The 72,089-nt window shown below is 40.8% G+C and overlaps 6 protein-coding genes across 6 annotated transcripts in view; 3 read left to right on the forward strand and 3 right to left on the reverse strand.

Moving 5' to 3' along the window:
* Nucleotides 1-4,105, reverse strand: part of LOC120903384 (sodium-dependent serotonin transporter) — an 18,224-nt gene extending 14,119 nt beyond the window's left edge. Inside the window, exon 1 of the mRNA XM_040312795.1 lies at nucleotides 3,245-4,105. Within this exon, the coding sequence (XP_040168729.1) occupies nucleotides 3,245-3,794 (550 nt within the window). The 5' untranslated portion in view covers nucleotides 3,795-4,105. The remainder of the gene's footprint in view (nucleotides 1-3,244) is intronic.
* Nucleotides 4,106-28,822: 24,717 nt separating this feature from the next.
* Nucleotides 28,823-30,517, reverse strand: LOC120903642 (GTPase Era, mitochondrial). Its single transcript, XM_040313186.1, has 2 exons — nucleotides 30,168-30,517; nucleotides 28,823-30,092 (listed from the first exon to the last, which is right to left on the reverse strand). Exons 1-2 carry the CDS (start codon nucleotides 30,417-30,419, stop codon nucleotides 29,169-29,171), a joined length of 1,176 nt encoding a protein of 391 aa, XP_040169120.1. The 5' UTR covers nucleotides 30,420-30,517; the 3' UTR covers nucleotides 28,823-29,168.
* Nucleotides 30,518-30,858: 341 nt separating this feature from the next.
* Nucleotides 30,859-33,535, forward strand: LOC120901217. The gene is given in 3 exon segments (XM_040308922.1): nucleotides 30,859-31,592; nucleotides 31,698-32,079; nucleotides 32,082-33,535. Coding segments are annotated over 3 exon segments (1,617 nt in total). The 5' UTR covers nucleotides 30,859-31,350; the 3' UTR covers nucleotides 33,075-33,535.
* A 2,061-nt stretch (nucleotides 33,536-35,596) lies between these two features.
* Nucleotides 35,597-37,290, reverse strand: LOC120901216 (GTP-binding protein 128up). Its single transcript, XM_040308921.1, has 4 exons — nucleotides 37,095-37,290; nucleotides 36,118-36,953; nucleotides 35,920-36,042; nucleotides 35,597-35,827 (listed from the first exon to the last, which is right to left on the reverse strand). Exons 1-4 carry the CDS (start codon nucleotides 37,134-37,136, stop codon nucleotides 35,725-35,727), a joined length of 1,104 nt encoding a protein of 367 aa, XP_040164855.1. The 5' UTR covers nucleotides 37,137-37,290; the 3' UTR covers nucleotides 35,597-35,724.
* Nucleotides 37,291-50,016: 12,726 nt separating this feature from the next.
* On the forward strand, nucleotides 50,017-50,690 carry LOC120903297 (myrosinase-binding protein 2-like). The gene is made up of 2 exons (XM_040312625.1): nucleotides 50,017-50,439; nucleotides 50,515-50,690. The coding sequence occupies exons 1-2, from the start codon at nucleotides 50,360-50,362 to the stop codon at nucleotides 50,651-50,653; spliced, it is 219 nt and encodes a 72-aa protein (XP_040168559.1). The 5' UTR covers nucleotides 50,017-50,359; the 3' UTR covers nucleotides 50,654-50,690.
* Nucleotides 50,691-70,812: 20,122 nt separating this feature from the next.
* Nucleotides 70,813-72,089, forward strand: part of LOC120903064 — a 1,416-nt gene continuing 139 nt past the window's right edge. Inside the window, exons 1-2 of the mRNA XM_040312274.1 lie at nucleotides 70,813-71,111; nucleotides 71,173-72,089. The exon at nucleotides 71,173-72,089 is cut by the window's right edge and continues 139 nt beyond it. Coding sequence (XP_040168208.1) covers nucleotides 71,178-72,089 — 912 coding nt within the window. The 5' untranslated portion in view covers nucleotides 70,813-71,111; nucleotides 71,173-71,177. The remainder of the gene's footprint in view (nucleotides 71,112-71,172) is intronic.

A 72,089-nucleotide genomic window follows, 5' to 3' on the forward strand; every position in this document is an offset into this window, starting at 1 on the left:
GAATCCATTTCAGTAATACACATTTTATTGAAAATCGGTAAAATCGGTGTCAAATAGGTCGTTTCACTGAAGATCAGTAAAACAAATTACTGAAAATGCAGCAATTAATTCTGTCAAATCGACCTGTCAGTCAGAACATCAAAACAAAACAACGCGATGTCCTCTTGCTCATGATGTGATTTGGTAGGCGCTTACAGACACCCCGGTAAAATTTCAGGTGAGATTGCAGCTTGCGGGATTAATTTGAAACAATTGCCAGCCGTGTTAGTATGTACAATCGTAACTACAATTCACTGTGCTTACGGCAATTTCGTGGTGTCTGTGAGCGCTTACTGAACCATTAACACTTGTTGCGACAAAATACAGTATAAAAACTGTATCAAACAACATAAAATATGGATGAATATGAACTAAGGGACTGGCAATCTCTGCGCATTAATACAACACTCAATTTAAAAGGAAAATTTCGTCACTTTTTAATCGCTACCAACTACTGAAAAATCGGTAATATGAAAAAAGGCTTTACTGTGATTTCAGTAAACAGGCTGTCATTTTGGCGAGCCCCGAACATTACTGAATGATTCAGTAAACATTCTTTTTACTGAAAGGATTACTGAATCTTCACCTAAAAAAACATCAATAAAAAAATTCTGTGTGGGCCCGGTCCATTCAGGGTTTAAACTCATGACGAGCATTTTGTTAAGTCGTGCTAGTTGACGACTATACCGGAAACCCCATTTTGAATATGAACGCAGGAATATCTAGCGCTAGGAACTACCGTTTGTGATAAAAAAAATTGCCTATGAGCAATCCTGGTATGGATCAGATGCATACCATAAAATGATGCTTTTTAGGAGGCGAAAGCTAAACTCTCCTTTAGAAATGACGTTTTGCTTACCCATACAGCTTTTTCCAACTCATATGCTTTCCTTTAAATCAGAGATGATCCGCCATCACCATCATTGCGCCCTTTTTGCTCTCGCAGGGATCATCCCTCCGAATCAGCATACTTGTCCCGCGTGAAACTGATATCCAACGCGAGCTACGCTAAGCACCGTTTCAAAGCTATAAAGTGAAATCCGTCCGCATGCCCAAGGAGAAGCGAACAAGACAGAGCCATGTAAATAGAGCCCTCGAGTTGATGAGAGAGGTGCAATTGATTTGTTGATTTATTACAATATGAACGCTGGATGAAGTAAAGAGGGAAACAAGCACGAACAGGTGCAACCATTCCGAGCACACACACACAAAAAGTCTAAACGTCTTTCAAAGTGTAAAAAATGGCAGCGTTTTGGTATTTCCGAGTGGCGAAGGGGTAGGTACAAAAAAAAACCCGCTCCCCGAAGGAAACATCAAATCGAAGCGCCAAGCGATTCCCTAGACGCGCACGCGAATGTGAACAAAGCGGGGGAAATCATCTAAATGATGAGTGATTCTCATCCTCGCACGATTTCGCCCTTTTCCTCCCCGTATGGAGGATGGATTTTTTCTTGATTTTACCCTTATTTCTCGTATCCGCTTAGAGTCGCACTTCGATCGTGAATTGACGCGAAGGAGCAATTGTTACCATTACGCCGCAGGCACGTCTGTGTCTGTGCGTGCTACGAATGGTATTGAGTGTGTAAATGTTCGCCCATTTCCACTTCCTACAACAAATCAACCCAACCTGCCTGATTTGTCTACGGTGCTTGATTGCTCGCATCATATCCGATAGATACCGATCTTCTTTCGTCGCCCTCCTGTTCATGTTGGCCAGTGGGGAAAAAAGTTGCTCCCTCAAACTCTGGCCCAGCACCGTTCTGGGCAGGTCGACCGAACGATCGATCCCGTGGAACGTTGAAATGTCACGTACGGATTTTCACGAAGCAATTGTACGCTCGCTCGCTCGCTCGTTTGCCTTCCCGTTGACTGTAGCCGCGAACAGTCAAATAATTCGCATACAATTAAGAAACATATTCTAGACCACAAAAAGTGACCTCAAGTCAAGATATTTTTTGTTCCTTTTTGTTCTGCATGAAATCTTTTCGTTCTCAATCGTTTGACGGCTTTAACGAATTTCTCAGAAGGACCGTAAAAAGACGCAATGGTAAAACGGTAAAATTCAGTGTAAAACAACACCGGATACCTTTGTAAAACTTTTTTTCATTACTACCACTTCTAGCCCTACGTTTTCTGCTTTCCCAATCCGATTGGGTTAATTAGTGAAATGGCAAACTCTCGATTTTATGCCTTTATGACAAACCTTTAGGTTTTAATTGGGTTTGCCTTTTAGAGTCTTCTTCCACCCGTAAAATCGGGCCCCGTCTTTTATAATTGATTTAAACAATTTTGAATATATATTTTAATGCTTTTTTAACACTTCATCTGACGTAAAGAAGGGGTAATTGGTCATTCCTTTATAAACACGCCGAGGAAGTGCCAAAATTGTGGTTCGTTTGCTTATTGTGTACATTATTTTGTATTGAATCTATTACTATTACTATTGTTCTGATACGGTCGCATTCATTCTTTAACCCTTTGACAGTCCCTGTGTTAAGCGTAATCTTGCTGTGTCGGGTTGGGAATTTATTGAATGTTTGACGGGAATTAGAAGAGTTTAATACTAATATAGAAAATCGGGCATGAACTATAAATTGTGTAAAAGTGAACTCCGGCAAGAATTGATAATTGTAAAAGAACTTAAAAGCATTAAAGACATCATTGAAATAAGAGCTATCAAAACATTGGTCCTTGGAGCTGGTTTTGAACCATGTACTTATAGATAAACAGTCACAATGTCACGCGACGATTGCATCGAAACGGAGAACAAATCAAATTCTCAAGTCCTTAGGAACCTTAAAACTTCGGTTTTTCTAGATTGCGATTATTTTTTTTCAGTAGGAACGGTCCTGAAAGGCCGTATTGCTGCGTTTCAAATTATTGCTTTAGAAAAGTTCATACCACATAAGTTAATTATAACAAGCGTACGACTCTATGCATCAAAAGCAAACGATTTTTGATGATAGATTTGCTATTCCCAATTCATGAATTTAGCTCACAACCTTATTACTTGAACATGCATGAAAAGACATTTGATGATTTTACGGAAAAAAAGTTTTATAATAATTGCTTGTTATACATTGTAAATAATTTAAATTGCAATTACCATCAACATTAATATTGATACACTTTGAAAATGGTAATTCTAACCAATATTGTTGGATTTACATTACGTTAAGCTTAATTTACATTTTCCTCCACTTACCTTTTAAAGCCGGACAGATGCGCTTCCAGATGGACAGACAGCCGCACCGATGAAACTGACCCAGGGCAAGCTCCATGTAGAACAAGGGCAACCCGCCAAACAGCAGCATAATGCAGTACGGGATGAGAAACGCACCACCGCCATTCTGATAGCAGATGTACGGAAATCGCCAAACATTGCCCAAATCCACCGCAAACCCAATCACCGCCAGCAGAAACTCCGCCTTCTGGCTCCAGGTCTCCCGCCGTCGTTCACCCGTCAGGGCCACCACAAGGCTACGCTCCTTGCCACTCTGCAGAACCTGTGCCGTCTCGGTGGTGGCCGGGTGCGTTGGTTTGCTCGTGGCCGAACTTCCATTAGAGGCCGCTTCTTTCACGGCGAGGGCTGCCGTATCGGACACGGTATCGGGTGGCTCGCCGTGCCCTCCATCGGTCGACGTTCCGTTAGTGCCGGGTGCCGCCGCGGTATGCCAAGAGTCACGCTTTTTAGCTCCCCGCGAACCGGAACCACCCGAACCGGAGGAATTGGTCGTCCCCGGCTCGGTACCCATCGTTGGCGCGTTGGTCCTTTCGTGAGACTTATCTTCTCCCTTTGTACGATGTTTGATCTGTCTACCGCCCGTCTTCGGTCGCAACGATTTCCAACGAAACCTATTATTTCCCTGCAGCCGCTTCTCAAGTCTTTTCCGTTGTACTTTGAGACAAAATCAATTTGTAGGACTTCTTCAGCAAACCAAAAAAAACCCGCTAGAACGCGCTCCTAAACGGGCCCGTAACCGTTTCCGTCTCCGATCGATTAAACCGCCGACTTATCATCTTCGCTTCCGAGAAGGAACAGGGTTGTGGTCGAGCGGTTTTTGATAGAATCGCTGTGATCATATTCATATGAATAAATCAAGGTTGGTAGTTAAATAAATAGAATTTTCATCTAATGGGTCTGCTGAACGCAAACGGAAACATTTCCGGTAACGATAAGCTGCTGCTCGCTATCGTAAGAAAAGGTGAACGCCAATTGGTTGTGAGAGCAATAAAGGCAAGTGCAATACATTTTTTTTAACCTTAAATGACTTAAAATTACATTCGACCTGCAAATAGCTTTATGGCATCATCTTAAGACCACTTTAAGTATCCTTAAATGCAATATGATATTATAAATCAGCGCTGTCAAACTCATTTGACCACGTGGGCCAGAATGCATACTTAAAGTAATAGCGCGTGCAACAACCTAGTGGTTATAGTATTTGCTAACCTTTGACCCTAAGCAGTTGTTTTAATACTAGTATGCATACATTTTTAACTATAGTTCAGAAATTCATTACTATAGGAGATTTGTATAGTTTTGTGTCAACTAATGAGATATAGTTGGTTCGCAAAAAAATGTTGCAGCTACGAGGTAGATTACAATCTCGTTCTGATTTAGTACTGTGCTTGGTAATGGCTATAATGGTTGCTTTACCGGTTGCAGAATAGTACATTTCATTGTGTCATTTGTAGAATAAATATTTTTGAGCTTGTATCGATGATAAACAGCAAGATTTGAAACAATCAATGTTGATCTTAGGTAATACTTTACGCTCCTGAACGACCTCTTAGGATACGTGAGCTGTTAAGACCTACGTTCTCAAGATCTGCACATTCCTACAATGCGCCTATTAACCAAATGATACATAGCTTCAACAAATACCAAAGATTCTTCGACTTCAATATTAGTATAGCTCAGTTTAAAACCAATTGTCTCTCGTTTCCTTATTGATAGCGCTGTAGCTAAGTTTGTAGATGAATTAAGGATTTATTATATAAGTACGTGTCCCAGCAAATCTATGCAAGATACTAAATGAGAAATAAATAAATAAATAAATACCATATCAAAAACATAAAAATGTTTGTAAAGTCTAAACTGAGTAAAGTAAATTACTCTTTTTCGTTCACTATTTCAGCTGACTTCGTTTCGTTTCGTTGAAGTAAAATGTTCTAAGCTGCATCAAACCAAACGAACCTTGCATAAAGAATGTGATACTTCCACGAAAAAACATGCTAAAAAAGTGGAAAACCTTACATACAGCGCCTACCATAACTATATGGACAGTCGTTTTTCGCGATTTGATCGTGTAATCGCAAGGTAGTTTATAGTAGGTAGTTTCATAAGGGCTGGCTGGGTTAGTAATGTAGAATTTTCATGTATTAATAATTTATTTGAAATATTGGTAAGAGTATGTGAAAAGGGTATTGTGGTAGGCCCATTGCAATTGAATATGGTATTCTTCTATATTTCTTGAAGCGATTTTTATTTTGTAGCGATCTAAGAGAACATCGATGGTGAAGTAAGTAGTGAGAGGCAAAAAACAGGTTATAATTACATTCCTTAACTATGTTTATAAGAACAGCAAACATTTGAATTTGCTAAAAAATCGTTATTGAGGTTTTTTGTCGATCAGATCAGATCATTTTTGAACCGTTAGTCACTAAATTGATAAGGCTCTCATGGAAAATAAAATTAATTTTTGAGATCTTTTTACATACTATGTAAACGCATAATTATTTACGACTTTAATTTTTTTTCTCTCGGAAATTGATCGGAACCACAAACACGCAGAAGTTCAAAGTATGTATTTGACTTAAGATGTCGCAGACTACACCAAACTTTCATGATTTTAAGAGCTTTATTTAAGTAACTTCAATTTTTACTAACAATTATTTATAAACAGTTTGAAATTATAATTAAACTAGCTGGCCCGACAAAGTGAGTTATTGAAAAAAAAACTAAAATATTCCCTTATTGCTTTGTTACTTGGGATAGTTGTATTGTGCCCGCATCCCCTCAGGATCCTATCATCGAGTGTAAACCGCCAGGCTCCTCACACCAAGTGTCAAAGTGCCGTATACAACACAACAACAATCCTGCTCTTTGTATGGGAGTTAGAAAATCATTTTTAAATTAAATTTAGTGTAACATCTGAACGATTTTTAAGTCTTAAAACCTATTCTCATACCACCATAAGGTGTGTGCAAAGTTTCGTTGAAAATGATCCAGCCGTTTCGGAGGTTGCTCGCAACAAACACCGTGACACGAGATTTATATATATATAGATTATGTCAAGCCGGTCTCGTAGTACATGTTAGCCTCGTTATGTTTGCCGGTCTCGTAGTACAGTCGTCAACTCGTACGACTTAACAACATGCCCGTCATGGGTTCAATCCCCAAATAGACCGCGCCGCCATACGTAGGACTGACTATCCTGCTATGGGGGGAAATCAATTAGTCACTGAAAGCCAAGCCCACAAGTGGGTACAGGCAGGCCTTGACCGACATCGGTTGTTGAGCCAAAGAAGAAGAAGATTATGTCAAACCCATGCCATTAAGCGATGAGAAAATTGGAAAATGTTAAGCAAACTTTCATTTAAATTGATCTAAATTTAGTGGACCAGTTTGACACCCCACCATGAGGCTATGTAGTGATGAACAAACTTTTCGGCCAACAGATCGAAGTTCTGTGAAAATACTCCTTGATCAATAGAGTTCTTCATAAAGTACCACATGTAAAAAACCAAACATCATATGTTTAAAAGCTTGAAAGGAAATATAATAATATGACGGGAAAAAGACTACCATCTAGGGAGCAAAGAAGCATGTGGCTCGCAAACCGTAATTGGCCGATTTCTTGACTAGAGGACCCGTACCAAGTAATTCGTCAATTAAAAATTGTGTGTATTATATCTTTAATATATTTATCACAATGTTTGGATATCTGACCGGTCTCATGGTACAGTCGTCAACTCGTACGGCTTAACACTTTGACCGCCGGCCTGACGTCACAGTTTGCGAGTGAGCACGTAGCGCATGACAAGAGAGCGATGAGAGCGATAATTGTTCGTGCGACTATTATCACTCTTTTGTTTCATTTCGATAAGCGGCGTAGCACATGTCGTTCTCGTTCTCTCTTTCCTACCTCATTCGTTATCAAGAGAATTGGTGAGCGTCAGATACAGAGCTGAGCGGTGAACAAAGCCGTCATGCGATTTCATATGACGCGGCGCTTAAAGTGTTAAGATCTAAAAACTGAAACAAACATGAACCATTTTTTCCGATGTGCTCGATTCAATATTTTCAAAAGTATTTAAAAATTGATATAAGCAAGTTGAGAACTCACACACTGAATGCTACATAAGTTCATCTATCAAATAATTTCACAATCTGCGCCCTGCAGCGATCGATTTCGATCGCTGGCTTTTTTCACCCTCTTTCTCTATGAATAGTCTCTCATCAACTTTCAACAGAACTTATGGCAACGGGAAGCATATAGCAAAAGCTGCATCGTCTCTAAGGATCAGAAGAGAATAACTGATAGAAAGCCACCTAGCGCTCGTACCGCTCTTTTATTTTGTACTGAGTTCTCCGCAGTAAGCCAGCGAGGAATGCCAGCGCTGAAAGTGTTAAACACGAAACTTGTAAGTTTTGAATGTTTTTGCTCGTCTAATTTAAGTTTCTTTTGAAGTAATAGAGTAAGAACCCACGAAGAATCCAGTTCAGACTGATACCTCATTGAAATATATCTAGCACTATGTTTTTTTGTTCTTTTTTGTTGTATAGAATAATTATGCTATCCGTGAAGTACCAGGCGTCTCCATGGAAATGCTAAGACATTTGCATGTACCAAAGAAAAAATAAAAAAAACTGTTAGAATTCTCGTGTGACGTATACATTTAAGTATTGAAAATCTGCCCTCGGTTCTTCAGACAACAGTTATTCCGCTTGTAAAAAATGTAATACACGGGAGTTGTCAAACTCTTATAGTAAGTTCTTGTAGTACATTGTTTTGAGTTCTATTTTAACGCAGTCGTGAATCACAAAATCTGTTTAATCATAAAAACCGACCTTTCTATTCTATTATATTCTATTGTTGAATTATTTGCTAGGATCATGAATTTCATTCAAAGCTTCGCATTATTTTGATGCTGCACTAATGCTTTCGAAACACAGTATCTTTCCAATGCAGTACAAATTATTTAGTGATTTTGATATTGCGATGCCATTACAAATATAAATTCAATCAACCAAAGCGAACTCCTATTGTATTTTTACGCTCATGCTGATTAGCTATCGCTCGATTGAAACACAAATGTCGAGCAAAAAACTTGGCACAAAACTTGTATTTTCTTCTTTCATGGAGACGCCTGGCCCTTTACAGATAAGCATTATTTTTGCTGCGCCAAAAACAAGAGCAACACAAAAAAGAAATCATACCACAAACAACCGTACCGCTACCGCGATGAAAACCGAAAGTCAATAGCAATTTAACCTTTACCTGCGCCAAAGTTTCTTGAAAAGTGATAAGAATCGTTCTGCGTAATGGAAACATTTAGTGATTCGTCGTAATAACTTCATCCCGACAACCGCAGCCAAAGTCAAACAAACTCGACCCATTACAGACCATTCCAGAGAGGGGCAATCGCGTACCAAATGCGTATCGGTTTGGCAGAGATCATTATCGCGTAACCCGGAGTTGGGAGGCTAGTCAGTGCTGCGTCCCTACCCAGCGCCAAATCAACTCACAGTAAACGAAGTCTGTTTGGGTAAAGCATCTCTTTGCCCATGGATTTTTTTTTTTTTCTCACAGGTGAAAAATCACGGACCAAAATACGGCAACAGACCATGACAAACATGACGAGCATCAGTTCGAATACACAAACACACAAACATAACGCAAACAGCTTCAAAGCGAAACTTTTGCCAAACGAAAACACGCACAGTGGTCTGGTTTTAACGAAAAAGGTGCAAAATGAATATGAAAGTGGTGGAAACCAGCGGCACTGGATGGTAGCTTATGTGCGAATGAAAGTCAAACAGTTATACAAGAGCAGATGAAGCAACCCAAAATACAACAAACAGTTTAACAGAATCGTAGGGCGTAGATTAAAATGAAACCGAATCGGAAACCCGTTCGTTGGATTGAAAATGTGAATGCTGAAAAAATAAATGAGACAAAAACAAAATTTTCTTTCCATTTAAAGCCTGTATGTATTTTTTACGTGATTACCTTATCTGTAAACAAAATTAGCAAGCTTTTTTCACTCTCGCGTACAATCAAAAATACACTCGTCTTGTAAAAAGATCTTATCATTCCTAATGAAAGTTATAGGCGTTTTTTGTTTGTTAACGAATACCTTTGCAATAGAGAGAGAGAGACATAGCGAGAGAGAAAAAAAGAGACGGAGATTGGGGGTGGGAGTAAAGGCTTTTTCTTTCTACCACAAACAATCCACAGCGAAAAGGTTGCCTAGTAAACCGTGGGAAAGTAAAGGATTTTAAAGGGCTTCAAAGATCGAGATTATTACCGGGGACATGTTTTCTTGGGATTTTTTTAGAGCACTTAAAGAAACTCAAAGAAGACAGAATTTTGTGTTGTATTCTTACTGATGTCAAATATGCAGCTTTCCGGTATCTGGGTACATTTTAATATGAAGGCAGATTTCCGTTTTATATAGCCAAACAAGTCAAGCAATCTGAACTAAGCGACCATTTAACGGAAACCATACCGAGAGCAGCAATATTCCATAAGGGTTATTTATTACCACTAAATAATTTCCCAATTGACCACGGTTAAATTAACAAAGCTGCAAAGCTTCCCGTTAGAAATTAATCATAAATGTATAAAGAAGCGTACCAGCTGCATTACCTTCGAGCCATGCATGACCTATGCTTAGAAGAAGCTACGCTACCATTGCTTTTATGCGCTTTCGCCCACATCTTTCAATCATTGGGAAGTTTTACGTTTCTAGACAGCTTTTTAATATGGAGATTGACACTTGGTGGCTGAAATTATGCCAACACTCTATACGAAACCACACGCTACATTATCCACAGATTTTCAGTCTAGATTATTTCAGCCTGAAAATATGATGCATTGCTAGCTCGAATAGATTGGTCAAGAATGATTGAAACATATTTGATCAAGAAATGTTAAAAACTGTTTCATTCGATATTTTAAAATGTATTTAAAGAACTGTTACCCAATTAAAATAGAATAGAAAAAAATGTGTTTAAAATGCAGCTTTATTTGTACACAAATAGTAAAATCCAATATGGCGGAACGTAACATTCAAATGAGTGCTCCTAGTAAGATGAATGTTATTCCATTGACAGGCTGAAATTTCTGCTTTCTGGCTTAAATTATAAAAGGAGCCATTACTATGGTCTTTTATCTTTCTTTCTTTTTTTGTTCAGTCACGTTCCTCCTGAACAAACAAAAACGCGTTAAGTTGAATATCTTTGCAGCCTGCAGTTTTTGCCTCGATCAGAGTTGCTTCTTGGGCAGTTTCACTCAATGGAGAGTGTGCATGTAAGGATGGCTGGAAAGGAAGAAACAATGAAGCTAGCTGTTTGATGCCGTTTCAACTCCATCTCCAGATGTGGTACACGTCACAGGTTGTTTTTTTCTGGCCCGATTAAGTTTACAGTATTACGGCTGTATGTGCTGCCTCGGCTTGTGTTGCAGGTAAATAAGGCATTGTGCTGGGGTACTGGCGCTGTAAGTGAGCGCGCCAGAGGTTTAATGTTATCGAATGGTGATGATACTCGGTGATACTGGTCGCACGTACCTCCAGATTTCATTAGGGCTTCCTGGAAAGAAGACCATTGCTGCTGCATTGCTGCAAGAGACTCCATGAAGCTCTTAAGCAACTTACACATCATATATATCGACAATATGACGATCTGAATATGAGGTCTGTAATACAAAAAAAGTCGGCTCCCGTCTACAAATTGACAGCACACGCCCTGAGTGTGGGCCATTGACTTCACCGATACTTGGCACGTGATACAATCTGAGGACATAATTAAGTCTTAGACATGGAAGTACTCATAGAAAAACACATGCTTCCGTCCTGTCCTCTCCAGCACATTGGGAATCATCCTATATGCCCACTTCGCGTACCGACTAGCTCCTGAATGATTTGCGGCTCGGTCACATCCCAGAAGGTGGAAGGACACCATTTTGATAACAATCTCCACCATATTAAAGAAACAAAAACTATGGACGTTGGACCAGATGCCACTGTACATTAGCCAGCATTCGTCTGCAAAATTGCATACCCCAGGCATTCGCCCAATTCACTTCCTCAACAATGAAGTGTAAGTACTGCAAGGTCGTTCACAAAACCCGCTACATTTGCACTTTCAGAGAGGAGGGATTTATTTGCACCTTTCATTTGCACCTTTGGGTTTATCTCGACTATACAAAAACCAGGCAACATTTTCTTGCTATACTCGGTGCTGAATATTACCCTTACGTAGGCGAATGCCATCAAATGATGACATTTAACTCAATTTATCACTGCTTCCTCAAGCCTTTGATAGGCTTCGGCCATTTAGAGACCCGCAAACCAAGGGTGCCTGTATTTTCTCGAATTCTTCGCCCCGAATCACATGTGACCCTCTAACGCCAAGTTGAATAAAGACTGCTACGCCCATCCATCTGCTATAGATCTGCTACATTATGTATTACCCAAGTTATGTTATCAAACTATTTCATTATCACATCAAACAAATAATTTTCTTTTACATATAAGTTCTATTCTATACAACCCTAACAAGTTTATGCATAGTTTCCCATTTCAAAATTAATATACTAAAGTGCTTGGCCACAACGGCGACAATATACGGACAAATTCGTAAACTTAGGCAAAATAGCTGAACAACTACAAACAAGAGCTTTTCTAGTAATACCATAAAACATATATACATTTATGAAAAAAGGCTATGCTACTTCCCTTCAGTAGTCAAAGCCTCTTCGGCCTTTTCTTTCTCTCTGTCTAGGACATCGATAGAGACATTCTGAACATAAATTTGTAGCAATCATAGATCAAAAAAGCAATAAATGTAATCTGATATGAATTATAAACACAAGTGTTATCAATATTCTAGAAATGTATTACAACCTTTTTTATAATTTTTAAGCACACGATAAAACTTTTTTGTCCACATTTTGTTAACGTTATTTTGTTGCTGTTATTGGTTAGAAAATAGTGATTTTTTAGTAATATCACGTTTTTATTAATATGTCAGTTTTTTTCGCTACCGTGTTCCCGTAACGTGTTATTTTCAATATGAAGGACTTACTGGGGTCAAAACTCATACGAATCGAATTCCTTTAAACGTAGGATTGACTATCTTATAGGATTGACTAGACTATTCAGTCACTGGTATTAAAGTTCAGATGACAAAACTAGACCCATGGCGGTTATTGGGTGAAATAAATGAAAATCTTAATTATAAAATGAACAACAAAGTTAACATCTTTGAGAAAGACATCGAATAGTGGAATTTGGGACAAGTGTGTCATCTTAAGCATTGTATGTTATAAATCACTAACACTTTTTTATTAAAAGCCGTTTTAAATCTCATATCCAGTTCACATCTGTGGTGTTGTCGGCTGGTGGAAAATAAAATATAATAAACCACTTCCCCAGAGCATTACCCATCACTACCGTTCTGCGACATCAAGGGTTAATTAAATTAGATTAAAATATGAATTATAATAGATTAAACCGATAAAAGATAACGGGAGAGTCGTTCAGGAGACGAAGATAGGAGTGGCAGGACAATGCGTTAGAGCGCCACGCTTACAGATAGGGATACGCATGTATGACAATGCGTGAGAGCGCCACGCATATTATGAGGTGAATCGAGCGATCGTCCTCTTCTCATCGGTAACAATCTACCTGTGTGCACGACGTGCGAAAATAAATAGAAATAAAGTTTATATTGTACAACCCCAACGTACACATATATTTCCTCACTTATAAATGAGTTTCACTTGAAAAAAGCGCAAACAAAACTAAGTGTTTTAAAAAGGGTCTTAAAAGACGTTACTTTTTGGATTGTGGGGCATGAGTGCCACCCGTACGAGGCAAGACGTCCACCCGGATAAAATAAGCAAATTTCTTAGATAATTTGAGTTTTTACGTGCGTGACTAATGTATGTATTCTTACATGTCTTGAGCCACCAAAGAACGCTTTTGTACAACCAACTATACCGCAATATGTAAGTTACTGGTCTAATCTTCTTAGGCGTAATCCGTGCATGATAGTGCACCATATCGCTGCACTCCAAAACAATGTTTATATTTAGATAGCTCCGAGCCCATGAAATATGGTGGCATAGATGCCCCAAATGGAGGTGGCTCTTTCGACCCAAAAGAAGTTTTATGTATTGAATTTTTCATATTAAAAAAAAGATTAATTCAATTAACCCCACAGAAATTTTTTTTTTCTCAGCTTAACAGGTTGGCTGATAAGTCCCCGGTCTAACAAAAAAAACACATTTTTTTGTCAAAATTTGTTTTTATTATTCAACATAGTTCCCTTCAAGAGCGATACAACGATTATAACGACCTTCCAATTTTTTGATACCATTTTGGTAGTACTCCTTCGGTTTTGCCTCAAAATAGGCCTCAGTTTCGGCGACCATCTCTTCATTGCAGCCAATTTTTTTTCCCTGCGAGCATCCTTTTGTGGTCTGAGAACAAGAAAAAGTCGCTGGGGGCCAGATCTGGAGAATACGGTGGGTGGGGAAGCAATTCGAAGCCCAATTCATGAATTTTTGCCATCGTTCTCAATGACTTGTGGTACGGTGCGTTGTCTTGGTGGAACAACAAAATAACAAAAGTTGCTTGACAAAAGACGCTCTGTTTCACAAACTAATTGACGTACAGACGTCAAATTTTGACACGAATCAATTGAAGGTTGGTAATATATAAAAATAATATGCATATAATACTAGCTTCGCCATCTATGTGTCAGACCGGGGACTTATCAGCCAACCTGTTAAAGTGATATAAGTATTTTCTCGTTTCTTTGTTCTTATGTGTTTTGGTAGCTTATTTGGTATGGTAGAACATTGTTAATTTTCTGCTCAATTTTGAAACTCAACATAAAACAGAGAACATGAAAAAGAGAACTACAGTTATTAAGGGGAAGAGTGTTAAAAGAACTAAAGCACTACTATATTAAAAGTAATGTTTATATTTTCTTTTATGTATATATTTTGTATGCATATCTTATAAAAAAACAATTCATCTCTTTGTGGTACTTCTTTGGATAAAGCTTCATCTGCGAAAGATCTAGGGGTATGGTTGGACGTTGAGCTTTCGTTCAAGCTCTTAGTCTTTAGCAGAGCAAACAAATCACATATGTCTCAAAGCTCTTTATTGATGTTGGGTCCGTCCTGTTCCAGAACATTAATATCTACTCTGGACAGCATCAACTAGCACAGCCATGCAAATACTTAGAATCGTTAACATCCGAGAAATTTATTCGGAATGCGATCCGCCGATTTCTTCACTGGTACAATATCGCTATGTTCTTTTACATATTCCATTGCCGACTATCAGGTATTGTTAACAGTAGGACTTGCTACCATCATGTATAGGCTTTATTCATAGTATTTATTAATAGCAGAGCAAAAAATAAACAATATCACCGTCAAAATTTTGATCATTCAAATATTATCGTGCGAAAGAACCAGTCACCATTGACTTACAATGACTCAACTACTTGCTACCGTTTGAACATAAAACAAAGGAAATAAATAAATCAAACAATAACTGACCCGAAGGTCTGCGTGCGAAATAATTTGGCAGCAAAAAATATTCAAATAGGGAACCATGATTCCTCGTAATAACAGTCAACAGTAAAAACAAAAAAAAAATCCACACCATTATATAATAGGTGCAACATTGCTCGGTCGCAACGCTGTGGTGACTAATGCCCGCACGCAATTGAATGATTACTTTTATTTTGAATAATCAATAATGATAAACACTTATCAAACGAGCTAGCGGTGCGACAATATACACACAGTGTGTGTTTCACACCTAAACCTTGCCCATGCATTGGTAGACTTTGACCGGTAATGATACACCGGTTTGTCTGTACGCAAAAGATGCTTCATCACTCAGGTGAATGTGCGTGACTCATTGAGCGCGTGGTATCTTTTGCTAGTCCGTACTGAGATCGGGTCAATTCTTTGCTTAACACTTTTGGAGCGTATGATGGTAGAAGGGCGTACTTTTGATCGCAAATTCATTATCCACGCGACCTGTTTGGGAGGTATGTGCTGTAATTCTATGATTGTATTACCAGGAGAAATGGGGACTTTGACTTCTGCTTCACCTTGATCCAGACAGCATGGCACCAAACCAAACATCGTCTCAAAATTCGATGATATCAACACCATGTACGCTGTCAATCATACCTCAAACAAGCTTATCTGTACTTCAGGAAGAGCCGGTGTTGTTATGATTATCACACCGCATATCAAAGCTGCGGGGAACGGTCATAAACAAACAAACGTTTGTGATGACTACACTCTACATGCTTCAGAACGAACAACCTTTGTTTTTCGCACGGCAATCCATGAATGATTGATTTTGAGCAATCAGAAGCAATGTTTATCAAACAGCTTGTAAGGTAATGAATCAATATAAACATTGTACCGCCAATTCATTATAATGCATAATGTCATAGTATGAGAATTAAAAAAAAAAATGTCTGAATCCAATAGACGCAACATGGGCAACAATCGGTTCTGATGCTTTTGATACAACTTCTGAAATCTGTGGTGTGTTGTGAATTCTTTCACAAGTTATTAAAAAAGGAGATCTAAGAAATCTACATTTTTTTTAAATTATTATCTGCTCTGATTTTACTCTATTAATTGACTTGTATTTTTTCAAAAAAAGTTCTCACAGTATTATCCCTTTTTATTGGTAACATACAATTACGTTGTAATTGCTTATTTTAATTGAACTTAAGATTCACTTAGTCCAAAAGGGCATGCATATAGTGTTACCCACGATTTATTGGTTGGTTTCCGTATTTTTTGGGCCCGTGTAACGATTTATTAATCGTTTCGCATAGATTTGTGGTTCATTTCTACAATTTATTAGTATCGTAGGATTGGGCATCAATACAATTTAATCACAAAAATTCTGGTAAACGTCTAATAAATCCGTAGAAAACACCGAAAAAATATTAGGAAGCAACAACAATGTTTTAGAAAACAACGAAATAAATCCTTGGAAAACCCTTTAAAACCAATATAATGAAGAATAAAATGCCTCATTTGTTAAATAACAATAACATTTGGAAAGATTAAATTGTTTCCAAATCTTGACCACAAATGTCCAACTTGCTCGACCATCAAAATGTGTCGCAAAAATATCATCATTGATTTCTTTTCAATTTATTGCAAATAGTTTGACTAAAATTATTGTGGTGCTTTTTACATTTTGTGTATAATATTGTCTCATGAATAAAAAAACAAATACAGGCAATGAAATATAATATTTCGTTTTAAAACTTCATCGAAGATCAAATGCATTTAGAATGTTTTAAAACAGCAGTGAAAAACTTATTTCATACATTTTTTTAGAAAATATAACAAAGAGTTTTACATTTAGTGTCTAAAATAAAACTAAAACAACTGTTAAATCCCTATATGCAAGCACATGAATGACCACTTAGGTCATTATTCAAATATTAACATCTGCACCATATTAACAGCCAGTCTCGTGGTACAGTCGTCAACTCGTAAGACTAAAATACATGCCGATCATGTGTTCAAGTTTCAAATAGATCGTGCTGCCATACGTAGGACTGATTATGGTAATCAATAAGTCCACGAAAGCTAAGCCCATCATTGGTACAGGCAGGCCTTGACCGACATCAATTGTTATGCCAAAGAATGATGTAGATCTCTTTCAAATTGTATTCCAGTTGAGATCTTTGTTATATGATTTTTATAACCGGTTTTCTAAGACAGCAAAAAACAAAGTTGATAACGTATCGTTGGACTTCTAGTCTTAGAGCACTTGAAATACTTGGCCACTGGAGTACTCCTAGCTGAACGGTATAGATTATTTAGGGGTATCATTGGAATCCGTTGGCGAGACTTGATAACGCTTTGGAGATATTTATGTTATTTGTCTGGTTGAAACGATTGCAACAAATGACGACAATGGTTACACATTTTATGTCACAGTTCGTATTATGGAACCATCCCATCGGTGACATTCATTCATAATCCAAAGATCATAAGGCATCAGTAATCTAAATTACCCCTATTGCAGTGAATAGGTGCGGGAAACAATCGAGTGTAAACCTCAAAACGACTAATTAACTTCGATTCACACCCTCGGCCCCATCATCACACCAGCCGACAGCCGATTAAACCCCATTTTACCCATTTTTCACCCGTTCTTTGGAGTGGTCTTGAATATTCGCTTTTCTGTTTACCAAACATTGAGTGCTGTGTGCCTTCCCTCCTCCCGATAAATCACACAGTGATGATGGTCGGATGTCCGAATTGAATTCTCGCACGCACCCCAGTCGTTTCGAAACGCTAGAACGATATCCATTACCAAGCGGGAGAAGTTAATTAAATTCGTACCAAGCGCTGGCGAATGCTTGCGTTGGCTTTTTCGCCCCAAAAATATCCGTACCGAAGCGCATCTATCAATGTATTTGCAAAAAAAAAAATCTGCTAACCGATTGCTGGACACTGCAGTAGCTCAGGGTCAAATAGTCACATTGCTTTTTGCAGAGAACAACGAGAAAAAAAATATGAAATTTTGTTTTAAAATCGATTGCCTGTCCATAAGATTATTTATTGGAGTATTTCAATGTTTTCAGACATTTCTTTTAATTTTCAGTTTTTAAAATGTTAACCCCCATCATCAAGATCATAAATCGTTCTACAAGTTCATTTAATTTAATTTACCAAAAAAATATTTAAAACTCCTCATCCCAATTCAACAGACGTAAAATCCTTGCTTGAGCTTCGTTTAATAGTGTCTTCACTGCGCCCGCACCACGGCACAGACAAACACGCGACAATTGTTTGTGGTTTTATTTTTTGAGTAAGTCCATAGAGAATTAAAATAATTCACTTTTGGATAGCTAAACAAGGCAACGGTTCCGTTCTGTTCTGTTCTATTTGTACGAATGTAAGGTAAAGCATCCCAGTAGCATTTTATTTGCTAATCTCATTCGCGAGTGCGCTGAAGTGATCCGTTGATAATGTATTAGTAGCCGCCATAGTGCTGAGCATTCGTTCGTACGTCTGCACTTGGGACGCTGAATTAGAATTAATTAAATCGTTCATATTTTATAAACCTCATATATCTCCAAACAATCATTTTTACTTATATTTTTGTTTTCCCTGAAATCCCAAACAGCGCAAACACGAACACTGCTCGGTCCATGCTTCAATCGTTCAGTCTTTAAAACCAAATTTTGCTGATTTAGTACATCCAACCCTTTTTTAATGTTCCACTTTTTGCCTCGTTTGTGTGTTTGCTTTTCCGGTTTTGTTTCCCATAATAATGTACAACACGGCCCGACTTTGTTCCTAAAAGGAGGCTTTTTCGGTTTCCGTAATCCGATTTTCTGCTCCATCTACAAATGATGATTTTGCTTCGCCATAACGTCTCCAAAGATGCTCAACGGCTTGTAGCAGAACGATGGCAGCGCATTGTTTTTTTTAAGGCGTTATTAGTTTGTATTAATACCTTGTGCATGTTTTGTCCGTTTGAAAGTTCTATCTCATTTTTCGCAAGCCTTTTTTAAGTTATTTTAGTAGATTTGTTTGCCTCACGTTTCCTCCAGAGAAACGTTACTGTGCGTTACTGGTATTTTGTTTACAAGCGCGTAAAAACTCACAAGACATTTTAATTCCAACCGCACTTGAACTTAGCCATGTGTCGCTTACTTAAAACGAAACCCGTGCATTGAAACCATTTCGGCGGCATCTTTCTTCTTTTCCCGCCGTCTGTCATGATAAGAAAGCTGTCCAAACACGTCAGATGAGTTGGTGAGCTGCGGTATCGATTACACGCGTGTGAGGTTTTGCCCGCTGTTGCTCTACCATATTGTACCAAATAAACGAAACTAACGAACTCCAAGTGTGAAAATGGTAAGAACACAAAACAACTGCACAAACAGTGTCGCTGATCGACTTCGAATTCGGGTTTGAATCGGTTCCGGCCGCTTTGCGAGAAACTCCACTTGCTTAACGCGATTATCAACGGCCGCGGGCGGCCTAAACGGTATGATTTAAAATGCAAATGAAATAATAACAATTTCCATCTGTATCTCTGGTGGTGTTGTTTGCGGGGGTCGTGTGAATGGTTTGGTGAGTTTTTTTTACGTTTATTTTTTTATTTATTTTGTCTGGATGATATTTTCGGTAAGGTAAAGGGCAATTGAATCTGGTAAATGCTAAATTTGACCAGATTTGGGTCTTGTTACTGATTGCAGGCGGTCGGTAACTAGGACGCGGCTATTTTATGTTTGTAACTGGGACGCGAGTATCAATTATTGCTCGAACAAAGTGCTTATCAAGTGTATAATGGTAAAGAGCGTTAACACAAATAGCAAGCGTGTTTCGTTTAGAACATCGTTGAATAAGATACAGTGGCGGTCATCTAAAATCGAACACCTCATAATTTCACCTACTATCTGACTTTGCGGCACCCTGGACAGTTCTTTATCGGAAGACTTTTTTCACGGAAAACCACTTATTTTTTTCCTTATCGGAAAACATGTTTCACAAATCGTTGAGGATATTCTTTAGTTATGTTCCTATATTATATTCACGTAGGTTTAAGCTCGATATCACAAGTATGATTTTTGTTGTTGTATTAACCACCCACAAAAACGGATGTTTTGAAGGCTGCTCCACATCCAAATATTTCTTTATCATTCAATTGTTTTCTCATCTTTTATTTGTATTAATTAAGGAATTATGCAGAAAAACTGACCAAATTTTCAGACCGCTGATTTATTTGACTTCGATATACCTCAGACCACCATTCAGGGAACGTCTACGTCTAGCTCGGTTAAGAAATTAGTAAACGTGTAGATTGTTATTTATTATGAAAAAGCTGTCTATGTATATGTATATTTAACCGATTAAACCAAATGAATTCGTTGGGTTTACTTTGTCATATAAACAAATAAACAAATAGGAGGTGTCCGACTTTAGGTGGCCGTCACTGTACATTTTGGATATGGGTGAAATAATTTTAATGTTATTTTTAAGTTACGTTTAAGATTGCAGCTGGAGCACAGGCTAACAGTTTGAAAAAATACACGTTTTCTTTCGATTACTGCAAGGATTAGCGCGCTTAGATAATCAAAATTCAATGATGAACAGCAAATAGGAGTTGGTCAATATCATCCTAAAATGAGTGATTTTATCTGAGTGTTTTCATGAAATTTGATAAATCTAACCGACATATAATATTGAAAGCAAAGCATTCCTGCCTACTCGTCCCGGAAGCAATAAAAAAGGTTTAAAAGCACTCCTTTAAACATAACACAATTGGAAAATATTTAACGATGATCTTTAGAAGGTTAAATATTTAGCCAATAATTTAAAAATAATTTGTAGCTATTTCGCTTTTAAAACGAATCTTCAAAAAAAAGTGGATAAATCAATACCTAATTGAAAGTGCAAACTATTTGAATTTTGAGAAGGATCATTAGATTTCGATGGTTGCTGTTAATAATTTTTGAAACATGTAATGTTAATAATTTTTGAAACATGTAATGAAACAGTCTAAGGAGCAACAATAAAAATAATTTGGTATAAACATAATTTCTTAATACCGTTATAATGCATAACGTTTAAACCAAACTTAATATTTTGGTTTCGTTCCAAAACATTCAAGCTGTTTCGCTATAAGTCTGTGCCTGAGAAGATACGTTTTAAACTAATGCAATGCAAATAAAAGGATGCTCCAACACATTTGCTCCCAATTCAAACGTTCTTTACATAATTTCACCTTTTTTATACTCGTGATACTATCATTCGTTCCAGGGATAACTCGTTTCTTTAAGATTTGCGTAGAACGAAGAAAAGTGAGATTTCAAATTAAACCCGGATCGTAATTTAAGGCTCACGCTTATTGTCCATCGTCGCATTGCATTGCTAGGAAGTGGAATGAAGTTCCGCGGGATACGAAGACAGACCGAAGGAGCGATAGAGACAAACACACAGAGAGGATAATAAAGGAGTAGATTAATGTAATCTAAACCTTGCCAGCAAGAATAAGCATGAGTATAGCAATGTACAGAGCGATGAGTAGCGAAGAACATTAGTGCTGGTTTTGAGATCAAAGTTTAGAACAAATGTGAAGCGTTGTAAATCAATCCCGGTATCATTAATGGACGCTGGCGAAGGTTTGTCCATTTTCAGCATAACAACAGCCATTTTAAAGACACCCATCCAACACCTTAACCGATGATAAAAAAAGCGTATAAATTACATCCAATAGCATCGCCGCCATTAGGCGTACCTCCCTTGAGGTATTCTAACATCCGTTAAACGGGCCATAGAAATTCACCGCAGTGTTGCACATACACACATTATAATAAAAGTCATTTGCGTTCGGAGCCGGAACCGGAACCAGCAATGGTTTATTGCCGTCTGCCCAACCAAGCTCCCTTACCGAGCAGGGAACGGTGGGGAAGAAAACCCCCGGATTGTGTTCACGGCTGCTGTTGTTGCCCTTTATTGCCGTCCCAGTACAAACACTGTGCCGGGTAATTGCAGGCTGCGACAAAACCCGCCCGGCACACGGTACGAACACACTGTAACGAAGATGGCCTACCATAATTGGGTTACGGCAATGGCAATGGGACTGGAAAATGAATTACATGAAATCGATAAACTATACTATTGAGAGAAAATCGACTCCTGAAACATCCGGCCACACGGAGGTACGGTCAGACGCTTAGCCTAGGTCCTGGTTCTGCAGGTGGCCACGTTGGCAACAATTGTTGCAGTCGATGATTGGTGGAAGATTCTCGCACACGTTATGCTCGATCGTCGGGTTCGAGGCAAGATAAGACAAAACCTTCCACACCGTGCTGCTCCGTTCGGTGGAATAACTTCCGTCGCCACAGTCTCTAGTTCTCAGCACGCCGGAACAAGCTAGTTGTCTAACGAATCGGGGCGGGAACGAAAGTTTTGAAGGTGATTAACTATCGAATGCAATTTTGCAACCCGGCGGTTCGAAGGTGCGATACGATCGAAATGGCGTGCAGGAAGTATACAGGAAGTGTGTCCTTGGCATTGGAAGTGGTAGCTTTCGTACGGAACTGGTTAGCGGGGAAATTGAACCGATAGACACGCATGTTCCGGTAGTGTATTACCATGAAAAGCAGGGATTTTTTGGAATTAAACTGCCGATATGCCCAATGAAAGTGATCATACTAATGTTTTCTTTTTATTCCTATTACACCAACCATATCATGGCCAATCATTTATTGGCGTCAAATATATCAAAATAAATCAATTAGTGTCGAGTTGTTGCCCTGAGCTCCATCCAGCAGCTATTGTCCTCTTCCGCAGCACAGGAATTTGAATACCCATTCTAACTAGCAACAACAACCACCCGAAACCGATTAATGAATCTGCGATGCTTAAAGTATTTCACGAGTCTTCATTCACATCACTCAGTCAGTCAGTCACTCAGTCAGTCAGTCCAGTGACGAACGAAAGGTCAAATCTTGTCCAATTGTTTTTTGGTGACAGCTTTTGATTAGGTTAGCACGGATCGGCCATGACTGAACTGTGGTGAATGCAAAGTAATTTGATGGTGAATCAGTTTCGTCACGTCGGCGCCTAGGAATGATTGATGTCCGCTGAAATATGCACTTAAGACACGTTGCTTTTGTTCTACACAGACATGGACATTAAAGAATAAAATAGCACAATGGGAAGACTAGTAAGAGCTCCCTGTTAATTCTTGCAACAGTTAAAAGGCTTAAACGTTGAAATGTTCAGACTGTATATTAAACGAAACGAGAGCAGATGAGTTGTGATCGAAACAAATTTATATGGCTATGGTTTTCCTATGGTTTTTAGCTTGAACATTTTTCAGCTACTTTCTGATGCATGTGGCTGATTTTTTCATGTAATACTGCCGTGTCGTACTTTGCGAATAAAAAATAGTGGAAAATTAGAAGCGGTTTTGCATTTCTTCAGTGTTATAATAACCTCCTTCATGTTTCTTCTTAGATTCAGATGATTCTATTTTCTGAAGACTAATTATTTAATTAAATTATTATCTTCATTCTAAATTGTGCATTAGTTGCTTGTTACTGCTTACAACACAGTAGATAATTATTTATCATTCAATAATTAACAATTACCAAATCCAACTAACAGATACATCTTACTGATTGCGTTTACTAGAAACTCGATACAGAGTAACTGTATAGTAAGGTTTCCATCTTTTCCAGTTTTTCATGCATTGTAATTATTGAATGTGTGCTCAAAGAGTTTCAATCAAAAACATTCAAAAATTTAGTTAGTCTTTCCTATCGAACGTATGAAGTTTGAAGGATTGAATTCGTTTTGATTTGCCTACGTTACACACCATGCTGTATGGTACACACAATTTTCGACCACCACAAGTAGTACAAAAAATACATATTAATTATTGCAAAATGTTATGATGTTCAACAACAAATCTCTATAGTTTTATGTAATGCATTTTTCATAAATATATGGTAAGATAATTGACTATGATAATACTTTTGAACTAAATTTTAACGTTATTTGAATTATGCCAAACCCTTAGGCAAAGGCAAAGGAAATAGACGTATATTTTTTAAATATTTCGTATACATCCAATTGAATTTTTTACTGATTTATTAGACACTGAAATATGAACCGTTTCAAGAAAATTATCACTATTTATGTATTACCCAAACATTACTTAAAAAGAAACATACATTCCTTAGCATTAGTAAACCCAACTCGATCTCAAACTAGAATTCTGTATAACAGAACATGGAATTCTGTATGGAACACAGAAAGAACTAAGAGAAAATATTCATTAACCAAATAATTAAATCTGATTTGTCTTTGGATAATGGTCGATAAATGTTTGATGGTTATGTCTATTGTTTATCTAATTTGCTAACCATAACTGCGTGAGTAATCTACATACAACAAGCCTACTAATAAAATGTGTCTTTTATTGTTACGCTTATGTTAACTTAGGTTATTTTATGCTGCTTTCAATGCTCTTTTTTGATGTTTCAAGTTTTGTTTGCATTTTATCGTGTTTTTCATATATTTTTTTATTTAAAACCAATTATTACATATCACTGGACAGATCGTTGATGATCATTCGTTGATCAATAAAATATTACATTACATAAATTGATATGCGTCAGCATTATTGTCTTTATTAGTTTTTTCCCCGTTATCTACAAAAAATTAATGTAATGTACTGATATATTTGCAATTAAAAAACATTCAACTGGGACTTTTTTTTAATCGATGTTATAAATTATTTGTTTATGAATGTAAAGCTTAGCTTTCGGGGACAAAACATTTCCATTATAAAATTTTATGATAAGCGTTCTAGACATCTTTACATTTCACCCTTTAGAATTGATATTATCCATTTACCCCAAAATTCCATCGTTCCGAAATGATTCACATTCAATGAACTGTTGATAGAAAATAAAACAATTTAAAGATAGTCTAAAAGACCGAATCTCACATTCCAAAGCACCGCAGCCACTATCAGCAGCATAAATTCACATTTATCTCAACATTCAAACTGGTTCACAGTGCAATTAACAGAAACGTTTAATAAAGTTGCAATTAAAAACGATTTGATCAGTCCAAATTTCTTCAACGGTCGTAATGATCGTGCCAAATCGTAGCATTTCTTCTTTTTTTGTGTATGTTTCCATTTCTCACCAAACCAATTTATCCAATTTAGCAAACGATCCGAACGCGCACAGTACAATCTGCACAACAACAAAAAAAAACATGTCGATATTTACATGCCATGTGTGTGTTAATTAGAAAAATGCGAAATCTTCAACACCCTGAGCAACTGGCCACCGCCAACCGACGGCAAACTAATTTTGTCAAGTGACAATTAACGCTCGCACGCGCGTGTGAGTATAATGTAAATGTTTTAAAATGTTTTATCAGTTTCAGTTCATTTGCTACGGAACCGAAAAGGTTTGCGATATGTTTGCAATGCAATTAGAGCTGTTTGCAAAAGTAATTCACTTCAAACTGGCTTCTTCGGTTCTTGCACCGTGCAGAGAAGCGAATGGCTATGTTTTAATTAGTGCAAATAAAACAATGTGTCGCTAAAACAACCGTTTCTAAAATACATGAACAGTGAAGGAGCGTTTGAATTCTAATTATCAAAAAACAAACATACCATTAATTGAAAGTTGCTAAGAGCCACGACACATTCGTCTCCAGCCGAAGTCTTCCGATGCTCCAGGTCCGATGGGTTTGTCCCCGCTACCGCACCAACAGAGCCACACAACCTCAAAGACAACACACCCCTAATATGTCTGGGGCCGTTTGTTGATCGGGCGACCAACAAGTGTCCCTCCTCCTACCGCCGTCTGCGCGTTCGGAAGGATTCCTTTGCTGTTGTACTCTTCTGGCCAGTCCGGCGTGGAACCAAAATGGTTATTTTTGCACACTTGCGTCAACAAATTAATCACCACTTAATCACCACACTCGCACTATTTGCACCAATTTTTACGCCCCGATCCAACACCGAAACCGACGACAGGCCGAAAAAAAGGCCAAACCCATTTTCAGTTCCACACGCTAAACTGCTGTCCTTCCAGGTCTATCTTCGATCCACCGTGGCTGGGGCTACCAATCCACATACTCTCTTCCGGCGAAACGATCCCTACCACATTACCAGGCTCATAGGTGCACTAACATTGTTCATACTGAGATACACGGAATGAAAAGAAAAGAAACACATCTACACGTTAGCACCGGCGGAACGCGTTGAACACATTGGAACAGAAGAAAAAATAGTGTTGCCTCGGCACGCACGCCGTTTTGTCACAACGAACCACGCATTAGGAGAGTAAGTTTCAAGTTCGCTACTGTTTGCCAATCGTTTGCGTGGACACTTTAAGTACCGCGAAACTCAACTGGTAAACCTATCTATATCCCCTGTCGACCCCTATCAGCCACTATCAGGACGCGATTATGAAAGCACGCGTTAGAAGTGTTAACACACAGAAAAAGAAAGTATGTATGACTAATTGGTTTAAAATTTAAAGAAAGCTAAACAAATAATAAATATGACAAGAAGATAAAACAAAACAGCAAAAAAGGTCTTCGGAATAGCAATTTGTTTAAACCAATGCTTAAAAACGTGTAAACTAGCATGAAAGTGCCGTCGGCAGATCAAATAGTCAAATAAAACAACATATAATTTATAAATGATGAATTATAATCACGTTTGTATAAAAACGGATAAATAATGAAAAGAAATTAAGTAAAAATATAATAAAATAGCTTGAAAACAAGCACAACCGAGCAAAAGTACAATTAATAGAATTTGAAGAGAAGAATCTGATATTCTCACTAGGTAATTTGATCAATTAAAAAAATTAAAGAATTTTAAAGCCTCAAATTTTACAATTGAACTTAAAAAGCTTCCAAATACTATATTATTATTAAATTTGTTTATTTTAAATATTTTATATAATTATAAGATAAGAGATGGCGAGACTTAGCGCCATCGCTTTTCATCGCCAAGTTCAAATTTGTCAAGAGATAGTTTAGCTTTTTCTTTTAGGTTTAAACAATGTAAGGCTTTTGCCTTTTGTTAATTTAATCTAGCTTAACCTAACGGAAAAATAAATTATGAGCTATTATATACATCAAAAAGAGCCCTTAGAAGAAGGAACTAAGAATGTTGTGTTCCAAATTCTAAAATCTAACGATTTCTCAATGTATAAAACATTCACTATCTTTCTCTCGGCTTGTATCACTATTCTACAGTATGAGCTTCACAAAAATTGTATAAAGTCACTTGAAATTCTGTTTTATCTCTGTATCAAACCACAAACTAAACAATTCAACTAATAAAATCACACACAAAATCACACAATTCCATCCAAAGTCCGCTGCTTCTGTCACTGGCAACCTGTTCGGTTGCGTCCCGAAACAGCACTGAGCACAAGAATGTTCCTTCCGGCAGCTGCTAACCATGCCGGATCCGGAAGCAGCACTAAAAGGACACTCGGGTTGTGGGGTACCTGTTCGTGCGTAACAGTTGCTGATGCGTTTGCGACCTGCTGCTCGAACCGTTGCGAACAGACTGAAGCACCACCGGCACCGAACGGCACTCTTAAAAGGCAGCGCCAGCCATCCTATCGGGTAAGCCCCCCAATCATTCCGATACGGGCAAACAACCGTCATCAACAGCAGCAACAGCATCATCATCATCATCAACATCGTCCGTCGTCGTCGTCGTGGTCGGCGTGGTCGTTTTTGCGTTCGGAGACCTTTGCGCCCGACCGTTGCGTACGCTCGGGAATGGCGCGAACGCACACGCCTGTTGCGCTTGAAGCAAAGGCACATGGTCAGTCGAGCCGATGTTATGAGCAGGCAGGGTTGGATTTGATTTTTCGACGAAAGCTTTTTGAAGTCCCGATGATGGCCAGCGCACCGCATGGAAAGGATCGAACACGGTGTATGGTTCTTGCAAGCAAAAAAACCCGACAAGGTAGCATAGCCCGTGCTGGACGCTGGAACGCACTTGACCGTAAGCAGGGCGCTATTACACACGCAGCAAAAAAGGGTCACCAGAACGAACGCTCGACTGCTGGCGACGGTCGACCGTTTTTGTTTCGACTTCAATGCGCTTTACACATCCCCCACACTGTGTCCTGTTGTTGGAGAGCGCGCGCGCTCGGGTCTGAATGTTCGATTTATGTAGAAAATCAGAGCAACAACAACAACAACAAACCCGCCCTACAGGGTGAGCTTATTAGGGATGCTAAAGCCCTACATTTTAAAGCAAACGAATGTCAGGGTTTTCCCTTTTTTACAGAGCGTTCGCGTCGCAAGCGGGTAAGGGGTAGTTTTGAGGCTCTGAAATCCATATCCCGTGTGGTTGGAAATGTTCGATACAACCACACGGTTTGCAGCTTTGGGTGTTCCGTTTTGGTTTGGCGCCGGAATGGATTTAACGACCCTGTGACCCGGTCCCCACTTTCCAAGCTTGGCATAATGCTGGATGGATGAGCAGTAAAACACTTCAAGATGGGTCTGAGCAAATTGCATGCGCGAGATGACACTGTCCCCCGCCAGCTGCCAGTTTGCGTTGTGGAGTACACTCCGGTTTGGCGTAAATTTTCACGCATGAGTGTTTGCGTACCTTTTTTTCTGGCTATGTTGAGGAAGCACGCCGACTGAAGAGGGATTTCCTGAAAATCGTTGAGTCGCCTCTATTGGGTAAACAGTTTATCCGGGCGGTGCGTGCACAAGTACGGGATCAACCGGACTCCTTTAATGCGTTAAATGGAGGAGGGGGGGGAGGGCTAGAGAGTCGACGTTTGTTAAATAGTGGACCGAATGCGCCCCCAAATGCGTTTAAAAGGGTATTGGCATGGAAATTATTCTCTTTTTTCTCTTTTTGTTCTCTTTCTCTTTATTATTCTTTTTTTTCTCAATATTTGATTGTTTGTTGAAAAATGTTTCTGCATCAAAGGTATTTTAACATCTACATCCTGCTTTTAAGCAGTTCCTTAGTTTTATTGACCATGTGGTTGGAGCGCATTGAGAGCCTTATAACGTCTTGACCTACAGCAGTTCATTTTAGAATGTAAAACGCATCAAATTGAAGACTTGTGCAGTTACTAGTCAGCCACAAACACAGGCAAAAACGAACGGTCACAAAGTTGCTTCACTTTGATGCATTTCTCATTTAAGTGAACTTGCAAACCTGCAAACGCCATCCCAATATTAGCGTACAAACTCCCTCTTCTAAGTGAACCGAAAACCACAAAGCAACCACATCATAAACACAAACTCACCCCCACCCCGGGGCAGCTCTGTTTATGATTTCGACTCTTTGTTGCGCACCCGTGTCGTTATCGTGAGCAGCACGGGCATGCCGAACGTTTCGATCAGATCCGACGTTACCTGTTCGTTGATTTGGCGCAGCTTCCCGTTCGATTCGCCGCACACCAGCCGAGCTATCCGGTCGTTCGGGCAGGTAACGATGGTGCTGGCCAGTATCCGACCCCCCACCACCTCATAGTACTCCAGCTCCGTCTGCAGCAGGTACGGTATCTCCTGTGGCATAAAATCGAGCAACCGGGCCCGAACGCTCTGCACGATCAGCTGTTCCGGCGGCTGGTCCGTGTGCTCGTCCGGCAGATGTTCCCACGGCTGCTGTTTCGCGTTCGCGTGTATGAACGACATTACCTCCCGCAGCCCATCGCCGGTCATGGCGGAGACCATAAATATTTCCGTGAAATGGGGCCATCCTTCCACCCGCGATGGAGATGTAATCTCTTTCCCCTCCAGACCGTCGCTTGGTGCCTTCTCTTCAGCGCCAGCATCCCTGCTCTTCCGGCGCCTAGTTGGCGGACCGTAGTTCCGGATGCTTGCCAGCTGATCGCACGTCAGGTTTCGCACAATGTCCAGCAGGATGCGCTTCGATTTCAACGTATCGATTTTGTTCAGTATCAGAAAGCTCGGTATGTGGGCGTACTCTTCCAGCACACGCAACAGTACCGGGCTGAGCGCGTGGCGTGTCCACGAGTTCGACACATCGTGCACAACACCAATTAGGGCCGAATGTTGGATGGCATGCCGGCACGCAGACACAAACTGTGTGTCCAGCTGGTGCTTCTTAATTTCCCGGCTACCGACGAGCCCCGGTGTGTCGAACAGGATTGCTTGCGAGTTTGCTTTGCTGTGGATAGCCTTCGAGGCCTTCCGCGTGGTGTGCACCTTGGCCGACACAGGACAGACCTGTGGGATGGAAAAAGAACATGCCAGCTTAGTAAAAATCTCATGAAAGGAATAACTCTCCCCTGTAAAACTTACTCGTTGATCTATCAATCGATTAATCAGTGTACTTTTGCCAGCATTTGGCATTCCCACGATGGCCACTTTGATGAGCCGTTCCGCGCTATTGCTGTCCGCAGGTGCGTTCGACTGCTCCGTTCCACTCTCGTTGGTTACATTCTCTGACAACCGGGCACTAAAGCACCGCTGGCAGTGCTGCAGGCCCAGGAATGGTGCTGAACCGATACGGATTCTTCGCAGCAACAGCAAAGCCATCCCAATGTCGTGCATTACGACGAAAGGATGAAGAAACACACGACCGGTCGGTGCAAAAAACGCTGCAACTTTCGTTCTTTGTTGTGATTTTAATTTTCGTATTTTGTTATGTCACACGCGACAGCTGTCAACCAGCTTTGGCACGGTTGCCAGATTGCTCAATTTATAAAATTGTGCCGTTCCGTGCTGCCAGATCGAACGAACATTTTAAATGTTGTAACGGATTATTTATTATAGCTCAAAAATAACGCTGCGAGAGACGGTGTATATTAATTTTGGTGCTAAAAATTTAATTGAATTATTTAAAAAATACTTCAAATGCACCAATCTCATCAAATGATAATAATTTTGAAATTAAACAAACGAAATAAACGACACACTACTGTGCTGGCAGCACTGCGGCATTCCACCAATCAGAAGCGACCACATACGAGGTCCACAAAATGCGCAGCTTGATGGGGTGGAATTCCCTACACTTTGCAGTAGCCCATTCACACTAGTGCAACGCTTGCATGGTTGTTTCATCAGAAAACTTTTCCTCCTAGCGCCCTTCGCGGGTTCCTCGAGCAAAAGGAGAGGCAAACGGTATAAAAGAAAAGCAACGGCATGGTGTGCGGTTTCCAGCACATCCATTCAAGCAAGCCAACGGAAAAGAAGTGAAAAGTGCGAGTGACCTCCAGTGAGTGAGTCAGGTTCTACACAAACAAAGAAAGCCATTCAGTAAAGGAACGCAATTTTTATAAAAGTGGAAGCAGAAGAAACGATGGCAGGATGATGGTGTAAAGCGGAAAACGTATCTCACGGTTCAAAGTGTCCTACTTTCCGTGATTTGTATCATCACATCACCTTTGGATTCATCTCTTTCGGTGCGCCAACGTGGCACCACCCCCTGGACTCGCAGGGTGAAAATTCTAGAACATCGTCATCATCACCACCCACCACCATCATGGCTACCCCAATCTTTATCACCGTACCGACCAAGTACATCCCCATTAACGTGGCTCCGGCGGTGGTGGCCAAACCGCCGACCAGCATAACACCGGTCAAACCGTTGGCCAAACGGCCCGCCTCGGTTGCTCCGTCGTCGGTGGCCTCCGACGACGAATCCTCCTCGATGGATGAGTTTATCGTACGCGGCAAGAAGCGCCGCCTCGATCATCTCACCTGGGAGGAGAAGATTCAACGGAAGTAAGTGTCCCAGCATCACCCCCGCACGATTTCCCCCCTCTCACCTATCCTTATTTATCACTCTCTCACTTTCCAATTATTTCTCACTCTGTTTCCCCATATCAGAAAGTTGAAAAACCGTGTCGCAGCCCAGACGTCGCGCGACCGGAAGAAGGCCAAAATGGAAGAAATGGAAAAGACGATCCAGGAACAGTCGGAACAGATCGAGCAGCTGCAAAACCGGTGCAGCGCACTGGACACGGAGAAGAGCTCCATGTACGACAAGTATCTAGACCTGGAGCGACGGTTCGAGGATCTGCAGAAGCGCTTGCTGGCACAGGAATTGCAACAGCAGCAGCAGCACCAAGACCAGAAGGTGAAGCAGGAACCGCAGGAAGATGACGTCGTCAAGGGTAGTGTGGGTTGCGTTACTGCCGGGCGCCAAACGGGATCAGCAGCATCCCCACGATGCCCTCAGCAGCAGGGACTGTACAAGTGCGGTCCGGCGGAAGCGCAAACGACACTCCCCTCGACGGCGAACAGCGACCCGCGTCTGGCAGCCCTCTGGAAGATCATTGCCATCTGCCTGCTCTACAAGACATGTTCGAAGATTTCGACGTGTCCCAGCTCGAAGAGCTTGCCGAAAGCCTGCTCGCAGGTGTCGGCGCAGACCTGGAAGACATTGATCGAGCAGGCCGCCCGGCTAATGCCGAAGGCGACCGCACCGGCCAGCGCCTGTCTAGATCAGTGGTGGGGCCCGCACCAGAACTCCTGGAATCCGGTCGACCGGAGACCCCTACGGGAAATCGCCTAATACTAACCACGCACAACTACAGCAAGTCGCCGTTTTACGAGCACTCCGATGCAGCAGCAGCACCAGCACAGCCACCGGTAGTGACTATTCAGCCCAAGAGAGAGCGGGATGAGCTGGAAGGGTCGATTGCGACAACCCTGCAGCACCACCAACCCGCCCCAATCCTACCGAACGGCTGCAGTGATACACTCTACGGTACGTACGACAACGAAACGAACTGCATTACCATTGTACTGGCGGGAGATCAGGAACAGGTCAGCGAAACGACGACAGTCACCTGCATGGAGGACGGTGAGGCCGTAGCATTAAGCGAGGAGTTAGTTCTGGTAGATCAGCAGGAGCAGCAGCAGCAGCAGCAGCAGGAGGTGGAGATCCTGATGGAAGAAAACAGTCCAACGTCGGCCCTCCCGTCGGAACCATTCTGCCCACTTGCACCGATCACGATCAGGCCACCTTCGCCGCTGCAGGATCTGCTGTCCCCGATCGCACCCCAACCGCTCAAGAGTCCCGGTGGGTTCTCGAGCGTGTCCGATGCCGGGTACGAATCGGTCGGATCGCCAACACCCGCCTCGATTGCTTGCGATACGATATCGCCCACCGATCCCAGCACGATGTCACTCGATTACGAGCTGTGCGACGATTTCAACACATTCTGGAACTTGGACCCACTGTTTCCGATTCTGGAGTGAGCGTCCCCCCCCGCCCGTAATCGATGCCCTGTCGAACTGTTTTGTTATATTGTCCCCCACCCCCATGTACAAAGTATAAAGTCAGTTACCGTTTAATATTAGCGTTGTTTTCGTTCGTTCTAATGCTTAATTATATAGATAGAAGAGAAGGGCTACAGTGTAACGCTGTACACGTAACTAAGTGTAGGAACGTAAGCGGAGCCGTAGATTGTACCATTGTTTAAAAGTTTAAGGATCTCTGTGGTAGAATAAATGCACTAAGTTCTCAGCATCACGTACAAAGCTTGTCAATCCTTCTGATAGTTTAATGATTTGTTAATGATTTAAAGCATTTCTTTATTTTACCCAATTAAAATCGTTAAAATGAGCGACTTGAAAGGGCAGATGTGCAAAGATCATAAATTAATATATAGAAGAAAAAAAGAAATAAAATCATTTCTTTCACCCAAACCACCACAAAACGATGCGTACAAAAAATGCGATTTGTTTTTGAAAGAAATCAAACCTGCAATTGCTGTATCTATCGATTTTTAGATTATTACATACATGATGAAATGTGGAGAGAAGAGGTTATTAGAAGGTCGGTCGAATTTTCTCGATCCTTCTTCAAATGACGCGTAGAAGTTCAGGGCGATGGCGTATAAATAAATCAAATCCACTTAATTATTCAACGTATGGGGGGATTGGTCCATTCGGGGCTCAGACCCATCACGGGGGCATGTTTTGTTACATCGTCGTTCGAGTTGATGACTGTATCATGAGAACGATCCAACTTTCATTGGCTATGTATTGATTTCAAGCCCAAACGAATGGCTAAATAGCAGTGACAATTGAACAGCAAAATAAGCGAAAAAAAGAAAAGATATAAGTATTAGCTTTTTAATGGTAAATTAAAAACGAATATATTACCAAGATTTAGCAGCAACACGAACACATTAACAATAAAGTATGAAAAGACAAGTATAACATTCCAAATGGATAAAGGAGATAATTAAAAAAAATTAAAAGAAAATTATAAAACACCTCTCTTGTCTAGATTTCACTGCAGCTTTAAGAGCATTATTACTCATCGCATTGCTTAATTATTTGCACTTTGTGTAAGAATGGAAATTGAAAAAAAGATACATTTCTATAATTGCCTGCTCATGTCGTAGAGGAGGAGAGGTTGCCACCCAGTTAATTAAATCGATTTTTGCACATGCAAACCCGAACTTCAGCCAAAGAAAAAACAATCCAAACAACCGTTTAACAAGCTTGCAAAACGAATCGTAACGATGTTGCCGGAAATGTACCCAGCACACGAACGAGACCCGCGCGCACGCGTAAGTAAAGCAAGACGAATGTGTTAATCTTCCATCATTCATATCTCGCAATCGCAACAAAATCCCATTTCTGCCTCCCCGAGTGATGGGCTCGGTGGGGTGGGACCGATGATAAAATTGCATGTTTTCTCGCTCGCTCTATCCCTCTCTCTCCCTGTTCATCGGTTACAATTGGTGTGCAACGTGTTTCACCGCGAAGACGATATCGTCTTCGCAGCGCACCATTGATGGCCTTGAACCTATCGCCGATTTTCCTGCTGGCCTCGAGCAGAAGAAAACAGGAATCCCTTTTGCACTTTACCACCCCAAACGCAGAACCTGTTTCCCCTTTTGTCCCGAGGGGGGAGAAGAACACATCACATCGGGTGATGATGATGATGTACCTCGTCGTATGTTAAGTTGTCTTATATTTAATGGTACGCGACAGTGCACGCACGAGCCATTCGTGTGCCCAATCGAAAAACGAAATGCAGCGGCAGTCCTATCGGTTACTATTCTTGTTAGCGCTTGGTTTATTGGCAACGTGTGGCCATTGTGAGGATGTGGCAGGAGAGGAGGAAAACGAAACGGCGGCTCCCGTAACGGTTGCTGAGATGGTGGATGAACTGGCGCCAACGGAGCGTACTGATCACGTGTACCGTAGTGGCTGCCGGTGTGCGAACGTGCATTGTCCCACAGTGAACAGTGATGGGTTGGAGGAGAGTGATTGTGAACAGTGCTGCTTGGAGGAACAGTTAACCACTGTGACTGATCAATCCGGTGACGAAAGTACTACCGAGCAGAGTGATTTTACGATGGATAGTAGCACAACTACCACCAGTACCTCCACCACGACCACTACCACACCCGCTCCAAGGACACACGGTCGAATGGTGCGTTTTGGAGCAGGGAAACGACGGATGTCCCGTCCAACGACGACCGAACCGCAGCGCAGAACAACGGCAAACTCGCGCACGGTGCTCAATCGACGCGGTCTTTTCAATCCGGAACTGCGCAACCGCTACCTGGGACGATTCCGTAGCACTACGGCAGCACCGGACAATTAGATAAGGCCACGTACGACGTAGACTAACTATTAAAAGATGCACAGAACATTAAATAAATTACATTGCAGACTACATACCATTTCACTAACATCACCGTTCGTGTTTTTCGCTTCATTTCGGTGTATAAAAGAAGATAATCCTTGTAAAAGGCGTATTAAAGCGATCAACGTTCATAATTATTTGCGCACGTTCTTTTGTTTTTCTTCAAACCGATCGACGGACAGTCGGGGATGGTGTGTCGTCTGCTGATTGCCCCATTTTCAACACGATATATCAGCTGCCTTAAACCTTCTTTACAATCTGCACCACATCCTCATCGTTCAGCACGTGATCGATACCGACCTTTTGCGGTTGATGCTTGACGGACGAACCCCACACAAGTGCACTGTTCGAAGTGGGAGAGAGAGAAAGAGAGCAAAAAAAGCCCCAAATAAATTATGTCTCTTTTTTAATTAAAAATAAAACGGCTTTACTTACTATTTAAATTCTTTCGCAATCGTTCGGTGAAGCTTGTTACAGAAACTTTCCACGGTAGTATGCTCGTGGTGCAGCACAATCGGTGAGCTGTAGTCCGGCAGCTGGCCCTTCGGTTTGGTATAGCTGTAAAAAAGAAACACAATAATAGTGTGTAAGCACCACATTTTTACCACTTTCACACAATTAATGACCACTTACATTCGCACCAGCTTCAGATACTGCCACATCATATCGAGCAAATCGTCAAAGTTCCAGTGGTGATGGGCAGAGATTGGTACGCAGTGCGGGATTTTATAGATGACGTCCAACTCCTCGATCGAAATCTGATCGATCTTGTTCAGCAGATAGATGCACGGGATGTAAATGCGGTTGCCCTCGATCACGTCGATCAGATCGTCCGCCGTCGCATCGTACTTCAGCGTAATGTCCGCATTATGGATCTTGTACTCGCCCAGAATCGTCTTCACCGTGTCCAGGTCCAACTCCGACTGTGCAACGGTGGCGTTCAGGTTCACTCCGCCCTTGTCCTTCCGGCGGTAGGAAATGTTCGGCGGCTGCTTGTTCAGCCGCAGCCCGAACCCTTCCAACTCGTGCTCGAGCAGCTTCTTGTGCGTGAGTGGTTTCAGCACGTCCAGCACCATGAAAATCAGATTGCAGGTACGTGCCACCGCAATTACCTGCCGACCGCGACCCTTACCATCCTTCGCACCTTCGATGATTCCGGGCAAATCCAGCAGCTGTATCTTGGCGCCCTTGTACTTGATACAGCCCGGCACGGTCGTCAGCGTGGTGAACTCGTATGCAGCCACCTCCGAGTAGACACCGGCCAGATTGGACAGCAGGGTCGATTTGCCCACCGAGGGAAACCCAACAAAGCCGACCCGGGCGTCACCGGTTTTGGAAACTTCAAAACCCTGTTCCGATGCACCGCCGCCACCCTTGGGAGTGATGAGCTCGCGCCGCAGCTTGGCCAACCGTGCCTTCAGCAAGCCCAAATGTCCCGCCGTAGCCTTGTTACGTTGGGTACGAGCCATCTACGGATTGAGACGGTACCGCCGGACCGAAAAACACACACACAAAAACATAACAAATCATCATAACCTCGAGCGCAGTTCGGTGGGTGGGATGGATGGGTTCCACAAGTGCCGGACGTGTCCAGCGTATTGTTGCCTTACCTCCGACTCGATTTGAGCAATCTTTTCCAGAATCGTACTCATCTTGCACGCTCTTGCAGCAGCTCGGAGTTGGTCAAATAATTGAACGAACGAGATAAATCATAGATAGAAGTGGCACGCAGCAGCACACAAATTCTGTAATTTTCCGGCGAAATATCGTGGTGTGTGCGATCGTGTACGTTCAAGGTGGATTAAAAATATCAGGCTGTGCAATCTGAAGCATTTTGACAATTCGTCACTTGACGTAAGGGCCCCAGGATTCAAACTTTGTTTGCTTTTTTTTAATTGATTCCTTATATTTTTCTCCCACATTTTTTCAATTAAATATTCTTTAAAAATATATGTTGGGCTTTGCGAGTTCTTATCTAACATTAAAACAAAGATTGAAGAGTGTTATTTCATGAATTTATTCTATAGTTCATTGTGTTTCGACATGTTTGAGGGTAACAAATAGTAAATTATTTATTTTTCCTGTTTTTATGTTTTTTCCTCATTATCTGCGAGCCTCATGGGCAATTTAAGTGAGATTAGAACTCTTATTCACATGATTTTAAATTTGGTACCTAAACAAATCATCAAATGTTTTGTTAATATATCTCATTTTTCGTTAAAATCATTAAACATACAAACATGCACATAGTAACTTTTAAATCTGTTCTGTTTGTTATGCTTTGCGTGCGCAAACCAATAGTTAACGGTTTTAAAATGACGTAAAGTCCCTCAACTATGGTGACCCCCCAAAGGCCCTTATTCACTACCTGATATTTTTAATTCACTTTGGTGTACGTTTTCGCCCCGTTGGACAAGACGTGAGTTTTTGACGTTCAAAAATAGCTGCATCTCGCTCATTTTCTCTAGTCGTCCTGTAATCGCTTACGGTGCTCGTTTCGAGGTGAGTTTCTGTCTCCTTCTCCCTTGTTCTCGCTCGATTTGTCGTACCGTCTCGTTCGCGCACATGTAAACAACGTTTCTACATACACTGAGAATGCAGCTGAGAGATGGCTGTGAGAGAATTGACAACCGGTTTCTCACGCTGGTGTGTGTAGGAGCTCTGAAAAGCGCCGAGATGAGACTTTTAAAATGATGTTGAAAAAATCCATTTTAATCGCTAAAACGAAGTCAAAAAAGTTTCTTTTACTTTTTAATAATATATCTACGATTATTAGACGGCAAAAATGCAAACTATAATTGATCGATCGCTATAAACTGAAAATTATTTTTTTTCTCAGCTCCATCGTTCTTTGCATGCCGAGGACAATTCTCTCACCGAGAATGCTGTCAGTCGCTGTCAAAGCATGCTGTCAGTTTTTTTCTCAGCTGCATTCTCGGTGTATGTAGAAACGCTCTCACTTGCTTCAGTACTGATGGTTTCCGTTGGAGTTTAGTATTTAAACAATCGTATCGCCGTTCTAGTTCTAGCGATGCATAACTTCAATGCGAAACCATACAACAGTACAGAGGAAATGAGAAAGCTCTCCTCCAAGCGATGAAGCTCAACTGGTTGGGGTATCCCACCAACAGAGAGCGCCACCAGCTTTTTCGCTATTTTTAGAATGCATGAGTCGTTTGCCGTCTGCTAAACGAAGTCTTTCTATATTCCGTTTAGGTAGAGAACTTGAGTCGTTTAGAAGCCATTTAGTGGTCGTTTAGTGGATTTGTGACACTTGGGTAGTGCGTGAAGTAGTTGCAGTGCGTCATTTGAGGCAGGTAAGATGTGATCGTTCGGTAGTAGTACAGATCCCAAGCGCCACAGATTAAGCTTAAACGACTGGAAAATTGAATATCCATAGAAAAAAAATGAAAGCTCCACAGCTTCATTGGTTCCCAAATAACCAAATCGGCCTTAACCCACTGTTACTTCGGTAACAATTTCTTTCCGGGTGTTTGAAATAAGAAAATGATCTTTGACGTTTTGATGCAAATTCTATATTTTTAACTTGTCCGGTCACACTCGCTTTTGCTACTGCCAATAGTTTCGCGCCGTTTCCTGTCTATGCCCTTATGCTCGACCTTTATGGGGTGTATGACCGGAGGCTGGATCGTGTCTCTTCATCTCTTTCGCAATGTATATGTTTGCCTCTTTCAGTTGATAACAACCTTTACGCCACCTAGCGGCATCTTTTCTAACTTGGTTTATCTACATATCTCGGTCGCTAGGTGACAGCAGTTGTGTTGTTTACCTTTTTCACGCAGCCAAAACAGTCAACACAAAAACGTGCTAACATACCCCACCCCGTCAATCCTAAGTTGCGCAGGATTTACTTAAAATACTGGCACGTTTCTATTTGATGCTTCTTCTAAGCATTAAAGTGTGTATGGACAATATATGATGTATGGGGTTGACTCAGTGCAGTGCTAATATAAATGTTCATAATTCCGGTGCTAATATTTCTGTTTCTATAGAGGCAAGTTTTACCACTGCTCGTTTCAATAGTTTTCCAGACGCTGTCCTTACTACTGCTTGTCTCACTCGTCCGTCTCGCCCAGTTATTGTTTCTTCTACAATTGCTCTCACCCAATCCTTTCGACTTCCTTCCGTAATAAATACCAAGTTTCCGACCCTGATTGGTATGTTGTCATCTCGCCACTTTTTCCTAAGATTGAGGTTAGGAAAATATTCCTTCAACCATCTGTCCCACATTTCGCTAGATAGTTTCCGGCTTCTTTTGTAGCTGTTTTGGAGTGTATCAGCCAGATCTGGGCATGTTGCTAATGTTGATTTGGAGCCGGACGAATCTCCTCTTCTAATGTGAAATAATCACGGAGCAGCATGTTCAGGTCTCCGTCGCTGTCTTCAGTGTCGCGTTGCACCGCATTGCCGGGTTGCACCGGACCAATATGCTGCATCAAGACGCCGCTCGTCGTGTTGTTGTACGGTCCGTACACAGCCCATCCAAGAGGGCTCCTCACAGCGACCGGCTCGCCTGCCTGCCCCGTCCGGGTCTCCAGTGGTGTAAGCAGCTCCATGTGTTGCAGCCCGATTAATAACTTTGGCTCAGCTTTCAGAAACGACGGGATCGGCAATTTCTGAAAGTGAGAAAAAGTTATTTATTAGGATTTTGCGGTTTAGTTCTTGCTTCGGCAGACTTAGCTTTTCGACCGTACGAGCGCCGGAAAGCTCGTAACGTCTATCGTCGCCTCGCGCCGAAATCTGCACGTCTACTCGTTGTGATGCATTTTCCTTTCTCGTCACATCGGCTGTCCAGCTTAGTTCCAAGGGCTCTGGTCTTCCGCTTACGCCAAGGGTGTTGGCCAGGCTGGTTTCCATCAAGGTTAAGGATGAACCTTCATCCAGGAAAGCCAGAGTTTCTACACTTTTCGGTCCATAGTGCACTACGACTGGTACGATTCGGAACAGCACACCAGCCTTTGTCGTACCGTTATGGGCTAATACCTCTGCACAACGTGTCGCTGACGGCAAATGCAGCAATGCGTTATGGCGAGCTTCGCACCCGTTTATCTCGCATCGGAATCGCGATAAGCAGCGTCGTAGGCCATGTTGGTTAAGGCACAGCTTGCATAATCCATGCCGATCTACTACATCCAAACGGTTCTGCACATTCATTTGTCGGAACTCTTGACAGTTCCTCACTCGATGACCTGTATCACCACACGCAGGACATTTCCGCTCTTGCCAGGTGTAACGTCGTGGTTGTGCTAGGGTTCCCCTTTCAAGAGTATCAGTGTGATGGTGTGTTCGATAGCGAGGAGGAGGAGGGTTTGTGGGTTGTTGTGGAATATAATTGCACACTTTGCAGGCATGCTCCATCAATTCATCCATGAACTCACCAAATTGTTGCAAACTGATATGTGGAAGACCACATTTATATCGCGACCACTGCAGTCTCCTTGATGCTGGGAGTTTCTCTACTAGTTCTCCTAGTATTGCTGGGTTCTGTAGGTGGTCTTCTAAGTCTGCTGCTACTAGGTGGTCGCAGAAATGTTGCACTGCTAACCCGTATTTAATCAGCGACTCTAGGTTTTCTGGTTTGGGCGCTTCGGTTTGTCGTGCCTTGTCGATTAACTCTTGTACGATTAGGGCAGGACGTCCATAGAGTCGTTTCAACACTTTGATGATGTCTGGGACTGCGTTTGGCGTCGTGAGTTTTGATTGCACTGCCTCTCTAGCTGCACCGTGAAGGCACTCTTCTAAGCGCAACAAATTTTCTCTATTAGAGAATCCGCAGGCTTCATTGGACTCGTTGTAGCAGCTTATGAACACGGCCCATTCTTTAGGAGAACCACTAAATTTTGGCAGCTGTTTTGGGTAGTGGTTCCTCGCAGTTATTTGGCTGGGGGTCAAGCCGTTTCTTTCCACCATCGCGTTTTCCAGATTACTTTCAGCCATTCGTCTTTTCGTTACTGGTGACGCTTCAGTTTGCGGATGAGTCTGCACTTGAACAGGTTTAGCCAAAGCCTGATTTTGATCTCTTACCCAAATTTTTGCTCTTACACTTTTGCCACTTATGATGGAACATTCCGAGCCTTCGATGTCGAGCTGCTCCTCGAGTTGCATCCTGAGCTCCTCCTGCTCGAGCTCCATTTTGGCCATCTTTAGCTGGAACTCCTTCTCGGCCATTTTCTTCTCAAGTTCCTGTTTCTTGGCCAGGCGCTCTAAGGCGTTTCGCACAGATAGTTGAGAAGACGCTGAGCCGCCCCGTCTTGTGCTTGGTGCTTTAGATTTGGCCGTTTGGGGTGGACTTGGCTTATCCTGCACTACGGTTCGCTCCGAACTGCCACCCTCGCTATCAGCTGCTCCCTGCTTCTCTACATTCTGGCAGCTTTCAGCGGGCTTGTTGTCCTTTGCACTAACTTCCTCACGTAGCGTCGGTTTGGCCTCGCTTTTCCCGATCACAGGCACTTTCTTCACACACCGAACACAGAACCACTTTCTTTTCGCTACGTTTGCGGTGACGCCAGCACACCCGTAGTGGTACCACTTCGCGCAACCGTCGCACAGCACCATATCGTCCACGGTGTTCGCCTTATCGCAGGCACCACAATCGAAGCGATTTTCTTCACTCTGCATTTTTATGCCGTAAATGTATAACTCGCGAAAATACAAGTGTGAAAGTTAAAAACTTTGTTACTTCGGTAACAATTTCTTTCCGGGTGTTTGAAATAAGAAAATGATCTTTGACGTTTTGATGCAAATTCTATATTTTTAACTTGTCCGGTCACACTCGCTTTTGCTACTGCCAATAGTTTCGCGCCGTTTCCTGTCTATGCCCTTATGCTCGACCTTTATGGGGTGTATGACCGGAGGCTGGATCGTGTCTCTTCATCTCTTTCGCAATGTATATGTTTGCCTCTTTCAGTTGATAACAACCTTTACGCCACCTAGCGGCACCTTTTCTAACTTGGTTTATCTACATATCTCGGTCGCTAGGTGACAGCAGTTGTGTTGTTTACCTTTTTCACGCAGCCAAAACAGGCAACACAAAAACGTGCTAACACCCACTGTAAAACCACTTCAAACCCACGTGGATTAGTGGTGGTCGATTCAGTCATTAACCCACCAAATTTTAGAACAATCGGAGCTGTCAGTTCCAATCATATGTATTGACCTTGCCCGCACTTGGCCCACCTTTTCCAAACATGTTGACGAGGAAAAGATGGATCAAGGGCAGGCTAGGGTCAATATGTGTTGAGACGTTATCAACAGGATTCTTTCTTTCACCCGAATGTACAATAAATATTAGATACACAAGCGTTTTTTAAGCAACGTTAGTTTATTGTAGCTAAAAAATCAGTCGCTTGGTTCGGGGATCGGTGAAAGAATGGCTAAAGATCGTAACCTTTGCCACGTTCGGGAATTTTCGTGCTATCGGGACTCCTCGGCCCGATCGTTATCATCACGACTCCACTTCGATAGTGTCCTCTATCGGGATTGACGGAAAACACCACTGTACCATCGAATTGACCGTTAATATTTATTTTAATATTTAACACTGGCCCCAGTGTTTGTGAGCCAAGCAAACACTCTTATTGGTACAATTCGATGGTGGCAGTTGGGTGTTTTGTTCACGACCGCACATACTTTTGGTATTTTGGGGTAAGTGCCTGAACTATCCTTTGCTATTTTTCTTCTAGCTCTTTTACGCCTGAATATTTTCTTGCGCACTAATAGGTTGCCATCCCCTGCCTGGTTGATGTGCACTGCATGACCTTTTGTTCCCCCCGATAGAAATGGCGATTCACTTCTCCCTAAATCATTTGCCATGATTATCCAAAGCAACTTTAACAACACAACACATATTGAAACAACATATTTCATATCCATTTGGCGAAACGTAATCATTTCGCATAAACTATTTAAGCACTACGAATTAGTCCTCTGTATGGTTCACTTCTCCTGCTGCAAGTTCACTTCAGCACAACTATGTTCCGAATTTCCTCAGGAACTTTATATCGCTGGCAACGGGTGAGATGCGCAAGGAAACGACACAATTAACTTAACTTAATCCGTAGTCCTTTTCTTAAACACGCGCGTAATCCTTGTAACATATTTCCTCGCACAGTAATTTGTCTTGTACAGGCGGTCCCCGAGATACACGGTACCTCTTATACGCGGATTCGGAGATACGCGGTTTTCTAAATTTGACAATTCTTTGAGCAAATTGTACTGATTTGACACATCAATTGCAAATTGCCAAATAATTTCCGTTTTGATCGAATGTTCAAAACTATTTCAAAAGGTTTAAAACAGTTATATTCAGTCAGAATCATATCACATAATTCATAAAGTGACTAAAACCGCCCCCTATTTGCAAAATTACACGAAAAATTTTGATATTTTAGCTGGAAATCACGAGATTCGACTTACGCGGAAATTCGAGATACGCGGTATTTTGCGGCCGTTTTCGGTCCCCATTAACCGTGTATCTCGGGGACCGCCTGTATTCACTTCAGCACGGTGATTCCGATTTGCCTCAGGAATCATTATTAGCCGGCAACGGGTGAAGCAAGGGATCACAATGTGGAGAAAATTATTTATTCGAAAGCGAATGATTTTTTAGAATGTTGAGACGTTATCAACAGGATTCTTTCTTTCACCCGAATGTACAATAAATATTAGATACACAAGCGTTTTTTAAGCAACGTTAGTTTATTGTAGCTAAAAAATCAGTCGCTTGGTTCGGGGATCGGTGAAAGAATGGCTAAAGATCGTAACCTTTGCCACGTTCGGGAATTTTCGTGCTATCGGGACTCCTCGGCCCGATCGTTATCATCACGACTCCACTTCGATAGTGTCCTCTATCGGGATTGACGGAAAACACCACTGTACCATCGAATTGACCGTTAATATTTATTTTAATATTTAACAATATGCTTAACAAGATTTTAACAGGTCGATTACTTTAACTCATTCACTTACATCACTGCATAACTTCGGCAATATTATTAATCTATAAACTGTGCACTCACCCGCGAAATGGATGAGTCCATTTGCAAGTAAACAAATATACACAAATATGTTTTAGAACAAACGAAATAAAGCCCGCACGTTTAATCGCTTCCTTTGCATAATACATCACATTTTGGGGTGATACATGTTGAGCAAATGAATTACCCGTGTATAAAAACTTATTTTAACAACGTTGAAGTGGCCGCTTCTGTGGCCGTGTGGTTTAACCCACCAAACTGACAGTGCTTTAGCTTTGTCTGATGCAACTGGATTTTTAGTACAGGAAATTGGTGGCGTTTTCGGTATCTTGGTTATTTGGGTTTGATCCATAGATGGCGTATTACAACTCATCCCCGCTGCGCAGATTCGAGCAGTTTTCTGCGTAGTTTTTTGCGTCGTTTTGTGTCAAAAAATACGCAAAAAACAGCGCTGGACTTCAGCCGAAACTACGATAGCCGGCGTATTTCTTGCAGTTTTTAGGTGCGGAACGAGCGCCATCTGCTGAAGGAATGGATGAACTATTTCAGACGGCGGAGCAAAAAAAAACGGCCGATTCAAAATTCAAAAAATATTGGCGCCCATTCCTTCCTCCTCTTCCTCTCACTCCCTTTCCCCTCCCTGCCTTGCCTTACTTGCGCTTCAGCCCGTGCCTTTCGCCGTCAGCTGATTGTGTGTATGCGTTGGTATATATGTACATTGCGGTTGTGTATTGTTATTGGTGAGTGTTAGCATTTATTTATTGTGTGTGACCTTGACGATACGGGAGAAGCTGGTTCATTTTGGGATTTAAAGTGTTATCGGTGTATTGATGGTTTATTTTATTTCGTGCCGCTGCTGATGAGACCATACGATGCCCCTGCCAATTGAGGGTGAAGAAGCCTATTTAAAACAAGCGTACGAGAACGTCTAACACTAATCTAATATTTTTTTTTAATTTGAACAGGTTTGATGCTTCAACGACCTTCTAAGCATCATGTAGCACGGTGTATAGTGGCAATAAAAAATATTATTTTTTCAATGTGCCGGAATTTGTCTCGAGTTTTCTGGCCACGACACACACACACGGACACACACACAGCGCGGGGAAAGTGATCGTCCACTCTATCATGCGGCGGTCCCCTCCCCTCCCGGTGCTTTGAGTGAGGAACAAGCCTTTCTTGCGATAAGGTAGCCGTAATCGATCATGCGGAAGGGGAGGTGGGGGTTGATGGGGGGTGTGTGCTCGCCTGCGCGCTTTCGTGGGTGCGTGCTCGCGTGCGCGCGTACGTGCATTCGTGCATTCGTGCATGCGTGCATGCGTTCGTGCGTGCGCGTGTGTGTGTGTGTGCGTGCGGGAACTCCAAAACTGTTTGATTCTAATGCGTGCATTGTCACCGGCTGCGTCTACACACTCCATGCATTCTTAGAAAACGCACTGCACGCCGCCCGATCGATTACCGCTACCTAGGAGACAATACAACCATTTAATTGGCACCACCATCTTTGCGACCGGTTCTGCTGTTGGGGGTATTTAAAAGACAAACGATCGAAGCAAACGTGCGTGTGATATGTAGCACATTTCTTTCCAATTCAGCTAGCGGATGCAAGTGGAAACAACATTTTGAATTGAATCCATACAAAAGAGGATTCTGGATTTGTTTATTACGGTGCGCGTATGGTGCTGCACCTGTCCGTCCAGAATCTGGTGGCTTGTTGGTTTCGAGTCGGTATCATGACTCCGTGCGACCGGCACTGCCTTGGAATGGGTTCGGATCGGTAGGTTCATGTTTTGGTCGATTGCATTCCGTGCATTTGTCGCGTCACAGCGGTAACACGGCAGCAACAAAGATAATCCAATCTCTTCTCCGGGTGTGGGCTGTTATGCTATGTTATTCCTCTTCTTCTTCTTATTATTATTGGCGTAATGGCCTACGCGATCATGCCGGCCTTTTCAGGACTTGAGTACCACGTAGCCGGATAGTCACCCCTTGCTACGGCGAACGGTTCATACGCGGTTAGAACCCACGACGGGCATGCTGTTAAGATGTGCGGAATGATGGCGGTGCCGCGGGCCCGCTCTTATCCAGCGGGCAACTTGCATACTGCCACACTGTATCACTGCAGGCAGGGGGAAGGATGCAGCTCCACAATAAAAAAACACCGTCATGAACACCTTCCTTTCTTTGACCGATGGATCATAACATTCCGGAAGAATACACATTTGGCGACAGTGTTGCACACACACGCACACTCACACCCTTGCGCAGACGGCTCAGCCTATCTATGTAATCTACGACATACGAAAGGAAAAGCATAGTGTCACATAAAGTTATGCTTTATGCAATTAGGTTTAAGCTTTCCTATGCACGGCCATGGCCACCTGTGTTGCGTGCGCTACTTCGAAATAGGGTTCTGCGCGTTGCACAGCCAACCCTCGAGCGTTAGCTAGCGATTCGTTAGTTATTTTTACATTGCAGCGATTGAACTCATTGCGCTTTTTGGTTTGATTTGTGAAAAATCAAATGCAGCGCCGCAATGTTTGTTAACGGTTTTTTTAAGCGCCACAACAGCTCGCGAGCATTGACCACACGCGTGAAAGAGATAGCGCTATGGAGGGAAAAAAGCACGGACGGCGGCTGACAGCGATTGCCCAGTCAGACAGCCTTCTGTTAATTTACCCATTCGAGCAGTTTTGTGTCTGTCATAACAGTAATTTAAGAGCAATTTAGCGGTACGAAGTGTTGTTGTTTGTTGTCAGTAAAAAGATATAAATTAGACCAAAATGAGTATTGTTTTAATGATATTTTAGTGGAAGAAGACGTCGGCGGTGTGTTTAAAACTGTAAAATGTAAAAAACAGCCGAGAAATAGTGTTTATTAGTGCTATTTGTGCACCACCTTCTCCGGGTGAAGCGGCTGTTCAAGTCGAGTTTGCTATAAAAAATTCATTGTAACCGTTTGTAAAAGTTAAGGAAAATGATTGAATACAACCAGTAAACTGTAATATAATAAATTTCGTGTTATTTATTAACAATTTAGCCGAAAAAAATATAAACAAAATAGAGGAAGGAATAGGATCTGTCAAAACTGCTCGAATGGGTAAATTAACGACTGCTAATTTACCATTAAATCACTCTTAAATTACCGGTAATTTAGCGGTAAGATAGGGGTAAATTAAGTCCGATTTGTCTGACTGGGTGGCCGTCTGACGCACCAACACATCCAAACCTGTGACAGCGTGCTCAGGCGAGGGGTAGGAAGCGGAGCCAGGGACGGGTAGCTCGAAACGCTGCTTGACAAATTTGCCGTAGGAGGGAAAAAGAAGGCCTGAGAAAATACGCGAAAGGGAATGATTTCTTCCGTCGCTTTGCACAGGGGGTCATTATATTGTTATCCTTTTCTTGCAGTGTGTTTTGACAAGTTTCATCTTATCATGACCTATATAGCCATCTAACTTTCCGAGCAAAAATCTATATGAATGGTCGTGTGGTCAGATACGTGGGTATCAACACCAACGACCATTACTCAAATCTCACTTGCTACAGTGGTGGTGGTTTCCATTGGAGTTTAGTATTTAAACAATCGTATCGCCGTTCTAGTTCTAGCGATGCATAACTTCAATGCGAAACCATACAACAGTACAGAGGAAATGAGAAAGCTCTGCTCCAAGCGAGGAAGCTCAACTGGTTGGGTATCCCACAAACAGATGGCGCCACCAGCATTTTGCTATTTTTAGAATGCATGAGTCGTTTGCCGTCTGCTAAACGAAGTCTTTCTATATTCCGTTTAGGTAGAGTGCTTGAGTCGTTTAGAAGCCGTTTAGTGGTCGTTTAGTGGATTTGTGGCACTTGGGATTGAGCTAATCTTGAAGTGTGATTTTCCTTTTGTGTAAGCAACCATCCACTGGTATGGACAGGGGCAACAAAAAAACGGGACTGCGCCATTATAAAAGAATGCACCAAGTGCCACAAATCCACTAAACGACCCCTAACGAGGTCTAAACGACTCAAGGGCTCAGCCTAAACGGAACATAGAAAGACTTAGTTTAGCAGACGGGTTTAGCTTGCGAAAATTAATGACAGGAAATCAAAACAATTTTGGTCAACTACCCAAACAACAAATCAGAAAATATATTCACCATGGTACAGGTCGAATTGGATTATATTCACCTCAACTTATTTTTCGAGTTTATTGGACTAGAAATTCAATTACAGTAGAACGTCGATTACCCGGGCAGCTCGGGACCGGACGGTTGCCGGTTAATCAATTTGAACAGATAATGGTCCAAGAAATGTCAAATTCATATACAACTTATAAAATTCACTAATTTTATGATTAATTCACCTTTAATCAATCGATTAATCGTTAGTACAAGGCCGAAAATACATGGACCAGAATTTCGCGGCCACGGAATTCCGCCTGCTGTTAATCCAAAGTGAGTTGATAGATCAGGTGGGGTTATCAAGTGCAATTTGACGTAAAAACGAAAATAGGAAGAAAACCTGGTTTGAAAGTTAGATCCATAACAAACTGGATGCTTTGATGATTTTTCTATGGACTCACTCCTAACTTTATCCAAAATGTTCACAATTTTACTCGATATCAAGATGAGATCAATCGGTGGTCTGTTGAACAGGGCCAAAGGAGATATGCGCAGGCACTCTGATAAATTCAGTATAAAATCATATTTGGTTCGGTTGGTACACTGCTTCTTGCTTGCCAGAATTATTGCTCTGCCAGAAAGGATTCAATAATTGTTGCCTATGTATCAGATTTGGCGAAAGAAATGATCTTTTTTGGAATATATAGTCTTCAAATCTTCGTTTTAATCCATGAACAAGCCGTCATGTTTTTTTGGCTTCTTTCTTCGTGCTATGCCTGAGTAACACCACAGACCATTCCTACGAGATATCGTTTCAACTGCATAGCATACTAGATTTTGTTATGGAACAAACCGTCAAATTGTGTGTCGGTATTGGTGAGAGAGAACATCATAAGCCCACCTGATCAAGGTGTATGTATTTCTTCTTCTTCTTAATAGGGTTGGTAGGTTGAGGCCTCCTATACCATCCGTTTTTTGAAAGGTACAATCAGAGGTTTGACTACCAATTTTGGAGGGGAAATCATCCATTCTCCTTTGATGTTTATATTGCTGTTTCGTTCATGTTTATATGTTGTGGTTGAGATCTTTCTGATTGATGCACAGTGTGTTGGTTTTCGTGATATCACCAATCGTTTTTTCTTTTTGATGGTTTGTGTTTCCTTTTCAGTTTGTATTCAAAAGCTAGCGTTGTTCCATCTTTAAGTTCGCTTGTGGTTTAGTGGATTTGATTTTCTTCTTTTTTTGTGGTGTTTGTATATACACACTTAAAAATATTTCACGACCTCGGTTAAAAAAAACTGCCGAAATCCGTCGGCTCTTTCGATTCTTGCTGATATGTCAGTTGAAAAAACCCTGTAGCCGAAAATCAGTACCATTTAAAACTGAAATATCAGTTAAATAAATATTTGAACCGAAACTCGGCAACACAACATGCCGAGCACATACGTTAACACTGCTGTCACCGAGATAATCCGTCAAAATAACCGAGATTTCAGCTTTACTACTTGGATTAGCCGAGGCTCGGTATTCTATCTGTCATTCGCCATTCTGTTAATCTCGTGCTAATGAAAGGAAAACCTTTCGGAGAGATGTTGTGATGTAAAATAAAAAATGTAAAAAAAAGTGAAAATGAGTCTCTCAGCGTGAAAAAAACGAGAATCAGTAGCGTGCGATCGAGCACAGGTATGGAGCGGGGTTGGGGCTAGGAAACTCTATCAGCGCACGCAACCGGTGCTCTTCAGAGCGTCGCTCGGAGCAGTCTCTATTCAAGGATCAGATGTGGAAGCTAATCCGGTTGGTTCAACCTTTGCCAGACCGTTCAAACTTCCAGGATTCATTTCCGGTCACCTACACGAGGTAAGTATCAACACTCGATCACATGAAATCTAAAAAGGGTTCACTCAGACTTGTTTCACTCTGCCCGCTTTACAGAACCGTGCCTGTACCAGTGCCCGCTCCTTGTCCGGCTCATTTTCCTGTACCGGTACCACATCCAAACGCTGTACCCCATCCGGCGGTTGAATCGGCGCCTGTCCCAACGCTTTCCATCACATCAAAAAACCCCATTTGATACGCAAATAAAATCACTAAAATAAAAATAAAATGTTTTTATATTTAGCCGAAATCTCGATTTGCTCTAACCGAAAATCTCGGTTAAACGTAAACGTCAAAACAAAATGACATTAACCGAGATGTCGGCAACAGAAATTTAACCGAGATCTTTGCCGAGATCTCAGTTGTGCAGATCTCGGCAAAAATTAACCGAGATTCGGCAAAAAATTTTAAGAGTGTATATATATATATATTTTTTTATTTCGTGGGAGAGGATGAGGAATTTTGTTTTTTTTTACCGGTTCTTGTTCTTGTATTGGGTTGTTTATTTTTATTTTTATTATTATTATTATTTTTTTTTTTTTTGGGTGTGGTGGTTTTGATACAAGGCCCTTTCAGTTGGTCCTTTTGGCATCTTATTTCTATCATCTAGTGATAGAAATGGATGTCTTTTCTCTCATGTTTGAATGGATGATTCTCATGTTTGCAAGAACAAACGGAGTACCCAAACTTAGGAGGCCCCCCCTGATGCGTGTAAAATCGGATTTATTATTGAATTTATTAATTTTTATTATTGTTGTTGTTATTTTTTGTGGTGTGGTGTTTGGATTTGGAATGTGCAGTTAGGTGATTTTTTGTGTATATATATATATATATATATATATATATATATATATATATATATATATATATATATATATATATATATATATATATATATATATATATATATATATATATATATAAGTCATGCCAAAAACAGTATATAAATAAATAAATAAATCAATAGGGTGCTAAGAAATGATTGAATAAATAGTTTTAAATAATTGACTAACAAGGAAAAAAACATGGAATAAAGTTTCATTATACAAGCAAAATTGATACTTTGTACACATAAATATGATTAATATAATAAATATAATAAATACAATAAATATAATGAATGCAATAGATGTCATAAATATAATAAATATATAAATAAATAGTAAGTACTTATCCTATTGCTACACACTTAAATTTTTTTGCCGAATCTCGGTTAATTTTTACCGAGATCTGCACAACTGAGATCTTCATTCCGTTCTTTCCGTTCATTCCGTTCCGTTCCGTTCATTCCGTTCATTCCGTTCTGTTCCGTTCATTTCGTTCTCTCCGTTCATTCCGTTCTTTCCGTTCATTCCGTTCCGTTCAATTCGTTCTTTCCGTTCACTCCGTTCCGATCTTTGCCGCTTCAATATTGTTAGCAAGGTGCTATCGTTCGTGCGTTCCGTTCTTTGAAAAAAACCGGCTTTGTCCGGATGTTGCTTGCTGCATGCAAGATAAGGCCCGTCCCAAGCTCCCGACCACGCTGGTTTTCGCTGGTCTTTTCGGGGATAATTCGTTAACGAATTATCCCCGAAAAGACCAGCGAAATACAGATCATTTTCGGGGATAGTGAACACACGTGAAGGATGAACCCATGCAAAAAAGAGCTAAAAATAGAAATGAACATTCGGATTCATTCCCTTCCCTCACATTCCAATTCATGCTCATGCTTCATCCTTGATGCTACCAACCACATCGCTAATTCTACTTCGAATCACTTTGCCAGTTGCGCCACCATATTATTATTCATGATCGTGCTATTTGCTTGTTTTGTTGTATGAAGGGATACTGATACTAAATGATTTAAAAGAAATAAATAAAACAATAAAAATAACAGATTGACTATTAAACACTCATTTCTAACAATTAGTAAAGGGGTCTGAAGTTACTGGAGCTGCATGTTTTAAAAAGAAATCAAAACTTTAAATCATCAATGAAAACAATAAAAATGGAATTGAACTCATGTCGACCATGGTGCAAACATTACACCATTACCATTTGACCATTACTAGTTCATGAACATGAATCGTTATCTATCAGTTTTAAACCCTTCAAATATAGCACAATGAACAAAGAGATGTCTAAAAGTTCATCGATGCGTGTGAGAGAGTAGAGCTGATGAATAGAAAGAGATGGCATGAGTTTATGTTCATTATCCCCGAAAAATTTCGCTTGGGACGTGTCTGTGCTCCATCGCATGCGATTTTATCGCACGTGCTGTCAAACGCTTTTTCGTATAATATTGCGATTATTTGGATGATTTTAATAATATAATGATTATGAAAAATTAAGTTGAGATTGTTCCTACAAAACACCACACATTTTGTTTGACAGATAAAATCGGATGCGGCGTCCGACGAAATCAAAATTTTTTGACACGGTTCTGTAAAGCGGGCAGAGTGAAACAAGCCTGAGTGAACCCTGATTAGAATTCACGTGGTCGAGTATTTGGATATTTACCTCGTGAAGTTAACTGGAAATGAAACCTGGAAGTCCGAACGGGGCGGCAAAGTTTGGTCCAATCGGACTAGCATCCGGTAATCCTTGGATAAGGACTGCTTCGAGCAACTATCTTACGTGCGTTGACAGAGCTCCTAGCCCACCCGTGTCCGATCGTACGCTACTGATGATCGGTTTCTTCATGCTGGGTGTCATATTTTCATTTATTTTTCACACTATTAATTTTATAACACAAAATCACTCCGAAAGGTTTCTGCATCGACAAAATGATGAATGACAGATAGAAAACCGAGCCTCGGCTAACTCAAATAGCATAGCCGAAATTTCGGTTATTTTGACGGATGACCTCGGTGACAGCAGTTTTAACGTACGTAATCGGTATGTTGTGTTGCCGAGTTTCGGTTAAAATATTTGGTTAACTGATATTTCAGTTTTAAATGGTACTGATTATCTGCAATGGGAAATTTTCAACTGACATATCAGCAAGAATCGAAAGAGCCGACGAATGTCGGCAGTTTTTTTAACCGAGATCGTGAAATATTTTTAAGTGTGCACATCTGATCCTTGAATAGAGACTGCTCCGAGCGACGCTCTGAAGAGCACCGGTTGCGTGCGCTGATAGAGTTTCCTAGCCCCAACCCCGCTCCATACCTGTGCTCGATCGCACGCTACTGATTCTCGTTTTTTTCACGCTGAGAGACTCATTTTCACTTTTTTTTACATTTTTTATTTTACATCACAACATCTCTCCGAAAGGTTTTCCTTTCATTAACACGAGATTAACAGAATGGCGAATGACAGATAGAATACCGAGCCTCGGCTAATCCAAGTATTAAAGCTGAAATCTCGGTTATTTTGACGGATTATCTCGGTGACAGCAGTGTTAACGTATGTGCTCGGCATGTTGTGTTGCCGAGTTTCGGTTCAAATATTTATTTAACTGATATTTCAGTTTTAAATGGTACTGATTTTCGGCTACAGGGTTTTTTCAACTGACATATCAGCAAGAATCGAAAGAGCCGACGGATTTCGGCAGTTTTTTTTTAACCGAGGTCGTGAAATATTTTTAAGTGTGCAGGTTCCATTTTCTACTATTTTCATTTTATGAAGAAAAAATTCGGAAAGGTCATGCCCTGCCAGTATTTTGTTAATTGTTTTTACTTCATTTTCGTTCAGGTTAACCTGTTTGTGCCATAGTTCTGTTTTGAAAACATTTTGGAATTGCATAAACTTTTTCCCTTTATTCCTGCCCAGGTCTGTGTACCATTTTTTTTGCTTCCTCTTCCATTTCTTTTTTGAAATATTGGGTAGCGTCTGTGTATCTGATTTTGTTCTTATAGAACCAATTTGTTTAAGTGCCTTTTTTTGCCAGTTCATCTGCTCTATCATTTCCATCAATGCCTACATGTGATGGAATATCTGCTCTAATATTTGTTGCTGTCTTTATAATATTGTAACAGATTTCCTCTATTTTGTTTTCTGTCATTGCTTTTTGTAGAATGCTACATGATGTTAGACTGTCTGTGAAAATTACTGGGTTGTCTATATTGTTTTCTTGTGCTAAAAGTAAGGCCTTTTCGATTGCTATCAGTTCGGCGGTGGTTATGGAGGTGAAATTTTTTAATCTATAGCTATAGTAGTAATGTTGTGGTTTGTTTTTTATGTATATCCCTATGCCTACTTTATTTCCGGCAATGCTTCCATCAGTGTAGATGGTGGGTCTGTTATTTTCGTACTTGTTCATGTTTTCAATGGTAATTTATTTCAAGATTTGAGTGTTTGTTTTTGTTTTTGTTTCTATCGCGTCTTTAATTTTTGTATTTATTTTGATGTGTGTGGTTATATCGTTGTTTTTTGCAATGTATAATTGTTTTAGAATTTTATTGTCTTTTTCGTACGTTGTTTCATGTATTGTTTTTTTCTTTTTTTGTATTTTGTTCTTTTATGTATTTGTAGTTGTTGTCTAATGATTGGTGAGTAGACTAAATCTTTGGCTAGTTCCTTACGTACTATAAATCTACTTCTGATATTGAAAGGTATTTCTGCTGCAATGGCATGCAGAGTATTTATGGGGGTAGTTTTGGTGCAACCTGTAGCTTTTCTGTTGTAATCTAGCAATCGTTGTAGATCACAGTAGTCTATGAACGTAGTTAAGGATTAGTTAGTTGCAATTAGTGTTGGGAAAAAGAGCACAATTAGGTGTGCTGTGCGCACACGCACGCACATCTCAGTGTGCGGTGCACATTTCGCACTGTGCGCGCACTCCGCACTGTGCGCGCACTCCGCACTTTTCGCACAGTGCGAGCACACTTCGCACAGTGCGCGCACTTTTCGCACACTCCGCACAGTGCGAGCACACTCCGCACTTTTCGCACACTTCGCACAGTGCAAGCTTCACTTGCTTCACTTTGCACTGTGCGAGCACACTTCGTACCATGGTGGTACGTACACAAAGACCACGACCACACGACCAGTGTCAGCTTTTTCTCTTAAAGTTCATTTACTCAGCCATCGGGTTCGTCTAACAGTGGATGAACTTGGCGGACACCTGACCTCTTCAAGCCCAACCTCCCCCCCACTCCGCCCGCCCATCCACGATGGCTATTATTGGTCCCAACAGAAAGCATGTGTAGATCCATGCAAATATTGGAAACTCCATCGATTTGACATACACCTATTTCGAATCCTTTAAAGGGTATAGACAATATTTTTTCAATCTAAGAGCCCCCTTCTACGCTGCACTTCATTCCTCGCTCTTCTTTTCCACCCTTTTACGCATGGCAAAAGCGCAGAACGCTGAAACACGCGCGCACTGCTGAAATCAATACAATTTAATCATCGTTGGCCCAAGGCATTGGGTAGAGCGAGAAACAACATAATTCTTTGCAAGTGTGGATGGCCGGTGCACGAGCACACCGAAACCGCGCGGAGACATTTGCTGTGAGAATCGAATGCACAGAACGCAAAAAATGACCACCATCGAAAACCCGTTACACAAACACAAGGATACAACACACCCAGACAAAAATTTAAAGGCCCCGAAACACAATATCAACACAGCGGTCCGTAGCCGGAGAAATTATCAGGAAAAATCGGCTGACACCAAGCACGCGTCTCTTTAAAACAACTATGAACTGTGAAGGTCGTAGGTAAACGACGCTCCAGTGGGTTGAGGTTTCTCTTGAATTTGGCTGAGATAAAACGTGTCTGTGCTTGTACTCGGAGCCACCGCTTTGCGATTGTGCAATAAAACAGACAGCTGCTTTCACGCGAAAACTGTTATTCGCGTCGCAGGCTTGCGATAGCAGCGCATGTTTTGATGCAAAAATTACAATTTTCACTCGGAGTCCTAGTCAAATTTTGTGATTAACTGAAGAGAAGGGGACAAGGGACAGGGCGAGAGGGGGGGGGGGAGGCGATGGGCATGTGTGTGGTATGAATGTGTGCAAGCGATTTATGGATCTTTGATTCGCCCCGACTTGAACTCGTTGCACCAACAGATCGGAGTCGCTAATGCTAACTGATGCTAATACTTAAAGGCGGTTTGTCAAAATATGCTCAGTACTATACCACCTGACTTCCTGTAACATGGTACGAAGTGTGCTCGCACAGTACAAAGTGAAGCATTGCACGAAATTTGCGAAACATGCTTGCACTGTGCGAAGTGTGCGAAATGTGCGAAAAGTCCGGACTGTGCTTGCACTGTGCGTAAAGTGCGCGCACTGTGCGGAGTGTGCTCGCACAGTATGAAGTGTGTTCACACTGTGCGGAGTGTGCGAAAAGTGCCCGCACTGTGCGAAGTGTGCGAAAAGTGCGGAGTGCGCACGCACTGTGCGAAAAGTGCGCGCACCGTGCGGAGTGTGCTCGCACTGTGCGAAAAGTGCGAAGTGCGCGCACTGTGCGAAGTGTGCTCGCACAGTACAAAGTGTGCTGTGCATTGCGCACAATGAGGTGTGCTGTGCGCACAGTGCGCACTCGCGCACAATGCCCAACACTAGTTGCAATAAAAGAACAGACGTCTTTAGGTTATGGGCGACAAGCACAAAGAAGTGGCGGTTCACGGAATACCGCAGTTTTCCGGAACAGGCTACGACACCTGGAAATTTCGAGTCGAAGTGTTTTTGAAAGCGTCGAAAGTATGGGACGCAGTGGTAAAGGACGTTCCATCAGTGGCCAGTGAAGTGACCAAGTTTGAGGAAATGGACGCGAAGGCAATGTCTCTACTGGTGAGCTTTATTTCTGACGAATACTTGGGATGTATTCGAGAAAAATCCACTACTAAGGAAATGTGGGAAGCACTAGAGAATACATTCGCCAAGAAATCCTCGGGAAGGCAAATGGTCTTAAGGAACCAGATCGCTCGTCTGAAGTTGAAGGAAGGGACATCGTTGCGCGCCCACCTTCAACAATTTGAGGATCTGGTTCGGCAGCTTCGGGTGGCCGGATCAAAACTTGAAGAAAGTGACGTCTGTTCGGCTTTGAGTTTAACGCTTCCGGAGTCCTATGATCCCCTGATGACGGCATTAGATTAACGTATTGATTAACGTATGAATTAATGAAGACCCGGTCGCTAGGCGACGAATGCAAACGCTTGGATAGAATCGAAAATTCTGAGGAGAAGCCTACTGCATTTGCTGGAAAAAATCGAAATAGGAACGGTTTTGAAAAATTCAACGGAAAATGTCACAACTGTGGAAAGAAAGGGCATATGAAAAAGGACTGTCGAATTGAAACGAAAGCCAACGTTGCCAGTGAATCAAGACAAGTTGTGTTCATGGCGGATGGAATCGGACGTAGGGTACAAACCGGTGATGCTGGATTCAGGAGCTAGTGACCACATGGTAAATTCAAAAAAGTTTTTTACAACCGTGGAAAACTTGAAACAGCCAGTTTTCATCGATGTAGCGAAGAATGGGGAATCTCTCGTGGCCAAAGAAAGTGGCGTTATTAACGGAATGAGCAACCATGGCGTTCTGATGAGTGCTGAAAACGTTCTGTATGTGCCGACTTTAACCGTCTTGTGTACGACCAAAAAACTCTACGTAACCGTACAACCGCCTACCCGGGTAGGCCATACATTTTGTATGGAAGTATGATGTTTTTCGTGGTTAAAAGCGTATATCTTTTGAGTTACTTGTTAGATTTGAATGAAAACTGTCTCATAGGTTCATAATAATGTTTACTAACACATCGTAGTAAAATTAGAATTTTAAAAATCCTATCAATATTTTTTTCAATTAAAAATATGTTGTAACTCCAACACCCCAACCGGCCTTGCAGGAAGTTTTGAGTGGATGCTTATGTCTTTTTCTTTTCTTTCAAACGTTGTATTGCAGAGAAATTTTATTGCTTGTTGTATAACAATATATTGAAAATAACACAAAAATCATTTTATAATGATACCAACCGCTACTAGCAAACGAAATAGAATTTGCTGGCTGAAAGTTCACACACACATTCATATTATTGTTATAGTGTTTCTGCGGAAACACTCTCTGGCCTACGCTAGTTTTCTGCCGTGTCTCTCTGCGTCTGCCTGCACCAGCAAATTGCGTATTTTTGACTCATTTCGGTAGTAGGTAAAGTAGTTGAACAATGAAAAACCAAGATTCTCGGAAAATATTGAACACAATCACAATAAGACTAGACTTCACGAGACGGCACGTGCAGCTCGTTCGCACGAAGAATATTGTTCACTTCATGTTCAAAAACGAATCGAGAAGGTTGTGCTAGTACAGTGATCAGGAGATTGTATAAATAATTTGCGTCAACAATTTTTCGGAAGAAGTGAGTAGTGAAAAAATATAGTGAATGTATTGTTGAGATCAAAATCGTTTGTTTTTAACTGATTTTTTACTGTTTACTAAAAATGTGATCAGATCTAGAAATGGAGGAAATTGAATGGCTAACTCCAGAGGAACTTTCAAATCTTACTGAAGAAGAAAGAAAAGCTTATATTCAACAAAAAATGCATGAATTTATGGAATACGATAACGAAGATGAAAATATGATTTCTGCAGTAGTAGAAGAAGATGAAATTCCTGTATTTGATCAAGTGATCATAGATTCTGATGCTGAAGAAATACAACTACCAGAGTATAATCCTCTCGAAACTGATAGTGATGACGATTACGCAGAATCTTTCCAACCTTCAAGCGCAACATATAAAACCAACGATGGAACTATTTGGTCAAGTCAACCAACCATACCCCGTAAAATTTTAGCCCACAATATTTTACGTTCTTCACAGTCAGGTCCAACGCGCAAAACGGAAGGACTTAGCATAATAAAGACCTTCAAGCTGTTGATGTCTGACGAAATGATTGATATCATTGTTCGGGAAACAAATAGGAAAGCGCAACATATTTATGAACGCGAGCAAGTCACAAACTCAGCGAAATCAGCAAGCATGCATACATGGAAAACATTAACCACATCAGAATTCGAAGCATATCTTGGGATTTTATTACTAGCCGGAGTTATGCGTTCTAACTACGTACACTCTACGGAACTATGGAAAACATCTTCACATCCAATATTTCGTGCAACAATGGGTCTCCAACGATTTCGGTCGATCAATCGTTTCATTCGCTTTGACGACGGACGAACGAGAGAAGTTCGAAAGAAAATGGACAAATCAGCAGCAAGATCGGATATATTTGCATTATTGAATAGAAATTTACAAGCATGCTATGTTGCAGGTTCGCATGTAACCGTCGATGAACAGTTATATCCTTATCGTGGTGGCACAGGATTTATCCAGTATATACCATCTAAACCCAGTGGCGGATCAAGGGTATCAGGGGCCCTAGGCGGAACGACGAGTTGAGGCTCTCTGTAAATGGTAAATGTTGTGGGGGGGGGGGGGTAGCGGCACTAAAGTTGCTGTTGGGAGATTTAACAGTAAACTTGAAATGCCGTCGGGGCCCCCTTCGATCATCAGTCGCAAACTCTTCAATTTTAGCTGACGGGGGGGGGGGGTTGGCAATTGATTCAGCGGGGCCCCCTTCGCAAATCAAATCCTTCGTAAATCATCTGTCGCAAACTCTAAAATTTTTGCTGACGGGGGGGGGGGGGGTTGCAAATGTTTCGCCAACCTCGGGGCCCCATCGGCTTATTCCGGGGCCCCATCCGGGGGCCCTTGTCGCTAGTACTCTGTCCATACGGCATACTATAGAATGGCGATCTACGGGGCCCCTAAATCGGCGGGGCCCCAGGCGACCGCCTAGTCCGCCTACCGTTAGATCCGCCGCTGTCTAAACCAGCGAAGTATGGGATAAAAGTGTGGTGGGTATGTGACGCAGTCACATCATACCCCATCAAAGGCCAAATATATACAGGGTTAGCACCATCTGGACAAAGGGAAAGACACCAAGGTGAGCGTGTAGTAAAAGATTTATGTAGAATATTTCGCGGAAGTGGTCGTAGCGTAATTTGTGATAATTTTTTCACAAGTTACAACTTAGCCTCATCATTAATGTCAGATTTCAAACTAGCACTTTTAGGAACAGTAAACAAACGACGAACGTTTGTTCCGCCAATGTTTGCCAATCCTCACGGAAGGGAAATTCAATCGACATTATATGGCTTTAGCGAAAACATTTCCATTTGTTCTTATATTCCTAAGAAGAACAAGTCCGTTGTTATGTTGTCAACAATGCATTATGACAAAGATGTCCAAGGTCCAAAAGAAAAACCTGCAATGATAATTGATTATAATAAATTCAAGGGAGGAGTCGACAACATGGACAAATGCCTTTCTGAATATTCTACCAAGAGGAAGACGAATAGATGGCCTTTAGCATTTTTTTTTCAACATTTTGGACATAGCTGCATTTGCAGCTTTCAAAATATATAAGGAAAATAATTTGCAAAACTGCCAATCTACGGATTATAGACGCATATTTTTGCAACAATTGTCCGAACAACTAACGATGCCCGAGATTCAGAGACGTGCGGAAAATGTGCAAATAATGCGACACTTTGGACCACGCAGCGGAGTGGAAAGCATGTTAGGAGGGCCATTGATAGAATTATCTAAAAAAAATACCACTAAAGATGTAGAAGAACGTGATGTGTCCGGACGAATCAAACACAAAGGCAATTGTTATCTATGTGTAAAAAAAACGATCAACGAGAAAATCGTGTTCTACTTGTAAAAAGCCAATTTGTGCGCTGCACAGTGTTATTAAAACTAGTTGTAATTCGTGTAATTAAATAGATGAACGTTTATGTAAAATGAATTATGTTGGGATTATGTTCAAATGAATTGACAATGATTCGAAGTAAAAAAACTTGAAATAAACATATGAAAATTTAAAAAAAAAAAACGTAATAAGCATACTTATAGACCGTCAACATATATTTTTATACAACAAGGAAAACAACCAAAAGATTTTTACTTTTTGAAATTTTAAGATTTAGATTTAACTTTTGAAAGAAACGTAAGTAAAACTTATAAAAAGACATAAGCATCCACTCAAAACTTCCTGCAAGGCCGGTTGGGGTGTTGGAGTTACAACATATTTTTAATTGAAAAAAATATTGATAGGATTTTTAAAATTCTAATTTTACTACGATGTGTTAGTAAACATTATTATGAACCTATGAGACAGTTTTCATTCAAATCTAACAAGTAACTCAAAAGATATACGCTTTTAACCACGAAAAACATCATACTTCCATACAAAATGTATGGCCTACCCGGGTAGGCGGTTGTACATGTGAAGGGTATGTAAAGTTAAATAATAAAAAAAAACTCAAATATTTTTGATATTTTTTATTTTGTAAACATGATTAGAAAACATCTGTTCTGAGGCATTTTAAAAATTTGGTCTCGGTACGACTTCTCAACACAAAGATATTTTGGAATAAATATGCGAAACTTACCCGGGTAGGCGGTCGTACACATGACGGTTAAGAGAAAACCTCATGTCTGTGAAAAAGCTAACGAAGGCTGGTGTGGATGTAATATTTCAAGAAACGCAAGTGATAATGAAAATCAATGGAAAAATAATTGCAACTGGAAAACAGCGAGGAAATCTGTACGCTATCGAATTGAAAATTGAACGGGCTAATGCAAGTATAGCAGAAGTGGAGAATGCTGATCTTTGGCACCGTCGTCTCGGTCACATCAGTGAAGGTGCCATGTCTACTATGATACGTGAAGACCTTGCTCTGGGTGTGCGCTTCAAACCGGAAAAGCTCAAGTTCTGTGACGTGTGTGTCTTGGGTAGACACTGTCGGGAGCCGTTCAATGGTGCCAGAGACAGGGCAACCAGACCGTTGGAACGTATCCACTCTGACGTATGTGGACCGATCGACACGCCATCGTGGGAAGGACATCGCTACTTCGTCTCGTTCATAGACGATCAGTCCCATTTTGCTGTGGTGTATTTGCTTCGAAAGAAATCGGAGGTCTTTGAAAAATTCAAAGAATTTTCAGCAATGGCGACTGCGATGTTTGGTACGAAAATTTCAAAACTCACTGTAGACCAGGGACGTGAGTATTTTTCGAATAATCAACAAAAGTACTACAAGGCGATGGGAATTCAGATGGAGCCAACAGTAGCCTACTCACCGCAACAGAACGGGGTCGCGGAACGGTTCAACCGAACTCTTATCGAAAAGGTACGTACTATGTTAATTGGATCGAATGCGCCCAAGTCATTGTGGAGTGAAGCTGTGCTAGCAGCTGTGTTCATCTTAAATCGAAGTCCAACGTCTGCGATATCAAAGAACGTTACGCCTGCTGAACTATGGTATGGAAGAAAGCCAAGTCTGGAAAAGGCTCGTGTCTTTGGATGTCAAGCATTTGCATGGGTGCCGAATCAACAAAGAAAGAAGCTTGATGCAAAAAGTCGACAGTTATTCATGGTCGGATATGCACCAAACGGCTATCGGCTATGGGACAAGGATTCTAAACAAATCGTTATTGCTCGTGATGTGAAGTTTAACGAAACATATTTTCCATGGACGAATGATACACAAAATAACGGAAAATTAATTGTACCGCTAACCTACGAGCAAGAGGGGGAAGAAGTAATCGAGGAAGAAGTGATCGAGGATGCCGTTAATGTACATCCGGAAGAAGAAGATCCAGACGAGCAATATGGGGAAAACTCTTCAACTGAATCACTTGACTGCGATGGTGTCCAATCGTGTAATGATGATGAAGATGCAGCGGAAGCAGACGATACCGCGCTCCCTTCGCATCTAGATCTGGACTTGTCTTCCGGCCCTAGTGGCGAACAGTCTAGGAGGCGCAGCGAACGGGAGCGCCGATTTCCCGGTAAGTTCCTTGACTATATTACCGGATTCAGTGCTTGTGCTGTTGGCCCTCCGTTTTCTTCAGACGTTCCAGAAATGTATAACGACATTAATGCTCGTGAGGATCGTGACCGATGGTACCAAGCGGTACAAGATGAACTAAACTCCATGAAGGTCAACGATGTGTGTCCAGCCGGTGTGAAACCGCTAAAAACAAAGTGGGTGTTCCGGCTGAAGGAGGATGAAACCGGACAACAGGTCCGGTACAAGGCACGACTTGTAGTCAAAGGGTTTCTACAACGGCCCGGGATTGACTTTGAAGACACATTTGCACCCGTTGCTAGGCTGTCGACAGTTAGAGTAGTACTAGCTGTTGCCGTCCATCGTGGCTTACACGTACACCAAATGGACGTCAAAACGGCTTTCTTACACGGAGTGTTAAAGGAGGACCTGTACATGGAAGTACCCCAAGGCGTGAGGGCTAGACCAGGTATCGTGTGCAAACTTAGAAAATCGCTTTATGGTCTAAAACAAGCTCCACGATGCTGGAATGACCGCTTCAATTCGTCATTGTTGAAGTTTGGGTTCCGTAGATCAAACCGGGACTACTGTCTGTACGTTTCAACTGAAAAAGGTGATGAAATTTATCTGGTACTTTATGTCGACGATCTTCTGATTGTTGGACGAAATATTCGAACGATGGAGAGACTGAAACGGCGGCTCACAGATGAATTTGAAATGACCGATTGTGGGCAAACGAAGTTTTTCGTGGGAATGCGAATGGAGTACAACCGAAATCGTGGCGAACTGAAGCTGTCACAGGAGGCAGCTGCAAACAAAATTTTAGAAAAATTTGGAATGTCGGAATGTAATCTAGCGAAGACCCCGATGGAGAAAGGACTTCAGTTGAGTCGAAAAGGAAATCATACTGCACAGCCATATCGAGAGTCGCTAGGCAGTTTGATGTATCAAATGCTATGTGTGCGACCTGATTTGTGCTATCCCGTAGCTTACATGGGACGATTTCAACAATCACCAACGGAAGATCATTGGCAAACTCTTAAGCGTATCATGAGATACCTTAAAGGAACCGCTACTATGGGACTTCACTATAAGAAAAATCCAGGAAGTAGATCACTCGAAGGATATGTCGATGCTGACTGGGCGTCCGATGCAGAAGATCGCAAATCCGTAACTGGTTTCTTGTTTAAGGTATATGGTTCAACAGTATCTTGGGCAAGCCGGAAGCAGTCAACAGTCTCCTTGTCATCAAGTGAGTCTGAATATGTAGCGCTAAGTGCTGCTGTTTCCGAAGGAATCTGGTTGGCTGGTATTTTGGAAGATTTGCAATGCAAAACACCATCGGATCCAGTTATTATATACGAAGACAACCGTGGCTGTATTGGTCTGGCTAAGAATGCTGAATCCAAAAGGATAAAGCACTTGGATATTAAACATCATTTCATTAAAGACCATGTTGCTGCTGGTAATGTTAAGATTGAACCGATAAGTACTACTGAACAGCAAGCGGATATATTAACGAAAGCTTTGGATGCAAACCTATTTGAATATCTCAGAAGCAAAATTGGAGTTAGCGATTGAGAGGGGGTGTTGTAATCTAGCAATCGTTGTAGATCACAGTAGTCTATGAACGTTGTTAAGGATTAGTTAGTTGCAATAAAACCTTCAATCAGAACAGACGTCTTTATTTTCTTAGTGCCTGGTTGATAGTTGAATTCATTGTTTTGTATTTGTTTTTGTTGCTATTGAGAGTGTATGAAGCTCCCGTTTCCATAGTGTTTCTGATTGTTGCCCGGTATATTTTTAGGCTGTTTTTGGGGTTTATGTTATTTTTTGCGTGCTTATAATTTTCAAGAAATTTAGCCTGTTTGTAGCCTTGTTACGTAATAGTTCGATGTGTTTGTGGAAATTGAGTCTTGGGTCTATTACTGTTCCTAGATATTTATATGTGTTTGTGTGTTCTATGCTATTATTGTGTATGTTGAGTTGTATGGTGTGATGTGATTTTCCAAAAATCATAAATTTTGTCTTGTTTGAGTTTATGATAAATTTTAATTGTTCTGTTTCTATTGCGAAAGCATTTAAAGCGTTTTGTAGGTTATTTTGTAGCTCTCTTTCGTTTAGCAGTGGAGCTGAGAATAACGAAATCATCCGCGTACTGTATTATAGTATTTTTGGTGTTTGTTTGGTTTATAGCTTTATGTATATCTTTGGTATATAAGTTAAAAAGTGTTGGTGACATAACATCTCCTTGTGGTAGTCCATCTGTCACTAGCATTTTGTATGTTTTTTTATTGCTTTCTATTATTAAAGTTCTATTTCTAAGAAAGGAGTAGGTCCATTTTATAATTTGAGGTGGGATGTCTGATTTATCATTTGTTCCACGAGGATTTTTGTTGAAACATTATTATATGCTTTTTCCAAATCTATGAATATTGCTCCACTTATTCTATTTAGTCTTTGGTTGTGATTTATTTCGTTATTGAAATAGTTAATGCATTGGTTTATGGTTCTTTTGTTTCTGAATCCAAAGGATTTTTCCGGGAGTATATTTTTGGTTTCAATATATTTATTTAATTTTAATAATACCGCTGAGTTTAGGACTTTGGTTATTGTTGGTATAAGTGCTATAGGTCTATAGTTGTTGGGGTCATTTATATTTTTCTTTGGTTTAGGAATTGCTATTATTTTAATTTGTTTTAATTCTTTGTTTATTTTACCATTCTCCCACATTTTGTTTCCGTCTGTTATGATTTGTGTTAGTGATTCGTCGTTTATGTTTCTTAGCATTTGGCATGTGATTTTGTCTAAACCGGGTGTTGTATTTTTTTTTTGTTTCAGTATGTTTTTCCATATATCTGAATTTATAAGTTCCGTATCTATCGGTAGATTTGTACTGAAAAAAGTTCTAAATTTGGATTTTTTATTGTTAGTGAAATTTAAATTCATAAATTCCTTAGCATAGGTCTCTTCATTGTGAATTAGGTTTGACTATTTATTGGTGGTATTGATGTTGCTAATATTTCCTAACAGATTCCATAGTTCTTTACTACTTGTGTCTTTGTTTATTTTTTCCATGTTCCTCTCCGTTTGTTTTTCTTTTGCTTGTTTTATTTTGAGTTTGAAGATTGCTGTCCTTTTGCGGAATTCTATGGCATGTTCAATAAGTTTTGTACTGTTGAATGTTTGTCTTGCTATATTTTTGTCTTGCAGGGCCTTTTTTATTTCGTTATTCTACCATGATTTTAATGTAAAATTGATTTTTTGTTTACTATTTTGTATGATTTTGTATACTTTCTTTGTGAAATGTTTTATGTTTGTTATATCTTTTCCTTTCATATGTTTAATGTTTGTAATTACCTTATTCATGTTTATTATAGTATGTTGTATCGGTTCTGTGGAGTGTTTTTTAATTGTTATTTTTATTATTTTGTGGTTGCTTGTCCCTATGTGTTTTTCTAGAATAGTTTTGTTGATTACATTATGGATTTTTTTCGATATAATTGTTAAATCAATGGACGTATGTCTCTTGTTGTGATCTGTTGGGACGTGAGTGTATGTGTTATTTTTTAGGATAATGAGGTTTGAATTGTCTATTTCTTCTATTATTGTGTTTCCTTTTTGATCGATTCTATCATCTCCCCAGTATGTATGATGTGCATTAAAATCGCCAGCTATTATTATGTTTGTGTAATTTTGTGTGTTATGTGTTATTTTTGCTAAAGTGTCTTTTATTGTCTGCTTGGTAGTATTTGGAGCTATATATATTGATATTATAATCAGATTTCCAGACTGTATCAATATTGTTGTTATTTGAATTTCATCACTTTCGTCTATTAATTTAATTGGTTTGTATTTAATTCCTTTTTTAATTAGAATGCAGCTTCCTCCATATCCATCTTCCCTGTCTGTTCGTATTGTGTTAAAACCTTTAATTGTTATTTTATTTTCATTTTTGAGCCATGTTTCCTGCAAGCAAGCTACATGGTATTTTTGATCATGTAGTATGTGTGTTAGTTCGTCCCTATTTTTCCGTATGCTTTGTATGTTAGTTTGTAGTATATTTAGGTGTTCCATGTTTAATTATTTATAGAGAATATGTTAAGTATTATTAAGATTGTTTGTGTAATGGGCTATATAAGTGGGGTTTTTATTTTAATTTTTGTAATTTTTACTGTGATGTTTCTTTGTAGTCTATTTCGATTGTTCCTTGAATGTCTATCTCATTGAGATACATTTCAGTATCACTATAGTAAGTGATATTGGTGGCACTTTCATCTGTTGCGTTTGGATTCGTTTGTGTTTCTGTGTTTTCGATTTCTGTGTGTTTTTCTTTTTCTGTGTGGTTTTCTAAATCATTGGTAATTGTTGTTAAATTCGTATTTTTTTTGGGTTCTGTGTTATTATCTAGGTACTTGTTATTTGTTGTGCTGTTAATTTTTGTTGGTGTATTTTCAGTTGATTTTGGTGTGTTACTATTATCTTCGCTTGTTTCGTCTATTTTTCGTTTTTCGTTCATTATAGGCGTTTGATTGCCTCTCACTATTGATGAAAATTTTTCTCTTATATATATATTCTAGGAATAGCTGGCACTGTTTCCCTTCGAATTTTTCTTGCTTCTCTTATTGTTATTCTTTTTTCTGTTTGAATTCTTTTTATTTCCACCTCGTCTTTCCATACTGGACAATCTTTGTCTAAAGATGAGTGGTTTTCACCGCATTGTGTGGATTTTAGAGGGTTTGTGCAATTCTCATGAAAGTTTTCTCCACATTTGGCGCAAATTTTTTGTCGATTACAATTATTTTTTGTATGCCCAAAAAGCATGCATTTCATGCACCGCATTGGATTTGGGATAAATAATTCTACTTTTTCGGTGAAGTAACCTAATTCTATATTTCTGGGAAGCACTGTAGATTTGAAAGTTATGATGGCGGTTCTTGTGTTTCTGAGAACACCATCTTGGCTTTTTCTCTTCATTATGTATACCTCTGATACATTTTGAGGTTGAAGACCTTCTAGAAGCTCTTCTTCACTCAAAAACCTGCATGCATCACTTCTGATTATTCCCTTGCTTTGATTTAAAGTTTTGTGTTCGTAAACATCCACTTCGATGGCACAATCACCGTGTTTTAAATTAATATTTTTTAGTTTTTTTGCTTCGGTTTCATTTTTAACACGCATCAGTATTTTGCGTCTCTAAGTATGGACGTTTGTAATGGCCTACATCCAATCGCCATTTCAGTTGCCTTTGCGAACAAAAATGGGTTGTAGCATGCCACACTTTTGCCGGGAGTGAAATTCCGGTTCGTGTATTTTCGGCCTAACATTATTTTACTCAATAACTTGTAAACAACGTCATATAAAATATTCTTAAGGACTGAAGGACATAAGACACAGAATTACACGTGCTTTTCCAACTGCGTACACAACGTGAATTCCCCTTTTTATTCTCTTTTTCTGACAGCTCGGCCGGGTTGCCAAGATTTTACATTTGTACAAGGTTTGGACATTATTCGGTTGACAGTTGATGTATGAGGTTGACGTTTATGATCCACATTCGCCTACAAACTATAGGTTTAACAACTGTTCATGGACAAAAATCAATTTCGAAAATACCTCTAGACACTACAGAGCTGCACAAAAAATTGGTGGCCCTCTGCAACCAATTTGTTCGCTGTACGTTTGAACAGCTGTCACATTTATACGCACGGTTAAGCCGCCCGCCGGTTAATCCGCCTCCGGATAATCGACCTTGTACTGTATGTTGTGTCTCATTATGCACGGACATTTTGATCTTCAAAAATGGTAGTCTAAAAGCTGCCATGGTGTTTGAAAACTAAAATGGCACAGCTATGATTCATTAGGAGCACACCTTGTTTTGAACATAACAGGGGATTATTCTGTCATAATAAGGCGCGTTTGTTTTTATTCTGCTTCTCATTGTTTTGGATATCCCTGTCCTTGGCCTTAATCTGCTCCCATAAGTGTTTCTCTTTATCATTCCGACTTGTTGAAAATCCATCTGTGAAGAAACTTTTTTAAGCGATAAGTGTTTCAACAAAACGGAATACCTTACCGATGTTGTATGAGTGAAGCAGAAGCTATAATCGGGTGTTGTGATGTGGTGCTAGCAAACTGACCGAAAAAAGATGCGGGAACATTTGTGGTGATATATTTACTTCTATGAAACCGTGCTGCTGTATGATTTTATTGTCAGATAAAGTGACTGTCTTGATCTTTTGCGAAATCTACATATTTACGGAGTACCTTTCATTTGTTCTAAAACTTAGACGAGTTTCTAAAAACAACTGCGCGTCAAAAATTGTCACGGAGAACTCCAGGTGAAAATGAATGCTGCGTCAAATGTTTAATGTTCTACAAGCAACTCATTCGATCAAGCATTTCAGATATGGCCGATGCAAACAAGATTATTGAATCAGACAATGCAAAAAGCAGCAACGCATCGTCACAAAATCAAGAAGGAAGCTACTCTGCTGCAATTACCAGTTCAACATCAACTGACGTGAATTCCCGTTCACGCGTTGTTATAAAACCAGCAATTTTGGCTGTGCAAAAAAAGTTGCTAGCTTCATCCAGATCTGATGCAATTCCATCACAATCACGTTCCATTTCACCGAACCCTCCTAGAACACCGAAACGTTCTTTACCTTCTTTATCCAACAGTGATTTTTCAAACCATGCACCAGCTCGCCAAAAACCTGCACTGCCACCCAAACCTAAATTGATAAATCCAGCTGAAGCAGCTCCATCAACCTCTTTGTCTTTTTCCGGTTTATCACAGCAGGAAAGAATAGAACAAAAAATAGATATGGTCGTTAAAATGCTTCAAGAACTGGCTCCACAGCTAGAAATCATTATGAACAATGTGGAAAGAGACAACTTTAATTTGTTATTAGAAATGGAAGAAGATTAAAAAATTAATAGTAAATGTTGTTAGACAAACAGTTGCCATAAGCTTAAATAGAGGGTCACCAGCAATTGAAATGGATCAGATATTAAACATACGGGTATCTCTAGACTAAGAAATAAAAAAAAAAATCTTCTTGTTCAGAAAAATAAGTAAATTCTGATTTTATGATGACACAAAGATTAAGTACGCGTTTGAACGCGCCCGCGGAAACGCGCGTCGTGTATTTGCGGCCTTACCTATTTACTTGGCCACCTATTTACTCCGCCGCAAGCTTTAGTATGAATCTTTAGTGTCACAATTTTATCGATTTTCCGTAAATGGAGTCAAATTGATCTAATGAAATAAATTCCTTGTTACAACCGTCACATTGCTTTTAGACGACTGATAAAGTTTTCAGAAAACTTCGGAGAAACTTTCGTTTTGTTGTCAATCCGTTCTGGTTTTAGAACGAAAGTATGACTAACTTCGTTCATGATGTCGTTAAACGCGTGCACCGCGTTTTTGTGAAAAAAAACCACAAAGCCACTGCAATGACGATCCACCTTTTTATTGTTCTAAAACAGATACTTTTTAGAACAAATATTTCGCTGAAAATTTGTCGCGGATCGTCTAATGTTTCGGTGTTTCGCTTTTTGGTTTTTACCAATTAAAAGTTTTCGTATATTTTTTTTAAAGTCCGCTATTTAAGAGAATCGGAATGCTCAACACAAGCGGCAAATTCGCTTGCAATGGAGCTGTGCCCGTTCGCCATGGAATGTACACCCTCAATTGGGAACACCTTTTTTAGTACAACCATGACAATTTGATGCTTGGGAATTGTGTTCAAACAAAACAAATCACCTTGCAAGGGTGCGTTCCGTTATGAAAATGTGCTTTTACAACGTAGCAATCCTGCTTGCTATATGGACGCACGTTAATTAAACGCATCAAAACAGTAAGTTGTATATATTTCTTTCGTTGATTTCATTAAATTGTGCAAATGTCATCTCTTTTAGTAACAATGTACAACAACCGTTCCTGTCCGCACACACCGGCACCGCGGAAAGCCGGGCCACGGTTTCCCATGTCGGCGGCAATACTGGAAACTCCCTCCATAATGAGCTCGTTTCGAGAGCTGGAACAACCGAACGGTGCAGCAAATGCATCCCATCCACCTGCTCCAAAGCAGTTCATCATGTCGTATTCATCAAATGCGCCGAATGGCAGAAACGGATGTGTAGAGAAAGCAACCGTTAATCAGCAAAGACATGATTTGAACGCTACACAATCATTAAACGGTTCCTTTCTGGATTGCAGCTTTAGTTCTAGCTTCACCACATCGATGACGACACAGAACAGGAAAGTTCCTTTAGCTAACTCAAGCACCAACAATCTTAAAACAAACACTACACTCAAGGGTTGGTCGTCCTCATCCAAACCAACAGTGGGATTGCAAAACTTGCATCGTTCGAGTGCATCTTCCGGTGGAGGTTCAAACGTCACCTGTCCTTCCTACACCGGAACCACGTTCGGGCATGAAAAACGAAAGCATCCTGCAGAACATAGCGCTTCAAAATACAGTAAAACTACGGCTGCAAACTTCCCAAAAGGATCGTCAACCTTGACAGCAGCTACCGGTGACGTTTCCGCCGGTACGCAGCAGCAGAACCTCAAACCAGCTTCCCTGCGCATCCTTTCCGGTACAATCGAGCACCTGCAGAAAGCGATCCGTGAGCAGGGCAGACAGGTTCCGTTGCTACTGGAAACCGTTGCTAACGTGATTAGCATCAAACCTGGCACGAAAGTGAAGGAGAAGATTATCCTGCTGCGGCACCGAAACCAAGGCCCGGTAATGCAGGGCGTGTTCTACGAGATCGACCATGATATACCGCCGCTGGCACCGGGCGATCTGGTACGCTGTGTCGGACGGCTT

This window comes from Anopheles arabiensis, chromosome 3 (assembly GCF_016920715.1).
Source record: "Anopheles arabiensis isolate DONGOLA chromosome 3, AaraD3, whole genome shotgun sequence".
In the NCBI taxonomy this organism is placed as follows: Eukaryota; Metazoa; Arthropoda; class Insecta; order Diptera; family Culicidae; genus Anopheles; species Anopheles arabiensis.

Coding starts and splice junctions, on each gene's coding strand:
- LOC120903642 (XM_040313186.1), bottom strand. CDS start 30,419: ATGCACGACATTGGGATGGCTTTGCTGTTGCTGCGAAGAATCCGTATC. Junction 30,093..30,167: donor ATCGATTGATAGATCAACGA/GTAAGTTTTACA, acceptor TCCATCCCACAG/GTCTGTCCTGTGTCGGCCAA.
- LOC120901216 (XM_040308921.1), bottom strand. CDS start 37,136: ATGAGTACGATTCTGGAAAAGATTGCTCAAATCGAGTCGGAG. Junction 36,954..37,094: donor TTGCTCAAATCGAGTCGGAG/GTAAGGCAACAA, acceptor CTCAATCCGTAG/ATGGCTCGTACCCAACGTAA. Junction 35,828..35,919: donor ATTGCGAAAGAATTTAAATA/GTAAGTAAAGCC, acceptor CACTTCGAACAG/TGCACTTGTGTGGGGTTCGT.
- LOC120903297 (XM_040312625.1), top strand. CDS start 50,360: ATGTGGAAGCTAATCCGGTTGGTTCAACCTTTGCCAGACCGTTCAAAC. Junction 50,440..50,514: donor TTTCCGGTCACCTACACGAG/GTAAGTATCAAC, acceptor CCCGCTTTACAG/AACCGTGCCTGTACCAGTGC.